At 47.5% G+C, this 72,089-nt stretch overlaps 1 protein-coding gene across 1 annotated transcript; it reads left to right on the forward strand.

Moving 5' to 3' along the window:
- The first annotated feature begins 12,244 nt into the window (after positions 1 to 12,244).
- LOC116967402 (indoleamine 2,3-dioxygenase 2-like) lies at positions 12,245 to 43,678 on the forward strand. Its single transcript, XM_033013923.1, has 10 exons — positions 12,245 to 12,464; positions 17,274 to 17,369; positions 20,653 to 20,772; positions 22,024 to 22,142; positions 26,637 to 26,651; positions 30,779 to 30,878; positions 35,461 to 35,578; positions 37,970 to 38,021; positions 40,314 to 40,462; positions 42,320 to 43,678. Exons 1-10 carry the CDS (start codon positions 12,366 to 12,368, stop codon positions 42,700 to 42,702), a joined length of 1,251 nt encoding a protein of 416 aa, XP_032869814.1. The 5' UTR covers positions 12,245 to 12,365; the 3' UTR covers positions 42,703 to 43,678.
- Positions 43,679 to 72,089: the final 28,411 nt, after the last annotated feature.

Genomic DNA, 72,089 nt, shown 5'->3' on the forward strand with positions numbered 1-72,089 from the left:
CCAAATAAAGGGTTTTGCTTGGAGGTTTGGGGTTAACGCAGGCCCGCGTCAATCCCGGTTGGATGTTCCAGGAGCATAAATAAATGGTTAGCACATTCATGGATTTACAATCCTCGGTGGCCAGCGACAGCTATGGCTAATGTTAGCCCCACCAGTTGATAGCAAGCCACGTGGTCTATGCTAGCTTCTAATCTGGTTAATAGATCTTCCCCAGTTAGCTTTAACTTATCCCTGTTGATTTCCCCTGAAACATAAAACAGACACTCCCTTGTGACTGCCAGATGAGGATGGAATATGCCATCAATTTTGGCCTGCTAAATCCTTCATCTCAACATATAATTCCTGTATTTCTATCAGGAAATGACCAATAATGCACTCTATGATTTGGTGACTAAGAATGGCATCACCTCATAGTTACAGCAATATATCTATTACCTGTCCAGGACTTGACCCCAGCATTCTTCTGATAGAAGAGTCTGCTGGGGAGGGAGAAAGCATGATATAGCCCTATAGAAGGTGCTGCTTTCATCTCCTGGATCTGTCATTCCCTCAAGCACTTCCCTGTAGTAATAGAAGTGAGCTACAGCCCTGTAAAAAGGTGCTGCCACGGGACTTACCCACTAGAGGCTTTCTTCTTGGACCTGCATCCCTCCAACGAGGTATGTTCTCCCAGGTGTAGGTCCTGCAGCGCCAACGCGGTGCAGTGTTCACGGCCCCTGTGCCGTCAGTACTTCCCTGCGGCGCTGCAACTGCAATTCCAGCGCGGTGCAGTGCTCACGGGCGCACCGTTGGCCTGAGCGTCCCTCAGGGAGTTCCAACATGTTTCCTTTCACCCCAGACTCACTGGAGGTGAGTAGTTCTGCGGCCCGTTCAGGGTCTGCCCAGAACTGATCCTCCGTGTTCTCCTCTGAAGAGGTAGAGACACTGTGCAGCCCCCGAGGGGTACCGCTGTGGGGCTTATTGGTTGCCCACTGTGGCAGCCTCCATCTCCCGGAGTCTGCCACGGAGGATCTCCTTGAGCAACCGCCGACCCCGGCGCTCACGGGCACTGGTCGCTCGCGGTAGTCCTGCAGCCGGTCAAACCAGTTCCAATGCCCGTTAACTCCAACTGCTCGGGCCGACCCCGGTGCTGCCGGCTGCCCGCACTCCGCGGTTCTCCCCCGCCAGTTTCCCGCAGCCTTCATGGATCCGGTCCATGTCTCCACCTAAAAGGTAAGTGGAAGGAACGCAGAGTCTCTTACCTGCTGCTCCCGACTTTCAAATTCTCCACTAGGGGAACGTTGTTCCCCCTGCTGTGACTCGTTGCAATGCGTGTAGCGATATGACACGCATGCGTTGGAAGCGGGTTCTTCACGTAGTCACTCACGTGACTCCGAAGTAAAATAGACACAAAATGCTGGAGTAACTCAGAGGGACAGGCAGCATCTCTGGGGCAGGGGCAGGGGCAGGGGCAGGGGCAGGGGCAGGGGCAGGGGCAACACCCCCTCCACACACACCTGGATCTCCTGCCATCAGGCAAGAGATATCGCAGCATCAAAGCCCGGACTACAAGACTGCTAAACAGCTTCCTGCCACAGGCTGTGAGGCTGCTAAACAGTCACTCTGTACTCACAGTTACCTGATTCTGCGGCTTAGCACGGACACTTTAATAACTGGCACTGGCCACTCAAATCAGCTGCCCCGGACATTTTTATGATTGGTTTTACTGTATTTTAACGTTGTTGTTTTACCTGCTTTTAACTATTTATACTGTTCCATCAGGGACTGGATTGTTTTTAGTGTTATTATGTGTGAAATGTTTTAAATTTCATGTGCGTTGCTCCGGTATTCCCTGGGAAACGTCTTTTCATTTTGCACTGTACAACTGTTGCTTGCAAGATGACAATAAAGGTTGGTTTGCAAAATTGCTGGAGAAACTCAGCGGGTGCAGCAGCATCTATGGAGCGAAGGAAATAGGCGACGTTTTGGGCCGAAACCCTTCTTCAGACTTTTCGGCCCGAAACGTTGCCTATTTCCTTCGCTCCATAGATGCTGCTGCACCCGCTGAGTTTCTCCAGCAATTTTGCATACCTTCAATGTTCCAGCATCTGCAGTTCCTTCTTGAACAATAAAGGTTGATTGATTGATTGATTGATTGATTGAGAGAAGGAATGGGTGACGTTTCTGGTCGAGACCCTTCCTCGGCCTGAGAATCAGGGAAGAGGGAGACACAGAGATAAGGAAGTGAACACAAAACATCAAAAGGGGTGAGATCAAGGAAAGTGTAGAATAGATCATTGTTAACTAGGAGAAGGTGACAACGAAGCTTACAGAGATAAAATTTAATCAGAGGGTCAATCAGACTGGTTGGAGAACTAGGAAGGGGGAGAGATGGGGAGAGAGAAAAAACAAGGGTTACCTGAAGTAAATTTTCATACAGAAGATAGACACAAAATGCTGGAGTAACTCAGCGGGATGGGCAGCATCTCTGGAGAGAAGGAATGGGTGACGTCTCGGGTCGAGACACTTCTTCAGACAACCTACTTTTACTGAGGAGGAGTGACTCCAATGAAAGGCGGCACGATAGGAAATGAGGACATCACAATGTGCCGCTCACCCTTGAGACTGAAACAATAGCCGAATGCAGATTTCAATGCAAGGAAGCCAGCCGGTGGTGACAGGCAGACCACTGGCACATCTCCGGAGCCCACTGGAGCAGCCGCTCCTGTGAACATGCCAGACAAGGTGTGGTTTTACAGCCAAAAACTCTTTTAAAAACAAAAATACCAAACCTCCAATTTCCGTGTCCAGAAATCAAATCGACCCAGACGCTCAGTTCCGTCTCTCAGAGAAAGATCTCCATCAATGAGGGGGCGGCACAGTGGCGCAGCGGTAGAGTTTGTTCCTTACAGCGCCAGAGACCTGGGTTAGATCCTGACCACGGATGCTGTCTGGGCTGAGCTTGTACGTTCTTCTTGTGACCGCGTGGGTTTTCTCCGGGTGCTCCGGTTTCCCGCCAATCTTGGAGAGTGGAATCTAGAACAAAAACAAAGGACTCAGTGACTCAGGCGGCATCTGTGGAGGCAAAAGGAAGGTCAACGTTTCCAGTCCAGACCCTGCATCAGGACTGAGAGTGAAGAGGGACGATCACAGGGATGTAGAAGTGAGAGGGACGGGTGTGACATGTAAGTTCAATGGCTCAATGGTACTTTATTGTCTCATGTACTGAAGGACAAAGAAATTCCCATTTATTGCAGAGTTCAGCAACGATCATCTGATACATTGGCTGCAATCATACTTACGTACAAGTATAAGAGAGGAGATTTCTCTAAGGAAACATTCAAGGATGCCATGTTTCTCCTGCCATTTTGCACTGTTCAAGTTCAGAGATATTAAAAATGTTGGTGTTAAATGTTAGGGTGGCAGAGTTGCGCAGCAGTAGAGTTGCTGCCTTCAGGGCCTGTCCCACTTAGGTGATTAAAGGCGACTGGGCAGTCGCCACATGGTCACCGGGGTGTCGCCTGTATGGTCGTGAGTAGTCTCCACAGTCGCCCAAAGAATCGTAGTGTCTTTCTGGTCCCCGCTGGATTTTCAACATGTTGAAAATTTTATGGAGTCAGTTGGCGACAGTGGGTTTGACGCCAATGAGCGTAGCTTGACTTCTCCTGATGTAGGTGCTGTCGTAGTTGTCACCAGATTAACGTAGGTTGTCGCTGGTGCTGATTTTGTTTTTTTTTGTTGTTAAAGTAATGACTCTATTTTAAAAAAATTTCGGCGACCTGCTACGACTTTGACAGTCGCCTAAAGATAGCCTAAGTGGGACAGGCCCTTTACAACACCAGAGACCCGGGTTCAATCCTGACCACGGCTGCTGCCTGTACAGAGTTTGTACATTTTTATTGTGACCACTCGGGTTTTCTCCAGGTGCTCCGGTTTCCCGCGACACTCCAAAGATGTACAGGTTAATTGGCTTTGATAAATAAAAATTGTAAAATTGTTCCTAGTGTGTAGGATAGTGTTAGTGTAAGGGGTGAACATTTGTTGGCTTGGACTCAGTGGGCCGAAGGGTCTGTCTCTGCACTGTCTGTTTCAACTAAACTAAACTAGAATTACAGCATGGAAACAGGCCCTTCGGCCCATCGAGTCCACACCGACTTGTTCACACTAGTTCTATTGTATTCCATTTTACTTCGGAGTCACGTGAATGACTACGTGAAGAGCCCGCTCAGCACGCATCGCGGCATTACGTTCAGCAGTGCAACAGTGGCCGCATCGGGAGTCAGGCGCTCCCGCTACAGGTGAAAGAACGGACCGTCAGGTAAGCTCCGAGGTCGGGTTTTCTTTCACAGGGAGCCTTCTGCTTTCAGGCAGAGAAGAAAGGCTCTTGGACAAATCTGTCCCCCGCTCGACTCCACGGAGGAGCGTTCCATCTGGGGTGGGGCAGCAACAAGGCGGTAGGACCGCTTACCCAGCGCTCCACTATCCCCCGACACCGTCCCGAGCCCAGCCCGCTAGCGCCTGAGCAGCGGGCTGGAAGTAAAGCCACGGAAGAGGCGTCCGGCCGGTGGCTTCCGACTTGTCGGACGGGGACGTCTCTCCACCCGCCCGGGGAAGAGACAGCCGCCTGAGCCGCATGGAGCGGCTCCTGGAGCAGGAGCTCTAGCGAGACGCGCTTCGTGAGGGGCGCTCTCGCAGGGGGAGTTCAGGCACTCCCTCCACAGTGCCTTGTGCACTGCCCATTGCTTCCTCCTTACCCGAGGGTAGCTTTGGTGACCAGGACTGGGCTGGTCAAGAAGATCTCGGGAGTATGCAAGGGGTGCAGGAACAGGAAGAGCTGCTAGGTGTGGTGGACCGCTACGTGGCAACCCCACGTGCAGGAGGCCGTTAAAGGCCAAACCAGCGGCCAGCATTAACCACCTCTCCAACAGTCCCCTACAGGAGAGGTGGTCAATAAGGCCTTAGAAAACTGCAGCGGATCCTCAGGCTCCTGACGTCAGCCATCACATCGTTTGCTCGTTCCGTGGACAAATACTGAGATGACCACAACCTTCGTAAACAAATCATAAAACCTGCCATAAAATCCTAAATTTGTGGGGTTGTACATACCCCAGCCACTGAGCCAGACCCACTGCTGTTTGGCAAAAGCCTCACAAAACATATGAAGGATTGAAGAGGCTTTTAAAAAACTTTCGGTCTCATGAGGGCAGGCCCCGGGACGAGCAAACCAAAAACCAAAAACAATAATTCCTAAGCAGCAGCACCCCATCGCGTCCATCAGTCGACGTCTACCATATGGGACCGATGAAAGCTCGGGCTCCGCATTCTATCCCCGGAAGTCTTCTTTAGACCAGGGCCCAGAGCGGACCCCATGGAAAATGCGCCACCCCCCAACATCACCGCCATGTCAGACGACGTGCAAGACTCGTTGGACCGGCAGGAAACAGAACAATACCCATAACCATGGAGGTAGGTGGGTCTGGTTCCTACCAGCATATAGAAAATAGGGGCTTAATACTAACAGGGGGCAGATTACACCTGTTTTAAGAAGCACGGGAGTCTATCACGAGTGATCAGTATATACTCAATGGCATTAGTGGATACAAAATACAATTCATACTAGAAAAATTGCAACCAGTTCAACATTCACCCCAGAGGGTATTTTCCCTCTCCGTTAGAGAAACGAGAGGGACAAGCTGAACTGGTGAGACTAATTACAAAGGGTATCATGGGAAAATATGAACCCTTGGAATTCGTATCAAATATATTCACTAAACCCAAAAAAGATGGTGGATGTCGCATCATCATTGACTTAACTTCACTAAATATGTTTGTTAAGTATATACATTTCAAAATGGAAACGGTTGTTACTGCCAAACAACTAATTTCCAAAGGATACTTCATGGCAAGCATTGATCTTAAAGATATTTACTATTTAGTACCATTCAGAAGGATCATCGCAGATACCTGAAATTTACCTGGATGGGGCAGCTATGGCAGTTTAAAGCGTTACCCAATGGATTCACATCAGCCCAAGATTATTCACCAGGATACTAAAACCAGCTCTGACAATATTCAGAAGACAAAAACATATTGTCATGGCATATCTTGATGATATCTTAAATAATAGGCAAGACCATGGAATTGACTATGTTAGCTGTATCAGCTACCAAATAGTTATTCGAAACCCTGGGATTGTCTTACATCCAGATAAATCTAAGTTGAAACCATCCACAATCATGGACTACTTGGGCTTCACAATTAATTCAGTCTACGTGACTGTAACATTGCCAAGAGACAAAACAGCTGAATTGGCACAATCATGCAACAATTTAATGATTCGGACCTTTGCACTGTCAAAACTTACAAAGAGCAAAGGTACAGGCACCAAAACGACATACAGGTCATTATGATCGTGTCATAAAGTTACCCACTGAAGCAATATCAGAACTACAGTGGTGGGCAAAAAACGTTTGGCTTAGTTTCAGCCCTATTATCATCACTAACCCTACGTTAGTTATCCAAACAGATGCCAGTGCTCAAGGCTGGGGAGCAACTAACTCTATATCCAGCACAAGTAGTAGATAGACTAACCCAGAGTCATCGTTACCACTTACACTGGGCATTAATTATCTAGAGATGTTGGGTGACTTTTATGGTTTAAAAGCATATGCACAAATATGCATCACTTGCATGTACGGTTACAAATAGATAATACTACGGTGGTGGCCTACATTAACCATATGGGCCGCATAAAATTGGTATCATGCGACAAGTTGGTCAACACAATTGGCAATGACAACATCGAATGGATGTTAAACCCCAAAAAATTTGCAAAAGTTACCAAGCAATATGGCACGCCAGATATCGATTTATTTGCATCAAGGCTAAATCACCAGGTACCTATGTATGTCGCTTGGGAACCAGACCCTGAGGCAGCAGCGGTAGATGCGTTCGCGCTGGATTGGGGAAATTCTTCTTCTATGCATTTCCTCCCTTCTGCCTCATCAGTTGGGGACTATGCACAATACAAATGGACTCTGCTTCAGGTATTTTGATAGTACCCGACTGGCCTACGCAGCCATGGTTCCCAATACTCCATGACATGGTTGTTGAAACTCCGATGGTATTCCCCCGTGACCCAGAGTTATTAACACCCAGTGTCGGGCACAAGCCACCCGTGCCATGAAAAAATCAAACTCCTGGGTTGCAGATTCTGCACAAACCACTTCTGGGACTGGGATTATCAGAACAAACCGTCGACACCATGTCAGCATCCCTTCCGAACATCCACTAAAAAACAGCACTTGTCCAGCATCAAAAAATGGGAGAAGTACTGCTTGGATACAGAGACCACCTACTCAACCGCTACAGTTACCAACGTACTGGAATTCCTGGCGAACCTTCACCACGATGAAGGACTCAGCTACAGAGCCATCAACACAGCTAGAAGTGCCCTGCCTGTCTATTTGAAACCAGCTCCAGGACAACAGGCCACGGGGTCCCACCCGCTGGTGGTCAAACTAATGAAGGGTATTTACAACTCTAACCCCCTAGACCAAGGTACACCCATATATGGGATGTCAGTGTGCTCCTGACATACCTCAGGGGATGGCCACCAGCCAGATCCCTCAACCTGGAACAATCTATGCTCAAAACACTCATGTTGATGGCACTTGTATCTGCACAGAGGGTCCAGTCACTACACCTATTGCGACTGGACAACATGCTCACAGCTCCAGACCAGGTCTCGGTCGTTATCCAGGGACTGATCAAACAGAGCAGACCAGGAACACCTAATCCAGTCGTGGAATTCCGGGCTTACCCGCCAGAACCACGGTTATGTGCCATGACCCACCTACTGTCCTACATAGACACAACCAAAAATATTCGAGGGAGATGAAAAGCCTTGTGGGTCAGTCATAAAAAGCCTTATGGTCGGGTGACGAGCCAAACCATTGCGAGATGGCTCAAGCAGGTGCTAAAAGCTGCTGGGATAAACACTAACATGTACAAATCTCATTCCACCAGGGCAGCATCCACGTCGACGGCTAAAAGAATGGACGTGCCTATAGACCACGTCCTGACTACAGCAGGATGGTGGGGGGAAAGACCGCTCAGAAATTTTATAATAAGCCGTTGGCAAAACCTGTTTTATTTGCAGAAAAGATTTTACAGACTGCAAATATTTAATTTAAGCCCAGGGGAGCAATTTAATTTCTTTGTTGTTATTGTTAAAAAATACCATTGTGTTTTTTCTACAAACAGATTCATTGGTTGATTACGATAACACACTTCCTCCCTCAAGGACTTCGGCAGTGCGTGAAGTAATACCTGTTACACAGTTTGAAATCACAGAGCTTTGAAGTCTTCACGTAGTCACTCACGTGACTCCGAAGTAAAATAGTAAGATTAAACGAGAACTTACCAGTTTGAAGTTTGATCTGTATTTTATGAGGAGTTACGATGAGGGATTACGTGCCCTCCGCTTCCACCCTCAATAATATGGGTCAAACTGATAAACTGATGTCTCCTTTTCTTTACTATGTTTACTTCAATTTTTTTTTTTTAGTTTAGATAGCCTTTATTGTCATTCAGACCGAAGTCTGAACGAAATTGAAGCAGTCATACATACAATACAATACAATAAAAAACAACAATAAACACATATTAACATCCACCACAGTGAGTCCACCCAACATCTCCTCACTGTGATGGAGGCAAAAGTCTTAGGTCTCCAGTCTCTTCCCTCCTCTTCTCCCTCTGCGCTGAGGCGATACCCCCCGGGCGATGTTACAACTGTCCCGCGGCTCAAACACCGCGGCCCGGGGTGGTCGAAGCTGCCGCCCACCAGTCCTGCTGACGCAGCCGTTGGCCCGCGGCCGAACCCCGGACTCAGGCCACCGCCGCCAGAACACCGTCCCAGCCACCGGAGCACCAGTTCCAGCCCCGAGCCGGATCGCCCTCACGTGAGTACCAGTTACCGTCTCAGCCTCGCGCCAGGCCGCCCCGACATGGGCGCCGCTCCTCCCTCGGGCCAGGCCGCCCCGACATGGGCGCCGCTCCTCCCTCGGGCTGGGCCGGCCCGTCATGGACGCCGCTCCTCCCTCGGGCTGGGCCGCACCGGACATGGCACGCCGCTCCTCCCTCGGGATGGGAGCGCCGACATGGGCGCCGCTCCTCCCTCGGGCCAGGGCCGCACGACAATGGCGCCGCTCCTCCCTCGGGCCTGGGCCGCCCCCGGCCTGGGCGCGCTCCTCCCTCGGGCTGGGCCGCCCCGACATGGGCCGCCGCTCCTACCTCGGGCTGGGCGCCCCCGGCATGGGCGCCGCCTCCTCCCTCGGGCTGGGGCCGCCCCGGCATGGGCACCGCTCCTCCCTCAGGGCTGGGCCGCCCCGGCATGGGCGCCCGATCCTCCCTCGGGCTGTGTCGGCCCGGGAATGGGCGCCGCTCCTTCCCTCGGGCTGGGCCGCCCCGACATGGGCGGCCGTCCCTCAGCTCGGGCTGGGAACGCCGTACCTCCCCAAGCTTCGGGCCACTCCGACGGGAGCACCCATTCCTTCCTCGGGCCGGCCGTCCTCACCGGTGGAGCGTCAAAGCCCCTCCGAAAAGCACTGTTCCAGCCCCGAGCCGGGCCGTCCTCACGGTGTCTATCTGTGATTCCACACCGCTGCTTTGAAGTATGCCGCGCGTGCGTGCTGAGCGGGCTCTTCACGTAATCCCTCATCGTAACTCCTCATAAAATACAGATCAAACTTCAAACTGGTAAGTTCTCGTTTAATCTTACTATTTTCTCATCCACTCCTTACAGAGGGGTGATATACAGAGGGACAATTAACCTGCAAGACAGCATGTCTTTGGGTTGTATATGAGGCTGTATTTTAACCTGCTGCACACTGGAATAGGGCTGAGTGGATAAACCCCATTCTGTGAGGATACGGGTGTTATGGGGAGAAGGCAGGAGAAAGGGATTAGGAGGGAGAGATAGATCAGCCACGATTGACTGGCGGAGTAGACTAGATGGGCCAAATGGCCTAATTCTGCTCCTATCACTTATGACATGAGCGGTTGAGTTGATTCCCTGTGTCACAGTGAGGGAGCAGAGGCAGGGATAAGCCAGGCTGTGAGGCCACCTGAAGATGGACACAACAAGCTGGAGTAACTCAGCGGGGGAGACGGCATCTCTGGCAAAAAGGAATAGGTGCCGTTTCGGGTCGGGACCCTTATTCAGACTGAGAGTCAGAGGGAAGGGAAACGAGGGGGTGTCCAGAACTAGAGGCTACAAATTAAGAATAAGGAGTAAGCCATTTAGAACGGATACGAGGAAACACTTTTTCTCACAGAGAGTGGTGAGTCTGTGGAATTCTCTGCCTCAGAGGGCGGTGGAGGCGGGTTCTCTGGATGCTTTCAAGAGAGAGCTAGATAGGGCTCTTAAAAATAGTGGAGTCAGGGGATATGGGGAGAAGGAACGGGGTACTGATTGGGGATGATCAGCCATGAGCACATTGAATGGCGGTGCTGGCTCGAAGGGCCGAATGGCCTACTCCTGCACCTATTGTCTATTGTCTATTGAGAGCTATAGACTGCGGAAACCTCCTTATGGTTTCTGAGGTGCATCTGTAGAACTTTGTAAGAGTCATTGGAGAATTTCCTCAGCCTCTGATGAAGTAAATGCTTTGGTGCAGGTTCTTGGAAGTCACTGCGATGTGGTTTGGCCAGCATTGGTGATATTTATGCCAAGGAACTTGAGGCTCCCAACCATTTCCTCTTCGGCATTATTGATGCCAACATACATGGTAAAGGGCCTGTCCCACTTGGGTGTACTTTGCGTGTAATTTACGCGACATAATTTACGCGCGCGTGATGTGTGCATGGTGCGTGGTGACGTAGGCAGTGACGCGCGGTCGCGCACGGCGCCCCAGGATTTTGGGATTCGTGCGCCACCTGCGTGGTGTACAAAGGACGCCCAAGTGGGACAACCCCTTCAGATTTGTAAGTTTGCAGATGATATAAAAGTGGGTGGTTTTGCAGACAGTGAAGATGGTTGTGAAAAATTGCAATAGGATCTTGATCGGTTGGCCAGGTGGGCTGAAGAATGGTTGATGGAATTTAATACAGAAAAATGTGAGGTGATGCAATTTGGGATGTCTAACATGGGCAGGACCTACACAGTGAATGGTACGTCTCTGGGGAGTGTTGTAGAGCAGAGGGATCTAGGAGTACAGGTGGATGGTTCCCTGAAGGTGGAGTCGCAGGTAGATGGTTCCCTGAAGGTGGAGTCGCAGGTAGAGAGGGTGGTCAAAAAGGCTTTTGGCACATTGGCCTTTATCAGTCAGAGTATTGAGTATCGAAGTTGTGAGGTTTTGTTGCAGTTGTATAAGACGTTGGTGAGGCCACATTTCAAGAATTGTGTTCAGTTCTGGGCACCATGTTATAGGAAAGATGTTGTCAAACTGGAAAGGGTACAGAGAAGATTTACGAGGATGTTGCCAGGACTAGAGGGTGTGAGCAATAGGGAGAGGTTAGGTAGGCTGGGGTCTCTATTCATTGGAGCACAGGAGGATGAGGGGTGATCCTATAGTTTATAAAATCATGAGAGGAATAGATCGGGGTTGATGCATGGAATCTCTTGCCCAGAATCGAGGGCCAGAGGACATAGGTTTAAGATGAAGGGGAAAAAATATAATGGGAATCTGAGGGGTAACTTTTTCCACACAAAGGCTGGTGGGTGTATGGAAGGAGCTGCCAGAGGAGGTAGTTGAGGCTGAGACTGCCCCAACGTTTAAGAAACAGTTAAGACAGGTACATGGATAGGACGGGTTTTGAGGGATATGGACCAGTGATACAGTGGGAAAACAGGCCCTTCGGCCCAACTTGCCCACACTGGCCAACATGTTCCAGCTACACTAGTCCCACCTGCCCGGTGGGACCAGTGTAGCTGGAACATGTTGGCCGGTGTGGGCAAGTTGGGCCGAAGGGCCTGTTTTCCCACTGTATCACTTTATGACTATCAGCAGCCACTTTGCACCTCATGTCCCTCCTCCTGATGCAACCCCTGTTATCTCTTCTCTCTTATCTCACCAGCTGTTTTATTTGATCTGCCTTTGAAAGAGCAAACATCATTTGTCCTCCCAACTCAGGGGGTGAGTTTTTACATTCCAACCAGTTATTCCTGAATGCTTTGACAGAGCCAATGACATGGCACACAAATTTGCCTTTCAAAAGAACATATAAAGCTGAGTCCAAAGTCCAAACTGCAGCTTACACCATCAGCTATCTATCTACACTTGCTGAGGACAGCTCTCGAGCTGGGGGTGAAACACATTTCGAAGCAATTGTTACATTTCAACCGATTTCGCTGCAGCGCCATTAATATTTCCCACTGAACAATGAACAAGGAAGAAGATGAGGCAAGGGATACAAGGTGCATAAACCTGGAAGCGTTTAATATCTCCGAGGAGTTTGGGTTTGTCTTGCCCGAGCCATTGGTATGTATTGACTTTTTCTACCGGTGTTAAAATGTTCAATCAAGATTTAATTTCCAACTGAGTGGGTGCATGGAACGAGCTGCCGGAGGAGGGCGTTGAGGCAGGGACTATCGCAACATTTTAGAAATGTTTAGGCAGGTACATGGATAGGATAGGTTTAGAAGGACATGAGCCAAATGCATAGGAAGGAACTGCAGATGCTGGTTTAAACCGAAGATAGACACAAAATGTTGGAGTAACTCAACGGGTCGGAAAGCATCTCTGGAGCGAAGGAATGGATGACGTTTCAGGTCGAGACACTTCTTCAGACTGAAGAAGGGTCTCAACCCGAAACATAGACATAGAAAATAGGTGCAGGAGTAGGCCATTCGGCCCTTCGAGCCTGCACCGCCATTCAATATGATCATGGCTGATCATCCAACTCAGTATCCCAGAAACGTCACCCATTCCTCCTCTCCAGAGATAGTCCATCTTGCTGAGTTTCTCCAGCTTTTTGTGTCTATTTTGAGCCAAATGCAGGCAGGTGGGATTAGTTTAGATGGGGCATGTTGGTTGGCGTGGGCAAGTTTGGCTGAAGGGCCTGTTTCCACGCTGTATCATTCTATGACTCTATGGGTTAATTTTCTCAGATGCAGTAGTATCTCCTTTGTAGAAGGTGGCGCGGCTGGTAGAGCCACTGCCTCACAGCGCTAGTGACCCAGGTTCAATCCTGACCTCGAGTACTGTCCATGTGGAGTCTGCACGTTCTCCCTGTGACCACGTGGGTTTTCTCCAGGTGCTTCGGTTTTCCGACTACATCCCAAAGACGTGCAGGTTTGTCGGCTAATTGGCCCTCTGTAAATGGGCCCTTGTGTGCAGGGAGCTGATGAGAAAGTGGGATAACATGCAACAAGTGTGAATGGGTGATCGATGGTCACTGCGTGGACAAGATGGGCCAAGAGGCATGTTTCCATGCTGTATCCTTCAATCAAGGTGAATACAGTTCTGGATTTTACAGAAAGGTTTAGTAATTGAGTTGGTGGTGAGATTGAGGAGAGTTTGGTTTCTTTTTAGTTTAGTTTGTAGATACCTCACCGACCAGCGATCCCCGCACATTAAAACACGATCCTACACACACTAGGGACAATTTACACTTACACCAAGCCAATTAACCTACAAACCTGGACGTCTTTGGAGTGTGGGAGGAAACTGAAGATCTCGGAGAAAACCCATGCAGGTCACGGGGAGAACATACAAACTCCGTACAGACAGCTCCTGTAGGCAGGATCGAACCTGGGTCTATGGCGCTGCAAGTGCTGTAAGGCTGCAACTGTAAGGCAGCCTTTGCCCCTACAAGTTTTATTTTGGAATTGAATGTGGAGTTGTCTGGTGCTATTGAGAACCAGCTACTACTTGTAGCTGTCTGGAAAGACTATTAGTGTCATCGAGTTCATGCAGCAATGAAGCAGGCCCTTCAGCCCAGCTCGTCCATGCCGACAAGCAAAGATGACCCATTTGCCCGTGTTTGGCCCACCTTTCTCAAACCCTTTCCGATCCATGTACCTGTTAGGTTACAGAGGCACCACTATATCACACAGCACAGAAACAGCACAGAAACAAAATGGCTTTCTCATTAAAAGATCCTTTAATACTGGGTGAAACTTGTGAAACGTGTTGTGTTATTGGTACTGCTCAAGCCCAGACTCCATGATGCCAAAGTCCTTTGACTTTTTACTTTCAATGGTTCAATGGCCCTTTATTGATTAAACACAAACAGCCACCACAGCGGCGTGTGAGAATCCCCAGGGCACACAGCATAAAGTGGAGACCCAAAGCCATGGGTCCAATGTCCGGGACACACACGCTCCTTCACCAGAGGTGATATGGCCAGAGTTGTACCGACTGTTGTCACTCTCTCTGCAGTCCCTGTCCGCCCGAACAGCCAGTATAGCCGTCCACACTCGCCCAAGACTCCGGGCTGCCCCCATGGCGCGATGTCACCGCACTCACGGCTCTCCCTCTGAGTCCCCACCAGCGCGGGCAGCACATCCATCTTGTTTATCAATGACCTCACATTCCCCACTGTGATGGAAGGCGAATAACTCTTACCTTCTTCCTCCTTTCAGAGATATAACGTTGAAACAGCCCCTTCGGCTGCCCGAGTCCACACCGACCAGTGATTCCCCCCCTTACATTCTATCGTAATATTCTACCATGCATTCTAGGGACAATTTACAGACGCCAATTAACCTACAAACCTGGACTGTGGTGGTCTTTGGAGTGTGGGAGAAAACCCACGCGGTCACAGGGAGGACGGACAAACTCCGCACAGACAGCACCTGTAGTCAGTATTGAACCCGTGTCTCTGGTGCTGTGAGGCAGCAACTCTACTGCTGCGCCATCGTTGCACTTTAGTTTTTGATTTTATCCCCTACAATTTTTTTCCCCACAATAAACTATCTTTCAAGTCAAGTCAAGTCAAGTCAATTTTATTTCTATAGCACATTTAAAAAACAACTCTCGTTGACCAAAGTGTTTTACATCAGGGCAGGTACTAACGTGCTACAAACAGTGGTACATGGATCAACAATACATGCATAAATACACACATACAGCGCTCCCTCAGAGGGCTTCAAGAAAGGCTTGAGAGTAGAAATAAGTTTTAAGTGTAAACTTAAAGGAGTCGATGGAGGGGGCAGTTCTGATGGGAAGAGGGATGCTGTTCCATAGTCTAGGAGCTGCAACCGCAAAAGCATGGTCGCCCCTGAGGTTGGTCCCTTGAGGTGGGATCTTATAGAAACTTACAAAATTCTTAAGGGGTTGGACAGGCTAGATGCAGGAAGATTGTTCCCGATGTTGTGGAAGTCCAGGACAAGGGGTCACAGTTTAAGGATAATGGGGAAATCCTTTAGGACCGAGATGAGAAAAACAATTTTCACACAGAAGGTGGTAAATCTCTGGAACTCTCTGCCACAGAAGGTAGTTGAGGCCAGTTCATTGGCTATATTTAAGAGGGAGTTAGATGTGGCCCTTGTGGCTAAAGGGATCAGGGGGTATGGAGAGAAGGCAGGTACAGGATACTGAGTTGACTGATCAGCCATGATCATATTGAATGGCGGTGCAGGCTCGAAGGGCCGAATGGTCTACTCCTGCACCTGTTTTCTATGTTTCTATGTCCAAATGCCTTTTAAATGCTGTTGTAGTAATTCCACTTGTACTACCCGGTACATCTTCACCAATTGGTAGCACACACGCCCCACAGAAATACTCCTCAAATGCAAGGAGGCATAGAAACCTAACTCAAATAGATACACAAGGAACTGCAGATGCTGGAAGCAAGTGTAGAACACAAAGTGCTGGAGTAACACAGTGGGTCAGGCAACATCTCTGGAGGACAGATATGAACAATGTTTCAGGTGGCGCAGTGGTAGAGTTACTGCCTTACACCCCCATAGACCCCGGTTCGATCCTGACTACAGGTTCTGTCTGTACAGAGTTTGTACATTCTCCCCGTGACCTGCGTGGGTTTTCTCCAGGATCTCTGGTTTCCTCCCACACTCCAAAGATGTGCGGGTTTGTGGGCCAATTGGCAGGGTATCATTATAAACTGTCCCCAGTGTAGTGTAGCTTTATGTTAATGTGTGGGGATTGCAGATCAGCGCGGATTTGGTGGGCCGAAGGGCCTGTTTCCGTGCTGCATCTCCAAACTAACCAAACAAACTAACTAAGGTCTCTTCTTCAGACTGCCTTATCTCCCTACCTCTCAGAGGTCAGGTTGCAAAAGTAAACCCTCCTGTATACAGCCAGTGTGTATAAGTGTCAAAGCCACTCTCAAACCATTGGAGCAGAGGTATCAATATGAAGACACAAAGAACTGCAGATGCTGGGATCTCTGGACTCAGCGGGTCAAGCAGCATCTCCGGAGAAAAGGAATAGCAGTCATTTTGGGTCAAGACCCTTCTTTAGACTGACATCTCGACCCGAGAAGTCAGCTCTTCCTTCTCTCCAGAGATGCTGCCTGTCCCGCTCAGTTACTCCAGCATTTTGTGTCTATCTTTGTTTTAAACCAACATCTGCAGTTCCTTCCTGCACAAGTGATAGGCGGGTACATGGAGGGGGACAGTCTGAAGAAGGGTCCCAAACCAAAACGTCGCCCATTCATGTTATGTAGGGATGTTACAGATGCTGGAGATGAAAGCATGGATCGACTGGGCTTATATTCACTGGAATTTAGAAGGATGAGAGGTGATCTTATAGAAACATGTAAAATTGGACAGGCTAGATGCAGGGAAAATCTTCCTGATGTTGGGGGAGTCCTGAACTTGGGGTCACAGTTTAAGAATAAGGGTTAGGCCATTTAGGACTGAGATGAGGAAAAATAATTTCACCCAGAGTTGTGAATCTGTGGAATTCTCCACCACAGAAGGCAGTGGAGGCCAATTCACTGGATATATTCAAGAGTTGGATGTAGATCTTAGGGCTGATGGAATCAAGGGATATGGGGAGAAAACAGGAATCGGGTACTGATTTTGGATTATCAGCCATAGTCATATTGAATGGTGGTGCTGACTCGAAGGGCCGAATGGCCTATTCCTGTACCTATTTTTTATGTTTCTATGTTTCTCTGCTGCCTGACTTGCTGAGCTACACCAGGACTTTGGATTCTAATAACCCAAATGTTCTTTGTGATAAGTTAATTTCTGGAACAGTGACCTCCCCATTTTAGCTTTAAAAACACAAATTGGCTTTCCAATTCTCTGCACAAAGTCAGGTTTTGCATAATTTGCCTCTAGCTCAGTTGATGAATAATTGATTGCTTTATTTCACCAGTCCGACCTTCCGAAGTTCTATCAACCATGGATGGATATCGCCACCAATCTTCCTCAGCTGATTGAGCGTCATCAACTTCGTCACGAAGTGAACAGAGTAGGTCCTTCATTTACCATTTGATCCTGAGCTCAATACTTCAATGTTTAGATTAGTTTAGAGATACAGCACGGAAACAGGCCCTTCGGCCCACCGAGTCCGCGCCGACCAGCGATCCCCGCACACTAACACCATCCTGGGGATAATTTTACATTGATACATTTATACCAAACCAATCACCCTGCAAACCTGCACGTCTTTGGGACGTGGGAGGAAACGGAAGATCTCGGAGAAAACCCACGCAGGTCACGGGGAGAACGTACAAATTCCGTTCAGACGGCACCCGTAGTCGGGGTCGAACACGGGTCTTTGGCATCGTAAGGCGGCAGTTCTACTGCTACGCCACCATGCTGCCCAATGGTTCTATATTGTACCATGTACCAAGGTGCAATGAGATTCTTTCTTTGCATGCAGATCAGTAAGATTATTGCCGTACATAAGTACTATCCCTGTTTAAGTACACAATGCAAAGGACACAATTCTGCATGGATTGTCACCTTGTCGTGGTGGAGAAGCTTGTGTGGTCCTGAGATCCTGAGAGCGATGCCGTCTGGAGCTATGCTCCTGGTAGGGCCATCCATGGCAGTAAGGTCGAGGGGGAGGTCTCTGACAAAGAGCAATCCAACCAAGACCTCAATGGTGGAACAGGCGGAGGATGATGGCTGACCTTAGTGGAGCGTCACAACGGCTGGGAAGGCGGATGAAGGCTGCAGCAGAAAAGGGTCTCCGGTCGTCTTGGACTCCATGCCACTGGATCCTGGCCCAGATCTGTCAAGGACCGTGTGGTCGCTGTCTGTGCACCAGTCTCCCCACGTTAAACAAAATCACGCACAGGCGTCCTCCAACCCTGGAGACACCCATGGTCAGCCATGACCGAGGGGAGGGGGGGGGGGGAGCTAAGAAGAAAGAAGAGGAAAAAAAGCATTGAAACAGCCCACTGAGACCATATATGTACAAGCGTTGCCAGGTTTAGGAGCCATTTTCAAAGTCTAACCTGCAGTTGGCAATAAAGGCCTGTTGCAGCTGTCAAGGAAGAAGGAATTTAAGGATAAGGGGAAAATCTTTTAGGACCGAGATGAGAAAAACATTTTTCACACAGAGAGTGGTGAATCTCTGGAATTCTCTGTCACAGAAGGTAGTTGAGGCTAGTTCATTGGCTACATTTAAGAGGGAGTTAGATGTGGCCCTTGTGGCTAAAGGGATCAGGGGGTATGCAGAGAAGGCAGGTACAGGATACCGAGTTGGATGATCAGCCATGATCATATTGAATGGCGGTGCTGGCTCGAAGGGCCAAATGGCCTACTCCTGCACCTATTTTCTATGTTTCTATGTTTCTATGTCAACTCCGTCCAGATCATCCCCGGCCACTGTTAGCCTCTGTGCCTCCCACGGCCCACCTTGATAATCAGTTATTACTCTAAATACAATCAAACCGAACTGAAGTACAATAGGTAGAGCAAAGAGGAAGGTACACAGATACATAGTTCTCAACTTTGTAGCGCAGTGGATCCATTGACAAGGGGGTCTAATGTCCACAATAGGGTAGAGGTGAATCGGACAGTACCCTAGATTATAGAAGGACTGTTCAGAATACTGATAACAGAGGGGAAGAATCTATTCCTGAGTCCGGTGGAATATGCTTTCAAGCTTCTGTATCTACTGCCCAATGGGTACAGGGAGAAGAAGGAATGACCGGGGTACGACCAGTCTGAAGAAGGGTCTCGACCCGAAACGTTGCCAGAACCTTTTCTCCAGAGTTTGTTTGTAGCCTTGCACGGCCCATGAGCAAACTGTACTTGTTTATGAACAAGTCAGTCTCTGGCCCACTGCCAAACCGCTTTAAAAAAAAAATTTCAACCAGTTCTCTTTTCTCAAAAGAATTTGTTTCAGCTGACAGACAATTCGAGAGACCGACATGTTTCTGTTAACCTTTGCCCGAGTTTATCTGCAGCTCTAGATAGTAAGGGTCATGTTCTGTTCTGAAAACATCACAAAGTGAGTTCCTGCTTGTTACAGGGCAGTGTTAAGAGGGGGAGCCATATCCCAAGCACCATTAACTACCTGTCTTATCCTTAGATAAGCACAAAGTGCTGGAGTAGCTCAGCAGGTCAGGTAGCATCTCTGGAGAGCATGGATAGTTTAGATTAGTTTAGAGATGCAGCGAGCCCGTCTTAAATCAATCTGAGGAAGTGTCCCGACCCGAGACGTCACCTATCCATGTTCTCCAGAGATGTTGCCTGACCCACAGACCTACTCCAGTACTTTGTGTCTATCGTTGTCTATTGTTGTTCAGACTCAAGGGAAGTCGGAGACATCTTTGAAGAATACAGGCCAGCACGGTGGCGCAGCGGTAGAGTTGCTGCCTGACAGTGCCGGAGACCCGGGTTTGATCCTGACCTCGGGTGCTGTCTGCACGGAGTTTGCACGTTCTCCCTATGACCGCTTGGATTTTCTCCAAAGACGTGCAGGTTTGTAGTTTGATTGGTCTCTGTAAATAGCCCCATGTGTGTAGGATAGAACTAGTTTACGGGTGATTGCTGGTTGGTGTGGACTCGGTGACCTGTTTCCACGTTGTATCTCTAAACATAGAAACATAGAAAATAGGTGCAGGAGTAGGCCATTCGGCCCTTCGAGCCTGCACCGCCATTCAATATGATCATAGCTGATCATCCAACTCAGTATCCCGTACCTGCCTTCTCTCCATACCCCCTGATCCCCTTAGCCACAAGGGCCACATCTAACTCCCTCTTAAATATAGCCAATGAACTGGCCTCAACTACATTCTGTGGCAGAGAATTCCAGAGATTCACCACTCTCTGTGTGAAAAATGTTTTTCTCATCTCGGTCCTAAAAGACTTCCCCCTTATTAAAAGACCCCTTGTTCTGGACTTCCCAACATCGGGAACAATCTTCCTGCATCTAGCCTGTCCAACACCTTAAGAATTTAGTAAGTTTCTATAAGATCCCCCCTCAATCTTCTAAATTCTAGCAAGTACAATCCGAGTCTATTCAGTCTTTCTTCATATGAAAGTAATCTCTAAACTAACCAAATCCACCTTAAAATAAAGCAAATGGCCAACTGAGAAACCTTGGATTAAATATCCCAAAGAACAGGCCAGGAATTCCAAATGCCAAGCTGAACCTGAAGAAGGGTCTCGACCCGAAACGTCGCCCATTCCTTCTCTCCAGAGATGCTGCTGCCTGTCCCGCTGAGTTACTCCAGCATTTTGTGTTTATTTTTATTTTGTTCATTGTATTTATCTCCTTCCTTATCCTTCCACAGATGCAACTTCTGGGCACCCATCTGCTCACTGGGCACAAGCAGCTGAGGTTGGCCCACACGGCTCTGAGCTTCATTACAATGGGTTATGTGTGGCAGGAGGGTGAACACAACTACACCAAGGTTTGAGTACTTATCTTATTGACTCTTTGTATTGGGGCGGAAATCTTGGGGGGGGGGACGGGGAGGGGGGGGGGGGGCTCGTCCTCCCCATGCTTTGAGAGGTGGGGGACAACCCTCCCATGTTTTGTAATCCGGACTTTATCAGACGATTTCTAAAGACTGAATCGGCCAGTTCACGGGGCCTTTCATTGCCCGGTGTGGCTTAAAATCAAACTGCTGCATCGAGGCGATCGAGGCTCCCGATGTTGAAGCCCCCGCCGTCCGATGAAAGACCCCGTGAACGGGTCGATTCAAGCCCCACGATTCGGGGCGGACGAAGCTGCTGTTGCTGAAGTTCGGAGTCGGTCACCAACCAAGTCAGCTTCCGATGTTACCGTCCACAGGACCCACGGCCGAAGCCTCGCGTGTGTGCATATGCATGCGCCTGCATGTGTGTGTGCGCATGTGCGGGCACGGCAGCCAAGAAATTGTGTCCCCCCCTTGTTTTGATAGCGATTTCCCTGCCTGCTTTGTATTAGATTAGTTTGGAGATACAGCGCGGAAACAGGCCCTTTGATTATAACCATATAACCATATAACAATTACAGCACGGAAACAGGCCATCTCGGCCCTACAAGTCCGCGCCGAACAATTTTTTTCCCTTAGTCCAACCTGCCTGCACTCATACCATAACCCTCCATTCCCTTCTATCCGATTAATATACAAACTCCGTGCAGGCAGCATTCCGATATCAGGATCGAGCCCGGGTCTCTGGCGCCGTGAGGCAGTAACTCTACCACTGCGTCACCATGCCGCGCTACTTCAGTTTAGTTTAGTTCAGTTTAGTTTATTGTCACGTGTATCGAGGAACAGTGAAAAGCTTTTTTTTGTTTAGTTTAGCGAAACAGCGCGTAAGCAAGCCCTTTGGCCCACTGAGTCCGTACCGACCAGCGATCCTCGAACATTAACACAAGCCCCCAACTACATAGGGACGATTTACACTTATATCAAGTATACAAACCCAAGCTAATTAACCTACAAACCCGTACATCTTTGGAGTGTGGGAGGAAACCGAAGATCTCGGAGAAAGCGCACGCAGGTCACGGGAGAATGTACAATCTCCGTAGTCGGGATCGAACCCGGGTCTCTGGCGCTGCAAGCGCTGTAAGGCAGCAACTCCACCGCTGCGCCACCGTGCCGCCCAGCTTTATTGGATGTTGAAAAGAGGCAATGAAGTGACTTTTGATTGAGGTTTGATGTGTTTTGTGCCAGGTGCTGCCCAAGAACCTTGCCATTCCCTATTGTCAGGTATCGGAGACCCTCAGACTGCCACCCATCTTAGTTCATGCCGACTGCGTCTTATCTAACTGGAAGAGAAGGGATCAGAACAGGTAAGGATTTCTCCCTCAGCACGGAGCAAAGTACAGTAGGTACTGCAGCACAATATATTATTTTACCATCAAGATAAGGGGGCATGGTTACTGTGATACAACTCCCCCTTGACCATCTTAGCCAGTGCACATTGAGAATCAATCAAGCCTCCCAGTCTAAAGAAGGGTCTCGACCCAAAATGTAGCCCATTCCTTCTCTCCAGAGATGCTGCCTGGAGTTACTCCAGCATTTTGTGTCTATCTCCAAACAGACTATATTTTCCTCTCCGACTCTATATCTTCCATTCCCTGGCAAGTTGGAGAACTTCATTGCAGTGCTGGGGTGGCACGGTGGCGCAGCGGTAGAGTTGCTACCTCACAGCGCCAGGGACACGGGTTCGATCCTGACCACGGGTGCTGCCTGTACGGAGCTTGCACATTCTCCCCGTGACCTGCGTGGGTTTTCTCCGGGGGCTCTGGTTTCCTCCCACATCCCGAAGACATGCAGGTTTGTAGGTTAATATGCTTCTGTATATAGTCCCTAGAGTGTAGGGTAGAACTAGTGTAACATGGAGGTGAAACATGGGGGTGATGATTGGTTGGCACGGACTCGGTGGGCCGAAGGGCCTGTTTCCACCCTGTATCTCTATACTACACTAGAAGTGTTTGCTGGGTGTTTCAACCCTCAGGTAGAGTCCCACTTGCCCCATCCACCCACATCCCCCTTCTCCCCAACACTACTTTGTCCATGGCCCCACTGACCACCAGGTCCTGTCGCACTCCCTGGGTGAGGGAGCTTTGCCCCTCCCTAATGTTCAACGTTGGACCCTTCCATCGCTAGGGTAGCCAACTATCCCGTATTAGCCGGGACATCCCGTATATTGGGCTAAATGGGTTTGTTCCGCACGGGACCGCCCTTGTCCCGTATTTGACTGCTACTACTCGGGTCGAGGGGGCTGTCGGGTCGGAGTGCCGCATCCGGCCCCGCCTCACCCGTCCCGACGTAGTGCAGCCCATGGAGTGCAGCAGCAGCAGCGCCTCGCCCGTGGCCCCATCGGTCGGCAGCCCGGCCAGCTGTCCAACCTCCGGACCTTCGCTTACCGCCGACACCACCACCACCCCTCCTTCTCATGGCCGATCATCGGTTCATGAGTTGGATGGGGTGCCGGACTTTGGATGGGGTGCCTGGTCCAAACCTCCTCAGCTGGCCCGCCGGCTGGGCTTTGTGTGAAGTCCAGCACCCGGGCCAACTCATCATTCACCCAGCCACGGCCGAGTCAGTCAACGAATTGCCGTGGGGAATTTGTCTCTTATTTTGACCTTTTGTCCCTTATTGGTGAGTGAGAAAGTTGGCAACCCTACCCCTGAGCAAAACCAGGTCTCTCCTGACACACTCCAAGACCCCCCTCCCCAAACCCCCCAATGGCCCTGGGACACTCAGTAATGGACACTTCGAAATGCCGTCAAAAATCAAATAGACTTTATTCAAATAGACGTGAATAATAGAAAAATATAGTTTCAAAATTGGTTATGAACCTTTGAAGTCCTAGAGGTTAATTGATTGAACGATTGAAAGATATAGTGTGGCAACAGGCCCTTGTGCCCACCAAGTCCACATCAACCATCAATCACGTCACAGAATTGCTTTAGTCATAGAGTCATAGAGTGATACAGTGTGCAAACAGGCTCTTCGGCCCAACTTGCCCACACCGACCAACATGACCTTGCTACACTTGTCTCACCTGCCTACATTTGGCCCACATCCGTCTAAACCTGTCATTTCCATGTACATGTCTATGTGTTTCTTAGTCCCTGCCTCAACTACCTCCTCCGGCAACTCGTTCCATACACCTACCACCCTTTGTGTGAAAAGGTTACCACTCAAGATTCCTGTAAAATCTTTCCCCCTTCACCTTGAACCTATTTTGGAGGATTCCCCTACTCTGGGCAAGGGACTCTGTGCATCTACCCGATCTATTCCTCTCATGATCTTATACATCTCTATAAGATCACCCCTCATCCTCCTGCGCTCCAGGGAATAGAGTCCCACCCTACTCAACCTCTCCCTATAGCTCAGTCCCTCGAGTCCTGGCAACAACCTCGTAAATCTTCTCTGCACCCTTTTCAACTTAACATCTTTCCTATAACACGGTGCCCAGAATTGAACACAATACTCAATACTCATAACACAATACAATAATTGTGTTTGGGGGGGGGGGGGGGGGAGCTGCAGATGCTGGTTTACAATGTAGATAGACACAAAATGCTGGAGTAACTGTTCTTAACGTGACCGCAACAACATCTTACATTACTGCAATGTGACCTCCCAACATCTATGATTATTAAAATTAGACAATAGGCAATAGACAACAGACACTAGGTGCAGGAGTAGGCCATCTGGCCCTTCGAGCCAGCACTGCCATTCACTGTGATCATGACTGATCATCCACAATCAGTACCCCGTTCCTGCCTTCTCCCCATATCCCTTGACTCCGCTATCTTTAAGAGCCCTATCTAGCTCTCTCTTGAAAGCATCAAGAGAATTGGCCACCATTGCCTTCTGAGGCAGAGAATTCCACAGATTCGCAACTCTCTGGGTGAAAATGTTTTTCCTCATCTCCGTTCTAAATGGCCTGCCCCTTATTCTTAATAATAATCATACACTTTATTGTCATTGTAAATACATACAACGTAATTTCAGGCGCACTGCACGAGCGGAGATCCAGCGTATCAGATAAATATTGACGACAATGGAAACAACAAAAACGGCAAGAAAAACGTCGTAAACTCTGGCGCCTGGTTCTGGACTCCCCCAACATCGAGAACATGTTTCCTGCCTCTAGCGTGTCCAATCCCTTAATAATCTTATATGTTTCAATATGATACCCTCTCATCCTTCTAAACTCCAGAGTATACAAGCCCAGTTGCTCCATTCTTTCAACATATGACAGTCCCGCCATCCCGGGAATTAACCTCGTGAACCTGCGCTGCACTCCCTCAATAGCAAAGATGCCCTTCCTCAGATTTGGAGACCAAAACTGCGCACAATACTCTAGGTGTGGTCTCGCCAGGGCCCTCTTCCTGCATATGACTTGCACAGCCTAAAGTTGTCGGACAACTTGTTCTATTTGATCTTATTTGATTGTGCACGCTGGGTTGATTGCATTCGTTGAAAGAGGGTGGACCACGTGAAGGTTGCAATCTCCCACCCTGCCAGGGCCCTGTACAACTGTAGAGTACAACATTTGCTCCTATACTCCTCTTGTTATGAAGGTCAGCATGCCATTAGCTTTCTTCACTGCCTGCTGTACCTGCATGCTGATGCCCTTGTCCCACTTAGGAAACCTGAACGGAAACCTCTGGAGACTTTGCGCCCCACCCAAGGTTTCCGTGCGGTTCCCGGAGGTTTTTGTCAGTCTCCATACCTACTTCCACTACCTGCAATCTCCGGCAACCACCTGCAACCTCCGGGAACCGCACGGAAACCTTGGGTGGGGCGCAAAGTCTCCAGAGGTTTCCGTTCAGGTTTCCTAAGTGGGACAGGGGCATTACTCAGCGGGACAGGCAGCATCTCCACAGCAAAGGAATGGGTGCCATTTTGGGTCGAGACCCTTCTTCAGATTGATGTCAGGTGGAGGGAGGTACGTTGATAATGAAGTGTAAGGTGTGAAACCAGGACATAGGGAATGGAGATCAAGGACAATGTAGAATAGATCATTGTTAGCTGGGAGAAGGTGACAACAAAACAAACAGAGATAACATGTCGGAGACAGTACAAGACTGGTCGGAGAACTGGGAAGGGGGAGGGATGGAGAGAGAGGGAAAGCAAAGGTTATTTGAAGTTAGAGAAGTCAATGTTCATACCACTGGGGTGTAAACTACCCAAGCGAAATATGAGGTGCTGTTCCACCAATTTGTGCTGGGCCTCACCCTGACAATGGAGGAGGCCCAGGACAGAAAGGTCAGTGTGGGAATGGGAGGGAGAGTTAAAGCCCTGTCCCACTGTACGAGTTCATTCAAGAGCTCTCCCGATTAAAAAAAAATCAAACTCGTGGTAAGCACGTAGAATGTACATAGTGGGTACGTCGGAGCTCAAGGACGTCTCTTAGCGGCTTGTAACGCTAACGGCAGGTACTCGGGAAACGCGGTAAGCTCGGGAAGACTCGTGAAGCTTTTTCAACATGTTGAAAAATGTCCTCGAGAGCCCCGAGTACCGACGAGCGGCCATTACGGTAAATCTCCGAGTTTGAATCAGGGCAAATTCGGGAGAGCTCTTGGAATGAACTCGTACCGTGGGACAGGGCTATTAAAGTGTTTAGCAACCTGGAGATCAGGTAGGTTTAGGCAGACTGAGCGGAGGTGTGTATAATTTGAGGCCACAATTCTCATGTTTCATTTGCAAGTTGTTAGTGTTCACTTGGAAGGTGAATAATCTTGCTTTTCAACACTAAATTGTGGAAAATGCTAATTATTTCCTTAATTCCTTTTATATATCTCCTCGGTGAACCCTTCCAGTGCCATGGAGGTAGGGTGAGTATTGAGGCTCTTTGTTCTCTATTCTCTTGATGCATTTTGCACTGTAAGTTGTGAGGAAACATAGACAATAGGTGCAGGAGGAGGCCTTTCGGCCCATCGAGCCAGGAGAGTGTAGGAAGGAACTGCAAATGCTGATAGACACAAAATGCTGGAGTAACTCAGTGGGACAGGCAGCATCTCTGGAGAGAATGAATGGTGACGTTTCAGGTCGAGACTCTTCTCCTGACTGAGAGTCTGGGAGAGGGAGGGATATGGAAAGGTACAAAGAGAATGTAAGGTGTGAAAAGGACAGATCAAAGCAGACGATGTTCAAGGAAATGTACAATGGTTCATTGATGGCTGAGGGGAAGTTGACAACGAGGCAAACAAACAGTAAAATTACTCAGGAGGACACGGTAGTGCAGCGGTAGAACAACTGTCCGACAACGGCAGAGACCTGGGTTTGATGCTGACTATACAGTAGGCGCTGTCTGTATGAAGTTTGTATGTTCTCCCCGTGACCTGCGTGGGCTTTCTCCGAGATCTTCAGTTTCCTCCCACACTCCAACGACTTACAGTTTTGCAGGTTAATTGTCCCTGGTCTGTACGATAGTGTTAGGGTGCGGGGATCACTGGTCGGTGCAGACTCGATGGGCCGAAGGGCCTGTTTCCGCGCTGTATCTCTAAAACCAAAGTTATAACTAACGCTAAAAACAGGAAAGTGGTCAGTAAATGAATGCTTCTTTCCCTGCAGTAATGTGCAAATATCTCAAATACCTTTCAAGCAGTGCAAGAGAATTTGGGAGTGTGAAGTGCTAATACATCGTTTGTTCTTCTAATGACACAGAATAAGTCCATTTGGCCCACTGAGCACATGCTAGCTTTGATGCTATCTCCCCTCTTTATTTCTTTATTTCCCCAAATCCCTACAACGCTAGTCAGAAGGTGGTGAATCTGTAGAATTCTTTGCCACAGAAGGCTGTGGAGGCCAAGTCAATGGATATATTCAAGGCAGAGATAGATATATTCTTGATTAGTACGGGTGTCAGAGGTTATGGGGAGAGAGCAGAAGAATGGGGTTAGGAGGGAAAGATAGATCAGCCATGTTTGAATGGCAGAGTAGACGATGGGCCGAATGGCCTAATTGTACTCTTATCACATGATCTTATGACCTTATGACATATTCTCTATTATACACTTATGCCTATCAACTTTTGTTTCATTCTTTATAGCATTAAAGATGATAAGAGAGAAAAGATTTAAGGTCATATGTGATAGGATCAGAATTAGGCCATTCGGCCCATTGAGTACTCCACCATTCAATCATGGCTGATCTATCTCTTCCTCCTAATCTCATTCTCCTGCCTTCTCCCATTAACCCTAGACACTCGTCAAGAGAGATTAGCCATTAGAGACACGTTCTTGGTTCTTGGTTTCTTGGTCCTCCAAAATATTCCAAATGGAATTTAAACTGGAGGTGGTGAAGGGAGGGCTTAAGCCAGAAAGGGTTATTGGGAAGAAAGAGCTACTTTAAATTTAGTTGCATCTGGTTGGGTAACTATAGTTGGATGGAGATTATTCCATGCTTTAATTGTGCGGGGGAAGAACGAATTGCTGTATACATCTGTCTTTGTAGCTGGGATCACAAATTGGATTGAATGCCCTCATCTGCTCCTAATTGGTTTGGGTTTGGTGTAGGTCTTGTAGTCTATGTCGAGCTGACGTTAGAGGGATTATGGGCCAAAAGCAGGCTAATGGGACAAACTCAAATATGCAACTTGGTTAGCATGGACAAGTTGGACCGAAGGGCTGGTTTTCATACCACATAAGTCTATGACTGCATTAATGGTTATTAGAGTAGATAAGATTTTGATAGATGATAGTTGTAGTTTTGATCAGGGATTTGAGGGAAAGGAGGAAATGGCCCCATGACACCAATCATACCCTATTCTCCCACATTCCCATCAGGCCTTCCCAGTTTTTCCCATCTACCTGCATTAGGGGCAATCTTTAATAACCAATTAATCTTCAAACCCTGCTCAGGATATATGAGAATGGAAAATCTACTGGGTCACAGGGAAAACTCGCAAACTCCCTGCCACAGAGGGTAGTCGAGGCCAGTTCATTGGCTATATTTAAGAGGGAGTTAGATGTGGCCCTTGTGGCTAAGGGGATCAGAGGGTATGGAGAGAAGGCAGGTATGGGATACTGAGTTGGATGATCAGCCATGATCATATTGAATGGCGGTGCAGGCTCGAAGGGCCGAATGGCCTACTCCTGCACCTAATTTCTATGTTCTATGTTTTCTATGTCTGTGTCGAACCCGGGCCTCTGGTGCACTGAGTCAGCAGCTCTACCCGCTGCATTACTGCACAGAGTCCCTTGCCCAGAAGTGGTAGATGCACAGAGTCTCTTGCCCAGAGCAGGTGAATCGAGGACCAGGTGACACAGTTTTAAGGTGAAGAGGAAAAAGATTTAATGGGAATCTGAGGGGTAACTTTTTCACACAAAGGGTGGTGGGTGCATGGAAGGAACTGCCCAGAGTTGAGGCTGGGACTCCTCCAGCATTTAAGAAACAGACAGGTACATGGATAGGACGGGTTTGGTGGGATATGGACCAAACGCGGACAGGTGGGACTAGTATAGCTGGGAGATGTTGGCCGGTGTGGGCACAATTCAATGTGATCATGGCTGATCATAGACACTCAGTACCCCGTTCCAGCCTTTCGCCCATATCCCCTGACTCCGCTATCTTTAAGAGCTCTATCCAACTCTCTCTTGAAAGCATGCAGAAATTTGGCCTCCACAGATTCACAACCCTCTGTGTGAAAACGTTTTTCCTCATCTCCGTTGTAAATGGCTTACTCCTTATTTTTATGAGGTATTAAGATTGAGAGCTTTAGCCTCCTTAAGGACTCTTCCTTCACAGCACTGGAGGGAAAGGTAATTCAGGAGCCCCAGCGGGTTACTTGATGAATGTGGAGTAAGAAAACGAGAGCTGCCGGAAGAACTCAGCAGGTCAGGCAGCATGTGTGGAAAGCAATGAATGGATGATATTTTGATCTGGACTGACAGAGTAGAGGGGAGATAGCCTGTCTCTAAAGGTGGAGGTGGAGGTTGGGCAAGAGTTAGCAAGTGATAGGTGGAAACAGTTGAAGAGGAAGGTCATTAGCAGGTGAGAGTCTAATAAGATTGGGAGGGATGGGGATAGGAACGGAAGCCGTGAGGAGGTCAGTGGAGATAACAAAAACCTCCACTGTGTAAGTGTGAGGAGGGTTTCTGCCTTCATTGCTTCTACAGGGATATGGGCCAAACTCAGGTGAGAGTAATGTAGCTGGGACATGTTGGCTAGTGTGGCCAAGTTGGGCCGAGTGGCCTGTTTCCAAACTGTATCACTCTATGACTCTCTGACTCTACAGGTAACATGTTACAGGTCCTCACGAGACTCTTTCTGAATCATCTTTATGGGTTTGAAGAAGGGTCCCGACCCAAAACCTCCTTGTTCTCCATGGAAGCTGCCCCGATCACTGGGTTACTCCAGCATTCTTTCTCCAGCAGTTGGGCGGCAAGGTGGTGCAGCGGTAGAGTAGCTGCCTTACAGCGCCAAAGACCCGGGTTCGATTCTAACCGTGGGTACTGTCCGTATGGGGTTTACGCATTTGGCTAGTAAAGCACCACCAGGTAGATCAGACCATCAGCATTGCCCAAACCACACTCACTTACAATCCTGTAAGTGTGGGAAGTATGGAGTGCGGGAGGAAACCGGAGCACCCGGAGAAAACCCACTCGGTCACAGGGAGATCCTACAAACTCCTCACGGACAGCGCCCGGAGTGAGGATCGAGGACTCTGGCACCGTAAGGCAGTAACTCTCCAGCAGTGCCACCCCTTTTTAAAATGTTTTTTAAAAAACGACCCCACCGACTAACAACTTGGTCATCTTTGGAATGGGGAACAATTCATTTAATGTCACTATAATTCTGGCTGCTGGAAGATCGGTCTATCTCTTCACAAAAATTGGAGGTGTCAAACAGATTAAAACGGACCTGTTTTGACTATTAAAAAGCTTGTGATGCAAAATTGTCTTTCTATTCATGTGCTGGTATTTTGTATGACCACTAGATGGTAACAAATTTCTTCCAGGAACTTGGACACGATCTTTGCACTGCCTGGAGGGGAGAGCTTGAAGGGATTTTTTCTGGTAACGTTGGAGGTAGAACTGGCTGCTGTTCACGGCATCAAGGTACGGAGTCCTACCGCAAAGGTGTGAAGACTCACACCTCTGCAGGTGTAAAGGTGTACTGAATGATTGAGGCCATCACACAAACCAACCTCCCTTCCAATGACTCCATCTACACTTCACGCTGCCTCGGCTAGACCACTAGCATAACCAAGGACCAGTCTCACCCCGGCCACTCCCTTTTCTCCCCTCTCCCATCAGGCAAGAGGTGCAGAAGTGGGAAAACGCAAACCTCCAAATTCAGGGGCTGTTTCTTCCCAGATTTTATCAGGCAACTGAACCATCCTACCACCAACTAGAGAGCGGCCCAGATCTACCATCTACCTCATTGGAGACCCTCACATTTTCTTTAATTGGATTTGACTGGACTTTATCTTGCACTAAACAATATTCCTTTTATCCTGTATCTGTACACTGCGGATGGCTTGATTGTAAGATTGTAAGACTGCTTTATTGTCTGAAGAAGGGTCTCGACCCGAAACGTCGCCCATTCCTTCTCTCCAGAGATGCTGCCTGACCCGCTGAGTTACTACAGCATTTTGTGTCTACCTTCGATTTAAACCAGCATCTGTAGTTCTTTCCTACGCATAAAAAGATTTTTGCTGCAGACAATAGACAATAGACAATAGGTGCAGGAGTAGGCCATTCTGCCCTTCAAGCCAGCACCGCCATTCATTGTGATCATGGCTGATCATCCACAATCAGTATCCCATTCCTTCCCTCTCCCCATATCCCTTTATCTTTAAGAGCCCTGTCTAACTCTCTCTTGAAAGCATCCAGAGAATTGGTCTTCACTGCCTTCTGAGGCAGAGAATTCCACAGATTCACAACTCTCTGCGTGAAAAAGCGTTTCCTCGTCTCCGTTCTTAATGACCTACCCCTTATTCTGAAACTGTGGCCCCTGGTTCTGGACTCTTCCCAACATCGGGAACATGTTTCCTGCCTCTAGCGTGTCCAATCCCTTAATAATCTTATATGTTTCAATAAGATCCCCTCTCATTCTTCTAAATTCCAGTGTATACAAGCCCAGTCGCTCCATTCTATCAACATATGACAGTCCCGCCATCCTGGGAATTAACCTGGTGAACCTACGCTGCACTCCCTCAATGGCAAGAATGCCCTTCCTCAAATTTGTAGACCAAAACTGCACACAATACTCCAGGTGTTGTCTCACTAGGGTCTTGTACAACTGCAGCAGGACCTCTTTGCTCCTATACTCAACTCCTCTTGTTATGAAGGCCAACATGCCATTTACTTTCTTCACTGCCCGCTGTACCTGAATGCTTACTTTCAGTGACTGATGAACTAGGACACCCAGATCTCGTGATTTTAATGTGCCTTCGACGTGACAATAAACTAAACTGATTTAAACAAGGATCAGGGGACCGAGCTTCTCAGATGGACCGAGTCCATTCTCAACTACATTGGCAATAAGATATATCGGTGAAGAAACTACAAGGGTTAATTGCAATTTGAGCAAATGCAGGTGTTTTATTTATGACCCTGGATGATATCATTGTTCTATCAGGAAATGTTTGCAATTCCAGCCATACTTGCTGCATCATTATGTTGCACCTGACTAATCTGAGCATTGTCTTAATTCCAACAACAGTCTCACTCCGATGTTCAGGCCAAGTTCAAGATCATAATTTAGCGTGACTGTTGCTTAGCAGTCATTGTTAAATCATTAGAACCATCATGTCGATTACAGCTGCCACCGCTCCATGTTGGGGCAGAACAATGGGTTGTTTTGAAGGAATGTGTTCCATTCTGAACTAAAATTTTGCTAACACAGATAATCTTCTGGCAGAGTGCACTTCAAACATTGAAATGACATCAGGAATAAGGCACATAGACAATAGACAATAGGTGCAGGAGTAGGCCATTCGGCCCTTCAGTCATTCGGCCCTTCCAGCCAGCACTGCCATTCAATATGATCATGGCAGATCATCTAAAATCAGTACCCCGTTCCTGCTTTTCCCCCATATCCCTGGATTCCTTTGGACCTAAGAGCTAAATCTAACTCTCTCTTGAAAACATCCAGTGAATTGACCTCCACTGCCCTCTGTGGCAGAGAATTCCACAGATTCACAACTCTCTGGGTGAAGACGTTTTTCATCATCTCGGTCCTAAATGGCCTACCCCTTATTCTTAAACTGTGGCGACTGGTTCTGGACCCCTCTCAATATCGGGAACATTTTTCCTGCATCTAGCCTGTCTAGTCCTTTAACATAGAAACATATAAAATAGGTGCAGGAGTAGGCCATTCGGCCCTTCGAGCCTGCACCGCCATTCAATATGATCATGGCTGATCATCCAACTCAGTATCCTGTACCTGCCTTCTCTCCATACCCCCTGATCCCTTTAGCCACAAGGGCCACATCTAACTCCCTCTTAAATATAGCCAATGAACTGGCCTCAACTACCTTCTGCGGCAGAGAATTCCAGAGATTCACCACTCTCTGTGTGAAAAAGGTTTTCCTCATCTCGGTCCTAAAAGATTTCCATTAAAATTAAAACATTAAAATCATTTTCCTATAAGCATGGCAAACTGCCCCTGATAACATTAATATCATCAATTTTCACCTCGTTGCGCACGTTCTCTACAAAGACGTGCAGTACAAATTTGTAGGTTCACTGGCTTGGCATAAGTGTGAATTGTCCCTAGTGTGTGTAGGATAATGCCAGTGTGCAGGGATCGTTGGTTGGTGCGGACTCGGTGGGCCGAAGGGCCTGTGTCTGCACTGTATCTCCAAACTAAACTAAGCTAAACGTCAGAGGTTGATGGGCGACTTGAGAGAAGTATACAAATCTATGAGAGACATAGATACGGTAGACAGTCAGAACATGTCACCCAGGCTGGAAATGTTGACACGGATGTGATGGGCCGAAGGGTCTGTTTCTGTGTAGGAAGGAACTGCAGATGCTGGTTTATACCGAAGAGAGACACAAAATGCTGGACTACCTCACCGGGTCGGGCAGCATCTCTGGAGAACATGGATGGGTGGGGTTTCAGAATGGGACCCTTCTTCAGATTGATTGTAGAGAGGAAGAGGAGGGGGGTGGGGGGTGGGGGCTGGGTAGTGGTGAGATTGCTGGGTGAGAGGAGAGGCATGACAAAGCAGCACATGATACAGTTAATCCCAACCCGAATCGTCACCTATCCATGTTCTCCAGAGATGCTGCCTGACCTGCTGAGTTACTCCAGCACTCTGTGTTATTTTTGTCTACACTTGTTTCTACAATTTAGTTACATCCCACCTGTGTCTTCTCTGTTGCAAAGAAGCCTGCCTGTGTCTAGAAATGGAATCTCTCCATATCTGTAAAGGGCCTGTCCCACTTGGTGATATTTTCGGCGACTGCCGGCATCATTGACTGACGTATCGGGTCACCGAGAAATACGCGGCGTGATGATGCGTGATGCGCGGTGTTTTATCAAAATGTTCAAAATCTTTTGGCGACACTGCTATGACGTCAGCAGTCACCGAAAATATCGCCATGTGGGACAGGCCCTTAAAACTCTCCAACCCTATAAGCCCGCCCTGCGACTTCTCCACTGATGTCACCGCACCTACCGCTGTGCCGGTCATTATGCTGCAGCTTCGTCTGAAGAAGGGTCCCGACACGAAACGTCACTTGTCCATTTTCTACAGAGATGCTGCCTGCCCGGCTGAGTTACTCCAGCACTTTGTGTCCTTGTATCTTCGGTATAAACCAGCATCCTCAGTTCCTATTTAACTGCGTTAGTTTCATTGTAGGGTGTAAACTTGGCCAGCAGGACATGGGACGAGCTGTCGGGAATAGAGAGAGAAGGTGAGAGAGGCAAAGTTTAAAGGAGATGTTCAGAGGCTGGTGACTGAAAGAGGCAGATACGATAATGACATTCAAGAGACTTTTGGACGGGCCTGTGGATATGCAAGGATTCGAGGGATATGGATTATGTGCGGGTAGATAAGAGTCGGTCTAGGCATCATGTTGGCACGAGCATTGTGGGCCGAAGGGCCTGTTCTTAGGCTGTGCTGTTCTATGTTCTGTGTAGAACAGGTTAGACAGAACAGGCCTGAAGAAGGGTCTCAACCCGAAACGTCACCAGAGATGCTGCCTGTCCAGCAGTTTGTGTCTACCTTCGATTTAAACCAGCATCTGCAGTTCTTTCCTACCCAGGTTAGAGAGAACTAAGTGAGTAATGACTAAGACTGGGCATGGCCTCTTACTGCATAAGGAAATATGAAGAATATAAACATAGGTTTAAGATTAATTTTAGAGATCCAGTGTGGAAACAGGCCCTTCAGCCCACTGAGTCCACGCTGACCAACGATCACCAGTATACTAGTTCTGTCCTGGACACTGGGGACAATTAACAGAAGCCAATTAACCTACAAACCTTGGAATGTGGGAGGGAACCAGAGCACCCGGAGAAAACCCACGCGGTCACAGGTAGAACGTGCAAACTCCGTAGAAACCGCACCCATAGTCAGGATGGAACCCGGGTCTCTGGCGCTGTGCCACTGTGCTGCAGTAAGGGAACTCCATGATAGTTTATTTTGCTTTTCTAATAGCGGTATCACTCTGTCTCTTTGAACAGGCTATTGCTGCTGCAACCGAAGCGATCTGGAGGAACGAAGATGATTTAATGAAGACTGCTTTGCTAGAGATGGCTGAATCAATCAGAAAGATGAACAAGGCGTTCAGGAAGATGGACGGTGAGTTTTGGCCGGCTGTTGTTGACAGTGCTTGATTGTTTGAGCACCCAAAATAATGGTGACTGATGAACCTTCCAGTGTGTAGGAAGGAAGTGCAGATGCTGGTTTACACCGAAGGTGGATACTAAGTGCTGGAGTAACTCAGCGGGACAGGCAGCAGTCGAGACCCTTCTTCAGACTTTAGACTCTCCAGACTGCGAAGAAGGGTCTCGACCCAAAACATTACCCATTGCTTCTCTCTCTCTCTCTCTCTCTCTCTCTCTCTCTCTCTCTCTGCCTGTCCAGCTGAGTTACACCAGCATTTTGTGTCTATCTTAAGAACAATTCATGGATAGGCGTTGCTGTCTTCCCTCCAGTGCAGATAACCCCAGGAAATGTACAATTGCAATTAAATTGTATGAGTTTAGTTGAGTTTAGTTTATTGTCTCGTGCACCAAGGTTCAGTGAAAAGCTTTTGTTGCGTGCTATCCAGGCAGATTACAATCGAGCCGTCCACACTGTGCACATACATGATCAAGGGAATAATATGAATAACATTTAGTGCAAGGTAAAGCCAGTTCGATCAAAGATAGTCCGAGGGTCTCTAGTTGTTGGTAGGATGGTTCAGTGGCCTGATAACAGCAGGGAAGAAACTGTGCCTGAATCTGGAGGTGTGCATTTTCATACTTTTATACCTTTTGCCTGATGGGAGGGGGGTGTAGCTGGGATGTGACTCGTCCTTGATTATGCTGCTGGCCATGTCGAGGCAGCATGAGGTGCAAATGGAGTCAATGGAAAGGAGGCTGGTTTGTGTGATGGTCTGGGCTGCGTCCACAAATCTCCTTGCGATTTCCCGCGGTCTTGGATGGAGCTGTTCCCAAACCGTACAGTGATGCACCCTAATAAAATGCTTTCTACGGCGCATCTGTAGAAGTTGGTGAGAGTTGTAGGGGATAGGTCGAACTTCCTGAGACTTCTACTGAAGTAGAGGCGTTGGTGTGCTTTCTTGGTTATTGCCTCAATATGGGTGGTCCAGGAGAACCTGATGATGATATTGACTCCCAGGACTCTGAAGGCTTCAGCTCCTAACAGCATTGATATATAGAGGGGGGTGGGAGATTGCAACCTTCACGTGGTCCTCCCTGTTTCGACGAATGCAATCAACCTGGCGTGCACAATCAAATAAGATCAAATAGAACAATTGTCCTACAACTTTAGGCTGTGCACACCATAGGCAAGAAGAAGGAGATATACAGCTGGATCTTGGGGTCCAAGTTGACAACTCCCTGAAAGTGGCCACACAAGTAGACTGAGCGCTAAAGCAGGCATATGATATGCTTGCTTTCACTTGTCAGGGCATTGACGATAAGATAGACACAAAATGCTGGAGTAACTCAGCGTGACAGGCAGCATCTCTGGAGAGAAGTAATGGGTGACGTTTCGGGTCGTTTCTCCCTGTTTCTCTTCTTTCTCCCTGAGTCACTATATTAGACGTCCTTTTGAAAAGTTCTTCAGCTACTCAGCTGATCTTGTTCTGAAGGTCTGAAGAAGGGTCTCGACCCGAAGCGCCCCGCATTACTTCTCTCCAGAGATGCTGCCTGTCCCGCTGAGTTACTCCAGCATTTTGTGTCTATCTTTGGTTTAAACCAGCATCTGCAGTCCCTTCCGACACATATGGATCATGGGCAGCCGGGTAAGACAAGGTTATGGACTGATGAGCCTGAAATAAGATCTCAACCTGAAACGTCACCTATTCCTTCTCTCCAGAGATGTTGTCTGACCCGCTGAGTTACTCCATCATTTTGTGTCCATCTTTAGTTTTGGCATTATGCTTGCCATAGACATAGCGAGCAAAAGGACCTGTTCCTCTGATCGACTGTTCTAAGCTCTATGATACTGAGGCCCCCTGGAGGATGCTTGGAGCTGAGGTAGTCAGTTGTCCATGGCCCCACATCCGATGAAGAGGACTGCACCCACCACAATGGGATAGGGACAGTCTGCACCAGTCTCCGTTACTGCCCAACGTTCATGATAGTTTCAGCGATGAGATATAACCAGAAAATGGTTTAAACACTTGACCTGAAACATTGACTCTGCAAGAAAAGATAGTGTAGTTGGGACATGTTGGCCGGTGTGGGCAAGTTGGGCTGAAGGGCCTGTTTCCACACTGTATATCACTCTATGACTCTAACCTCTCCCTATAGCTCAGGCCCTCGAGTCCTGGCAACATCTTTATATAATCTTCTCTGCACCCCTTCCAGCTTAACAAATTCTGCTTCAGTAGATTTAGATCATTCTAGCGTCAACCCTTGTCCAAATCTCACTCCGTAATCTACCTCCACGGACTGGCCTATTTCATTCCCCTGAATGAAATTTCCTTTTAATGACGAAGAACGTGTTTTTTCTCCCCAGAGTATGTCGACCCTGCTGTATTTTATGGAATAATTCGACTCTTTCTGTCTGGGTATGTATATAATATTAAAATTCAATTAGCATTTCAATGAATCAGCAGTCCGTTCAATCAATGGATTATGTTAATTTTATCCCCTAAATTCTTAATCCAATTTGGCCCAAATTTTTTATAATGTACCATCAACAATCTGGACTAGTCTCACCCCAGTCACTCCCTCTTCTCCCCTCTCCTATCAGGCAAGACGTGCAGAAGCGTGAAAACGCACACCTCCAGGTTCAGGGACAGTTTCTTCTCAGCTGTCATACATCAATTGAACCATCCTATCACCAACTAGATAGAGCGTGGTCCTGAGCTACTATCTACCTCATTGGAGACCCTTGGACTATCGTTAATTTCACTTTTCTCGACTTTATCTTGCACTACATGTTATTCCCTTTATCCTGTATCCTAACAATGTGGATGGCATGATTATAATCAGGTATAGTCTTTCGGCTGACTGGATAGCACGCAACAAAAAAGCTTTCAGAGTCTTAGAGTCATAGAGTGATAGAGCCCAACTTGCCCACTCCGGCAAACATGTCCCAGCTACACTAGTCCCACCTGCCTGCGTTTGGCCCATATCCCTCCAAACCAGTCCTATCCATGAACCTGTCTAATTGTTTCTTAAACTTTGGGGTAGACCCTGCCTCAATTATCCCCTCCGGCAGCCTGTTCCATACACCCACCACCCTTTGTGTGAAAAGGTTAGCCCTCAGATTCCTATTAAATCTTTTCCCCTTCACCTTAAACCTATGTCCTCTGGTCCTCGAATCACCTACTCTGGTCAAGAGACTCTGCGCATCTACCCGATCTATTCCTCTCATGATTTTATACACCTCTATAAGATCACCCCTCATCCTCCTGCGTTCATCGGAATACAGTCCCAGTCGACTCAACCTCTCCCTGTAGCTCAGACCCTCTTGTCTTGGCAATGTCCTTGTAAATATTCTCTGTATCCGTTCCAGCTTGACTGTATCCTTTCATTATACTGAGCAATATACACAGGACAATAAACTAAACTGTTCTTAAAGACTATCATGGTCTTCAATGTACTTTTAATGCAACCTTTAATGCACGTTATGAGATCAGAGCACTCTATATGAATAGACGTGCTCTGCGCTGGTCAGAATTATTGGGCATTGTTCTGGTCGCCCTAGAATGGAGACACGGAAACACTTTTTCTCACAGAGAGTTGTGAGTCTGTGGAATTCTCCACCTCAGAGGGCGGTGGAGGCCGGTTCTCTGGATACTTTCAAGAGAGAGCTAGATAGGGCTCGTAAAGATAGCGGAGTCAGGGGATATGGGGAGAAGGCAGGAACGGGGTACTGATTGGGGATGATCAGCCATGATCACATTGAATGGCGGTGCTGGCTCGAAGGGCTGAATGGCCTACTCCTGCACCTGTTGTCTATTGTCTATTGTCTAATGCCCTATTGTGGGAAGGATTTGATTGTGTTGGAGAGAGTGCAGAGGAGATTCACCAGGGAGCTGCCTAGATCGGAGAGCTTCAGTTATGGGGGAAGATTGGATAGGCTGGCTTTGGCTTACCTGGAGTGAAGGAGGGGACTGTTTGCACCAAACTGGACTTCCCTCTTAAAATCTTAACCCTTTCATGGAAAGGAGTTACAATCAAATAATTGATTCTACTGAGTAGTGATCTGATGGATGTATGTAAGATTATCAGAGGCCCAGATAGAGTAGATAGTCATAATCCTCGATGGAGGTTGCAAACAAGAGGACGATGTTTAAGATAAGGTTACAAGTTCATAAGTGATAGGAGAAGAATTAGGCCATTCGGCCCATCTACTCTACCATTGCATCATGGCTGATCTATCTCTCCCTCCTAACCTCATTCTCCCATAACTCCTGACAACTGTGACAATATGAGAGGAAGGCGTTTCAAAGTAGATCAAAAGGGAAGTCTTTCTTTTAACAGAAAGTGGTCGATATCTGGAACGGGCTATAAGAGGAGGTGGTGGAATCAGAAACATCCACAATATTAAACATTGTGGCACAGTGGTAGAGTTGATGCCAGATACCTGAGTTCGATCCTGACTATGGATGCTGTCTGTACAGAGTTTGTATGCACTCCCTTTATTGACGTGGGTTTCTTGCCTCCCAAATTCCAAAGACGCACAGGTTTGTAAGTTAATTGGCCTCTGCAAATTGTGTAGCATAGAGCTAGTGTGAATGGGTGAGTGTAGGTCGCTGTGGACCTGGTGGGCTGAGGGGCCCGTTTCGACGCAGACAGTTTGCTGGCGTCTTCCTTCAACAGGACCTCACGTGGGGCTCATCTTCCTGCAGGTGGAAGGACAACCCAGCCTTTCCAGAGGGGCTTGTGTACGATGGAGTGTGGAAAGAACCAAGGCAGTTTTCGGGCGGAAGTGCGGCACAGAGCTCCACGCTGCAGTCCTTCGATGAGTTTTTGGGAATACGTCACAGCGAGGAAAGTGGTAAGCACAGTCTCTGCCATGCTATCCCAGTCTGGAAAACACTGTACAGATACAGAATAAGGGGAATGATGTTTGGTGCAAGCTGAAGCCCAGTAAAGTCCCATTAGAAACATAGGTAGAAAATTGGTGCAGGAGGGGGCCATTCAGCCCTTCAAGCCAGCACCGCCATTCATTGTGATCATGGCTGATCGTCCCCAATCAATAACCCACGCCTGCCTTCGAGCCAGCACCGCCATTCATTGTGATCATGGCTGCTTGTCCCCAATCAATAACCCGTGCCTGCCTTCGAGCCAGCACCGCCATTCCACTAGCCCCTAGAGCTCTATCTAACCCTCTCTTAAATCCATCCAGAGATTTGCCCTCCACTGCCCTCTGTGGCAGGGAATTCCACAAAATCACAACCCTCTGGGTGAAAAGTTTTTTTCTCACCTCAGTCTTAAATGGCCTCCCCTTTATTCTAAGACTGCGGCCCCTGGTTCTGTACTCGCCCAACATTGGGGACATTTTTCCTGCATCTAGCTTGTCCAGTCCTTTTATGATAATTACTCCTGATAATTACTAGGCCTCTGCTTTCTGTTTCGAGATAGAGCGTGGAAAAAGTGATATGTTAGATTGCACACAAAGGGGTCATTTTGGATTGAAATCCATAGCTGTCGTGACAACAGTAAAATTCAATGGGAAAAAAAGCTAACTGGAGAAATAATCAACAAAATTAATAAACTGAACAGACTACTCAACAAATAAAATTTAGGATTATTGGAAAAAATACTAAGGGAGTGCTGCCAAAATTGACAAATACCAGCAAGCCTCCTTTCTGATACTGTCGCTATGAAATATAATGACTCATATCTCCGTATTTGTTGCTTGGTTACTATCAACAGGGAACCTAGTATTAAGTTTAATTGGAATATTACCTAGGTTAATTGATACAAATGCATTATCGAAATTCAGACTCTAAGTCGCACACTTTGAGGAGCAGTCCTGACCTACCATCTATCTCATTGGAGACATTCAGACTATCTTTTATCGGACTTTACTGGGCGATAGATTGCATCAAACATTATTCCCATTATTCTGTATCTGTAAACTGTAGACGGCTTGATTGTTGCCATGTATAGTTTAGTTTAGTTTAGAGATACAGCGTGGAAACAGGCTATTCGGCCCATCGAGTCCGCGCTGACCAGCGATCTCCGCACACTAACACTATCCTACACACACTAGGGACAATTTACAATTTTACCAAAGGCAATTAACCTACAAACCTGCACGTCTTTGTAGTGTGGGAGGAAACCAGAGCACCTGGAGAAAACCCATGCAGGTCACGGGGAGAACAGACAGCACCCGTGGTCAGGATTGAACCCGGGTCTCTTGCGCTGTAAGGCTGCAACTCGACCGCTGGGCCACCGTGCTGCCCCAAGTCTTTCTGCTGGCTGGATAGCACGCGACAAAAAAGCTTTTCTTAATCTTGGCCCAGGACAGCGTCAATGTGCGGGGTCTCTGTGGGCCGAAGGGCCTGTTTCCGCGCTGTATCTCTAAGCTAAACTAAATACATGCCAAGACAATAAGGTGTGCTAGCCTTCACTATCATTATCATTATCATCCTTTTACTGTCATCATGCAAAGCAACAATTGTACAGTGCAAAATGAGAAGACGTTTCTCAGGGAATACCGGAGCATCGCACATAAAAACTTAACATTTCACGCATAAATAAAAACAATCCAGTTCCTGATAAAAAACAGTACGAATAGTTTAAAAAAAGTGCAGGTAGAAAAAGCAACAAGTAAAAAATTTTGTTTAAGTGTTTTTGATTAGATTTAACATTGACAATACTTGGTGTATTATGTTGTCATTGACAGCTGAATTCCTCCGAAGGATGAGGGATTATATGCCACCCCGGCACAAGGCGTTTATCCAAGCTATTGCGTTGGGCCCTTCTGCGCGGGAGTACGTCGCCAGCCACACCAGTGCCGGCCTCCGAGACGCTTACAACGCCTGCATCGCGGCCCTCGTGTGCCTCAGGAACCACCACATCACCGTGGTCACCCGCTACATCACCATCTTGGCGGCACGAGCCAAGGCGGAGAAGGCCAAGCTGGGGGCCGATCCTACAGATGTCCTCCAGAAGGCCTCGCCGTCCCTGGGAGAGAGGGGCACCGGCGGCTCGACCATCATGACTTTGCTGAAAAGCACACGGGACTCGACCAAAGAAGCGGCGATCGAGAACAGCGGACAGCTCTGATTACAGCGACCAAAGTCGGTCTCCATGAACTGTGAGGAGTCATTCACGGATAAAAACTCTATGTAAACGCTCAGTGCCGCGAACATGGACATAGAAAACACAAACTGCTGGTGAGATCCATCAACAGTCGAAAAAAATGAAACATAACAGCTACTTAAAGAGCTTGCAATCTTAACGTTGAGGTAGTTAGTTATAGTTAGTGTGATTACTTCTGAGTCTTCCAGTTGCCTTCATTCAATGTATGCAGGATTAGTTTAGTTTAGTTCAGTTTAGTTTATTGTCACGTGTAACAAGCTACAGTGAAAAGCTTTTTGTTGCGTGCTATCCAGTCAGCAGAAAGACAATACATGGTTACAATCGAGCGATTTGCAGCGTATAGATACATGATAAGGGAATAACGTTTTCGTGCAATGTAAAGTCACGGTGGCGCAGCGGTAGAGTTGCTGCCTTACAGCGCCGGAGGCCCGGGTTCGATCCCGACTACGGGCGCTGCCTGTACGTTCTCCCCGTGACCTGCGTGGGTTTTCTCCGAGATCTTCGGTTTCCTTACCGGTTTGTAAGTTAATTGGCATGATTAATTGGCTTGATTAAAAAAAAATTGTCCCTGGTGCACTGTTCGCAAGGTACAAGGTACAAGCCGATCAAGGAAAGTCCGTGGGTCAGCAAAGAGGTCGATGGAAGTTCAGGACTGCTCTCTGGTTGCGGCAGGATGATTAAGTTGCCTGATAACAGCCCAGGAAGAAATTGTCCCTGAGAATGCGATAGGTAAATCAAGTTCCAGTTGCCCCCACGCACCCCCGCTCAAGATCGCATAAATCTTTTGCGGCCATAACGATATTTCCATTTTCTTGGTCATCAGTGCGGTCTCCAATTTGTTCCGAACCTTTTCACACCTCTAGTTTCCCTCTCCCCATGACTTTCAGTCTGAAGAAGGGTCTCGACCCGAAACGTCACCCATTCCTTCTCTCCAGAAATGCTGCAGGTCCCGCTGAGTTACTCCAGCATTTTGTGTCGATCTTCCACTATCTTAGTTTAATTTATTGTCACGTGTGCTGTAGTACAGTGAAACGCTTATTGTTGCTTGCTATCCAGTCAGTGGAAAGACTTTACATGATTACAATTGAGGCGGCTACAGTGTGCAGATAAAGGATAAAGTGAATAACATATCGTGCAAGATAAAGCCCAGTAAAGTCCGATTAAAGATAGTCCAAGGGTCTACAATGAGGTAGATAGGAGGTCAGGACTGCTCTCTAGTTGGTGGTAGGATGGTTCAGTTGCCTGATAACAGCTGGGAAGAAACTGTCCCTGAATCTGGAGGTGTGCGTTTTCGCACTCCTGTACCTCTTGCCTGATGGGAGAGGGGAGAAGAGGGAGTGACGGGGGGAGACTTTGACGGACATTGCCTGGGCTGACGCACTATTCTGGGCCAACAGGGGAGGCGAGGGGGTATTAGATGGCAAAGGCTAAAGTCTCACCCACGGACCAACCTTTCGGCATCTTGTGATGGGACTCAGCTGTAAGCATGTAAATGGTCATGGGGCCGTCCCACTGCAGCGACCTAATTGGCGAGTTGAGAAGAGTTTGCCCTCGACTCATACTCGCAGCATGGTCGACAGGAGGTCTTCGTAACTCTCCTTCATGCTCGAGAGCAGTCCCCGAGTACTCGAGGCCTCAGCTAGATCGCGGCGTATTTTTCAACATGCTGAAAAATGCCCGCGGGTAAAAAAAGGTCGCCATGGAAAAATTGATGCTTTTGTTTTTACTCATAGGTTTAGTCATAGTAGGTCGTAGTAGGTCGGCATGTTAGTCGTAGGTAATCAAGGGTAGTCGAAGGTAGACGTAGATAGTCTTCAACAAAGTCGAAGGGAGGTCGAAGGAGATCAAAGGAGGTCGTCTTCACTCTCCACTATTCGGTGTCCAATTTTCCCGAAGTTAGTCGTAGCTAGTCGTTGCTAGTCGAAGCTAGTCTTCAACATAGTCAAAGGAGATCGAAGGAGGTCTTCTACATAGTCGAAGGAGGTCTTCAACATGACACTTTTTCAAACTCTCCTGAACTCTTCTAAACTCACCATTTCGGTCCCCGCAGTAGGATTTCGGTTTATCATTGTTGTGTGTACGGAGGTACAGTGAGTGAAAAGCTTTGTTTTGCATGTTAGCTAATCCAATCAGATATGCCAAGGCAGCATGGTGGCCCAGCGGTAGGGTTGATGCCTTACAGCACCAGAGACCCGAGTTCGATCCTGACCACAGGTGCTGTCTGTATGGAGTTTGTACGTTCTCCCTGTGACCGCGTGGGTTTTCACTGGGTGCTCCGGTTTCCTCCCACACTCCAAAGACGTGCAGGTTTGTAGGTTTTCAATTGGCTTGGTGGAATAGATGCAAATTGTCCCCAGTGTGTGGGATAGTGTTAGTGTATGGGGGTCGCTGGTCAGCACGGACTCGGTGGGCCGAAGGGCCTGTTTCTGAGCTGCATCTCTAAACTAAACTAAAGCATACATAAATACAATCAAGTCAAATAGATAGAGCAAAGGGGAAGATAGAGAGTGCAGAATATAGTTCTCAGCATTGTGACGCATCATTTCAAAGCCACACTGAACTGCCGTTAATTCATTCATTTAGCATATTTCATGTGTTCATGTTTCGTTGAGCTACTGGAGGCCATTCAGTCCTTCAAAGTACTGCTAGCAATTGTGTCCCACCATCTCTTCCTATGAAATGTTTCCCCTCTCACCTTAAGCCTTTGTCCTCTGATTCTCAATTCCCTTACTCTGGGCAAGAGACTCTACGCATTTACCCGATCCACACCTCTCATGATCTTATACAACTCTGTAAGATCACCCCTCATCCTCCTGTGCTCCAAGGAATAAAGTCCTAGCCTGCCCAACCTCTCCCTGTAGCTCTGGTCCTCGCAGCATCCTTGTAAATCTTCTCTGGATCTTTTCCCAGCTTGTCAACGTCTTTCCTGTAACATGGTTGAATGAAGGAAGTTCCCAAATTCCATGCTGGGGCAGACAGGAACAGAAATGTGGCTGTTGTGTGAGCTGCCGTCCTGAGGGGAATTCCTAACCCGCTGGAAACATTTCCCAGCCCGATTAAAACCAGTGTCCTGCACTTCCCATCCCACACTACAGTGGAAAAGCAACACAAATAAATAGGCAGAACATTTCTTAATGTCCAGGTTGAAACAGTTAATTGGCACGGTGGCACAGCGGTAGAGTGGCTGCCTTACAATGCCATAGACCCGGGTTCGATCCTGTCTAGGGGTGTTGTCTGTACGTTCTGTCTGTGACTGCCTGGGTTTACTCTGGGTGCTCCTGTTTCCTCCCACACTCCAAAGGCATGCAGGTTTGTAAGTTAATTGGCTAAGTTAAAATTGTAAATTGTCCCCAGTGTGTAGGATACTGCGAATGTCGGATATGATAGCGTACGGAGTGATCGCGGGTTGGCGTGGAACCAGTGGGTCGAAGAGTGTGTAAGAAAGAACTGCAGATGCTGGTAAAACTGAAGATAGACACAAACCTTTCTGTCCTCGCTCTCCTCCATTGTCAGAGCGAGGCTAAACGCAAATTGGAGGAACAGCATCTCATATTTCACTTGGGCAGCTTACAGCCCAGTGGTATGAATATCGATTTCTCTCACTTTGGGTAGCCCCGGCATTCCCTCTCTCTCTATCCCTCCCCCACCCAAGTCGCACCAGCTTCTCGTTTTCACCCAACAAACAGCGAACAATGTTTCCTTTATCATTGTTACTTTTTTGTATATCTTTCATCCGTTGTTCTTTATCTCTCCACATCATCGTCTATCTCTCTCGTTTCCCTTATCCCTAACCAGTCTGAAGAAGGGTCTCAACCCCGAAACGTCACCCATTCCTTCTCTCCAGAGATGCTGCCTGCCCCGCTGAGTTACTCCAGCTTTTTATGTCTATCTGCAGTGGGTCAAAGAGCCTGTTTCCACTCTGTCTCTAAAAGTCTAAAGAAGGTAAAATTATTTATTTAAGAGGCAGCACATCTTAGGATTCATGTTCCTGTGATCCCTCACTTTGAATGCAATCGTTTGAACAATCATTTTGTTGTCACCATGTAAAGGGCTCTAAGCGGTGTAGTCTGTCATGTGCAATAAAAGCAGAGCTTAAAGGCACGACATTTCATCTCAAATAAAGGAATTGTTATCAAAAGATTATTTCACCTGATTTGCTCTCAACTGTGCAGCATCTTCACTAATGAAAAACATTTTTATTGAATAAATCAAACTGGATTTAAAGAGGTCTTTAGAGGGATGTAAACTTCATGAGATTGGTCTCCAGAATTGCTCTTAAAATGAAATATTCATAATGTTCCCAGCTTCAAACAAATCACGCCATGATCCATCTATAGGAGAAACAAGCATCCACTCTGTTGTGTAGGAAGGAACTGCAGATGCTAGTTTACACCGAAGATAGACACACACTGCCAGAGTAACTCAGCGGGACAGCCCGAAGAAGGGCCTCGACCCAAAACGTCACCTATTCCTTCTATCCAGAGGTACTGCCTGTCCCGCTGAGTTACTCCAGCATTTTATGTCTATTAGCGGGACAGGCAGCATCTCTGGAGAGAAGGAATGGGTGACGTTTCGGGTCGAGACCCTTCTTCAGACTGAGAGTCGGGGAGAGGGAGTTTAGAGAAATGGATGGGTAAGGCGTGAAAATGACAGATCAAAGCAGATGGTGCTAAGGAAATGTAGAATGGTTCATTTTTGGCTGAGGGGAAGGAGACAACGTGGCATATAAACAGTAGCAGCGGGAGAAGATGTTGAAGAACTCTCATGGGAGAGAGGAGGAGAACTTCTTCAAAGTAGGCAGACCATGAAGAGATTTCGCAGTGGAGCTGACAAAATGAGTAGGAAGGAACTGCAGATGCTGGTTTCTCTCTTACACAGATGTTGTCTGCCGTGAAGAGTATTCCCAGCATTTTCTGTTATTATCAGAAGCATTGGTACATGTATGTAATTTGGGATGTTCATAAGAATGATCCCAGGAATGTACTCGCCGGAGATTAGAAAAACATCATTGAAACCTACCGAATAGTGAAAGGCTTAGATAGAATCGATGTGGAGAGGATCTTTCCACTAGTGGGAAAGTCTAGGACTAGAGGTTATAGCCTCAGAATTGAAGGACGTTCCTTTAGGAAGGAGATGAGGAGGAATTTCTTTAGTGGTGAATCTGGGGAATTCTTTGCCACAGAAGGCTGTGAATATTTTTAAGGCTGATATAGATTCTTGATTAGTATAGGTGTCAGTGGTTAAGGGGAGAAGGCAGGCGAATGGGGTTAAGTGGGAGAGATAGATCAGACTGAATGGTGGAGTAGACTTAATGGCCTAATTCTGCTCCAATCACTTATGACTTTATGACCCGTGGAGTTACTCCAACATTTTATTTTTTTAACTGTATTTGTTCAGTTAAACCTCTTTGTGATTAAACATGTCTTTGTTACTCGATCAAATACTTACGCATATGTCCATGAGTTCAGCTTTATCAGAAATCTCTTATGAATTTTCATGACTTAATTTCCAAGAAAACTCATTCTAATTACTCTGACTATTTGCTTTCAGTAAATCTCTATGGAATTTCCTTCACTTCCCAATTCTCATTAGTTTGTAATTGCAAACTCATTTTTAGAGCTATGGCTATCCAATCCATTTGGCATGTCGATGATCTCACTTTAGCTCCAGGGATTTCTACCAAGCACAGAAACAAGTCTTCTGGCTTACTGAGTCCATGCTGACCATCAACCACCCATTTCCAGGTGAGGCAGAGGTTCACTTGCACCTGCTCCAACCTCATTTACTGTATCCACTGTTCCAGGTGTGGACGGACTCCTGTATATCGGCGAGACCAAGCGCAGGCCCGGCGATCGTTTCGCTGAACACCTCCGCTCAGTCCGCTTAAACCTACCTGATCTCCCGGTTGCTAAACACTTTACCTCCCCCACCCATGCCCACACTGACCTTTCTGTCCTGGGCCTCCTCCACTGTCAGAGTGGGGCCCAGCGCAAATTGGAGGAACAGCACCTTATATTTTGCTTGGGCAGCTTACACCCAGTGGAACGAACATTGACTTCTCTAACTACAAGTAGCCCTTGCTTTAGAAACATTCGGCCCTTCAAGCCTGCACTGCCATTCAATATGATCGAGGCTGATCATCCAACTCAGTATCCTGTACCTCCCTTCTCTCCATACAAGGGCCACATCTAACTCCCTCTTAAATATAGCCAAAGAACTGGCCTCAACTACCTTCTGTGGCAGAGGATTCCACAGATTCACCACTCTCTGTGTGAAAAAAGTTTTTCTCATCTCGGTCCTAAAAGACTTCCCCCTTATCCTTAAACTGTGACCCCTTGTTCTGGACTTTCCCAACATCGGGAACAATCTTCCTGCATCTAGCCTCTTTCCCTCTCCATCCCCTTCCCCTTCCCAGTTCTACGACCAGTCTTACTGTCTCCGACTACATTATATCTCTGTACTGCCCTGACATCAGTCTGACGAAGGGTCTCGACCAGAAACGCCACCCATCCTTCCCTCCAGAGCTGCTGTTATCGAGTTAAACTTGTTTCCCCTTACAGACACTGGAAGGCAGTGCATCATTTGGCTAAAGTTATTATTAAGTAAGCAAAAACATTTGGTTTTTCTAAAAAATTAATGACCAAAGAATTGGTCAATAATTATTGTTTTTAAATTGATGACCAAAGAAAATTGGAATACATTAGTTTTGTTTAATGGGAGCTAAATGGCAATTTGGTTTCCATTTTCCCAACTAATTGGGAACGAAATCAAAAATGAAAAATGTAAGAAAGGGCGGCACGGTGGCGCAGCGGTAGAGTTACTGCCTTACAGTGCTTGCAGTGCCAGAGACCCACGTTCGGGCGCTGTCTGTACGGAGTTTGTACGTTCTCCCCGTGACCTGTGTGGTTTTTCTCCGAATTCTTCATTTTCCTCCCACACTCCAAAACCGTGCAGGTGTGTATGTAAATTGGCTTGGTAAATGTGAAAATTGCCCCCACTGTGTTAATATGTGGGGATCACTGGTCGGCACAGACCCGGAGGGCCGAAGGGCCTGTCTCCGCCCTGTATCCCTAAACTAAACTAAACTAAACTAAACCTGCATGCAAACAGTGAGGATTTCAAATGGCCTTCTGCCACGGCTCAACAGTATATCAGAGCACTGAATGTCCTTGAACTCAAATTAGTCCACTTTTATCACATCAAAGAAACCTGCCCCAGACAACATTTTATTTTTTTAACTCTGGGAGCAAATGCTCTGGCTGAGAGCCATCAGTAAGGTTCTCATGTGATTTATTTGCAGGGATTGATGCCTAGAACAAGTATGGCCTTCAGTCATAAATTCTGGGGAACCACAAAACTGCGGGTGGCAAGCTAAACTTCCCATATCATTTAATTAACGATTAGCTTAATCACTACTTTATATGTAATAGTGCATATATTTGTTTGTTTATGGGATGTTGTTGTCGCTGGCGACTGATCCTCCCTGAATGCCCTTGTGCTGTTGGAGGTATTTAAGAGTCAACCACTGCCCTACAGTGCTCACAGCGCCAGAGACCCCGGTTCGATCCCGACGACGGGTGCCATCTGTATGGAGTTTGTACGTTCTCCCCGTGACCTGCGTGGGTTTTCTCCGAGATCTTCAGTTTGCTCCCACACTCTAAAGACGTACAAGTTTGTAGGTTAATTGGCTTGGTATAAATGTAAAATAATTGTCCCTAGTGTGTGTAGGATAGTGTTAGTGTGTGCGGATCGCTGGTCGGTGTGGACTCGGTGAGTCGATGGGCCTGTTTCCGTGCTGTATCTCTAAACCAAACTAAGCAAAATTAAACCACGTCGATTTCGGTTTTGGCTTCGTTTTAGGTTTTTATTGTCACGTGCCCCGAAGTACAGGAAAAGCTTTGTCTTGAAGGCAACCCAATCAGATCAGATAATACTATACGTAAATACAATCAAGCCAAACTCAAGTCCAATAGGTAGAGCAAAGATACAGAGTGCAGAATAGTTCTCAGCATTGTAGCGTATCAGTTCCAGAGACAAAATCCAATGTCCGCAATGGGGTAGAGGTGAATCGGGCAGTACCCTAGCTTATGGAAGGACCGTTCACAAGCCTGATAAGTCAAGTCAAGTCAAGTTTAATTCGTCACTTACACATAAAGTGCAGTGAAATGAATTTGCCAGCAGGGGTACAATAAAAAAAAGAACAATTGAGACATTGAAAACGAGTACATCACTGGAGAAAAGGAATGGGTGACATTTCAGGTTGAGACCCTTTTTCAGACATCTTTCCTCCAGAGATGCTGCCTTCCCTGCTGAGGGGAGAGGGAAACGAGAGATATAGATATGATCAGCCATGATCATATTGAATGGCGGTGCAGGCTCGAAGGGCCGAATGGCCTACTCCTGCACCTAATTTCTATGTTTCTATAGACGGTGATATAGAGTGATATAGAACAAATGAATTAAAGATGTGCAAAAAGTGTTGATGATCAAAGAAGGATGGAGCTCTAATGCCCCTGTCCCACTTAGGAAACCTGAACGGAAACCTCTGGAGACTTTGCGCCCCACCCAAGGTTTCCGTGCAGTTCCGGGGCATTGCTGGTCACAGTTCCTTCTTACACATTCTTCCATGGGATGTTGAAATTGCCATCAAGTGCGTTGTCGTCTCCTCATGCCCATTTGCAATTTTACTATCCTTCTTGAACTTAGTAACGCTGGAAATTTGTAACTTTGTAACGTTGCGAATTTGTAACTTTGTAATCGCCCTTTATGGGCGACTATTTGCATACCTTGCGTGCGTGCAAGCAAAGAAAATCACTTTGACTTGTCACATGTGAAAATAAAACGTTCAGTTCAATTCTATTCAATTCAGTAAGTGTGCAGAAGACACCAAAATAGGTGTAACTAGATGGTGACCCAGTTCTGATAAGCGATTGTCGAAATGAAATGCTGACTCTGTGTCTTCCTCCACATAACTAAAAGATGTGGACATTGCGAAAGGGGGTAACGATACGATAGAACTTTATTCATCCCTGGAGGGAAGTTGTCCGGTAAGTCACAACACACAAGGTACATCAAAACTTGAAATTAAAATTCAATTAGGTTACCCAGGCCAAGATATACGTATCCCCCCCCCCGCCTCCCACCGATGTTGAGCGTCTACCACTCTCAACAATCAACGAATGTCGTGAAATGCTCCCCACCTATTGGCACAAGGGACTTCTTAACATCTTGTCCTGTGTACTTGATTCTGATAACCTGGATTCGTCCAGTGACTGCTGTGAAAGGACAGCTGACAACATGGGAAAGTCCACGTGACAGCTTGGAGAGACAGCTGACAGGAGGGAACAGACCCCACTGGGGCCGTCATGGGCTAGCTACCCATGACAGCAGTCCCCAATGCTGTTTCAGTTAGTTGGAGACACCCGCTAAATGCTACTAAAAGTAAACTAGAGAAAATACCCCTAGAGCCTGCGAGAGCGGGGGCACAAGATGGCTCACCGATTGATAACACTAAGGGGCAGAAAACGCTGGTGGGTGTTGTGTTCAGGCCACCTAACAGTAGTAGTGAAGTTGGAGATGGTATCAAACAGGAAAGCAGTTATAATGGGTGACTTCAATCTACATATAGATTGGGTGAATCAAATTGGCAGGGGTGCTGAGGAAGAGGATTTCTTGGAATGTATGCGGGATAGTTATCTAAATCAACATGTAGAGGAACCAACGAGAGAGCAGGCTATTTTAGACGGGGTATTGAGTAAGGTAGTGCATCCGTGGATAACAAGGGAAATCAGGGATAGTATCAAAGCGAAGTATGCTGCTTTTTCTGGCTAATTTGTAAGCATCATCCTTCGCTTTGATACTATCCCTGATTTCCCTTGTTATCCACGGATGCACTACCTTCCCTGATTTATTCTTTTGCCCAACTGGGATGAACAATTTTTGTAGTTCATCCATGCAGTCTTTAAATGTCTTCCATTGCATATCCACCGTCAACCCTTTTAGAATTAATTGCCAGTCAATCTTGGCCAATTCACGTCTCATACCTTCAAAGTTACCTTTCTTTAAGTTCAGAACCATTGTTTCTGAATTAACAATGTCACTCTCCATCCTAATGAAGAACTGAACCATATGGGATGTCAGGACTGTCTTATGAAGAAAGACTGGATAGACTTGGTTTATACTCTCTAGAATTTAGGAGATTGAGAGGGGATCTTATAGAAACTTATAAAATTCTTAAGGGGTTGGACAGGCTAGATGCAGGAAGATTGCTCCCGATGTTGGGGAAGTCCAGGACAAGGGGTCACAGCTTAAGGATAAGGGGGAAATCCTTTAAAACCGAGATGAGAAGAAATGTTTTCACACAGAGAGTGGTGAATCTCTGGAACTCTCTGCCACAGAGGGTAGTCGAGGCCAGTTCATTGGCTATATTTAAGAGGGAGTTAGATGTGGCCCTTGTGGCTAAGGGGATCAGAGGGTATGGAGAGAAGGCAGGTACGGGATACTGAGTTGGATGATCAGCCATGATCATATTGAATGGCTCGAAGGGCCGAATGGCAGGCTCGAAGGGCCGAATGGCCTACTCCTGCACCTAATTTCTATGTTTCTATGTTTCTATAACACGGTTACAGACCCAGGAACGGAAACGACTACGGACAAGGAGAGCATGGCACATGAGACATCCACAACAGCTACGGGACACAAAGTTCAGGTGTGCATTTGTGGTTGGGAGAAAATTACATCAGTGAAGGGCTTGAAGATCCACCAAGGGAAGAAAAAGTGCTTGAGAGAGCAGAGACATGGGCCTCGCATTGACCAGTACTTCTTACGAAGCAACCAGTCAAATCAGTCGAGTGAAGCACAGCGATGGGACTCAAACCAAAGTTCGCAGAGCATCAGCACCCATGTCACTGAAGAGGGTGATACAAGCACAGAAATGCCGGTGGAGGAGCCCACGCAACAACTACAAAGACCTCCATTGGAGGGAAAGATCAAAGGGCACAAATCTGGAGTGAAATGTCCCAAAGCTGTTGAAAAGAAAGCGTGGGAGACGGTCAACAGTGACCTTATACATATCTTGGAGCAACAAGCGGGCACAGCAGTGGAAAAGCTTGAAAGGATGGGCAACACAATCTACAGCTACGGAGAAGAACGGTTTGGGGTGAGTAAAGGGAGAGGTGGAAAGAAATTACCAACACCAATCAAGTCCAGCAGGCAGCAGGAGATCGAGAGGCTAATCAGAGAGAGGAGACAGTTGAAAAAGCAATGGAAAAAAGCAACTGACACAGAGAGAGAAGGTCTCATGCTACTCCAAGAGGACATCAAGAGCCGATTGGCAACCTTGCGAAAAGCAGAGAACTTGAGGAAACTTCGCAAGAAGAAAGAACACACAAGAACACGGTTCTACAAAGACCCTTTCAAGTTCATCAAAGATCTCTTCGCAAAGGAAAAAAGTGGAACTTTGAAAACATCAAAACGGGAATTGGAGGAACACCTGGAAAAGGCCCACCAAGACACGAAAAGGCATGAGCAGTTAGTCATCCCACATGACATCCCGCCTATTCAACCACCTGAATTCAACCTGGACACCAGCCCTCCAAGATGGAAAGAGGTAGAGAACACTGTCCGGCTAGCAAGAGCAGCATCAGCTCCAGGGCCAAATGGAGTACCATACAAGCTCTACAAGAACGCACCGGATGTGTTACGCTTTCTATGGAAGCTCATGAGTGTGGTGTGGAAGAAGCAAACAATACCTAAGGCGTGGCGAAGGGCCGGCGGCGTGCTAATACCTAAAGAAAAGGATGCGTCAGACATCAGTCAATATGTCTCCTCAACGTCGAGGGAAAAATCTTTTTCAGCATTGTATCACAAAGGCTGTCCACCTATCTGGTAACAAACAAGTACATTGATACATCTGTACAGAAAGCAGGAATTCCAGGATTTTCGGGCTGCTTGGAGCATACAAGCATGATCTGGCACCAGATCCAAGCAGCTAAGAAGGACAAGAGAGACCTACATGTGATCTTCCTAGATCTGGCCAATGCATTTGGTTCAGTTCCCCATGAACTCCTTTGGGAATCCTTTGCCTTTTTCCATGTACCAGAGCTCATCACCACACTGGTCAAGAGCTATTTCCAAGACCTGCAGCTGTGCTTCGCAACAGCTGACTTCAGTACAACATGGCAGCACTTGGAAGTAGGCATTATGGCAGGCTGCACAGTCTCACCCTTGGCCTTTACAATGGCCATGGAAGTCATCATCAGGGCCTCAAAATGGGCGGTGGGTGGTGAACGAACCAGGGCTGGGCTCCGTCTGCCACCCATCAGGGCATACATGGACGACATGACAACACTAAGCACTACTGCAGCATGCACCAAGCGGCTACTTGGAAAGCTGCAGGAGAACATCAAGTGGGCCCGAATGAAAATCAAACCAAGTAAATCTCGAAGCATCTCCATAGTCAAGGGGGTGCTTAGAGACACAAGGTTCTGCATCGGTGACGACCCAATACCAACAGTGTCTGAGCAGCCAGTTAAAAGCCTGGGCAGATGGTACAACGCAAGTCTCAAGGACAAAGAGCAGGTGCAACAACTAAGGCAAGAAATTGTCAACGGCCTGGAGAACATCAATCAGACCCTACTGCCTGGGAAACTGAAGCTCTGGTGCCTACAGTTTGGACTCCTTCCTCGGACAATGTGGCCACTGACCGTTTATGAAGCCCCAATAACAACTGTGGAGAAGATGGAGCGAACCATAACTTCATACGCGAAGAAATGGCTCGGGGTCCCACGATGTCTAACTAACATCGGCCTATATGGCAAAGGGGTCCTGGAACTACCTCTCACTAGTCTAACAGAGGAATACAAGTGTTCTAAAGTAAGACTCCAGATGACACTGAGGGACTCTAGAGACAAGACCATCAGTGCTGTTGCGCCGCCCCTAGTAACTGGCCGGAAGTGGACACCATCTGATGCAGTACAGCAAGCTTCATCAGCCCTGAGGCACAAAGACATCGTGGGGCAAGTCCAGCAGGGAAGAGGAGGCTTTGGCCTTACGACAAGTAAACCAACTTGGCGAAAGGCCACAACATCAGAGCGGAGGACATTGGTGGTCGAGGAGGCGCGGCGACAGGAGGAGGCCGCAAGAAGTGCAAAGGCGGTCTCTCTTGCCAAACAGGGGCAATGGATGCAGTGGGAAGGTGTGGAGCGGAGGAAGATCAGCTGGAAAGAACTATGGGAAATGGAAGCAAGCAAGATCAGCTTCATCATCAGAGCGACTTATGACGTGCTTCCATCACCAAAGAACCTCCATCAGTGGTACGGCGAGGATCCAACCTGTGCCCTCTGCCCAACTCCAGCGACCCTCAAACACATCATGGTAGGCTGCAAGACCAGCCTCACGCAAGGGAGATATACGTGGCGGCATAATCAGGTACTAAAAAGCCTGGCATCAGCCCTTGAGAACAGGCGGTGTGCGACCAACTCCTTGCCTCCGAGAGCAAGCAACCCCCCCCCCCCCCCCCCCCCCCAAGGGCAACAACCTTTGTCCGAGAAGGACAGAAAACATCTAAACATCCTTCCACCAGATCAGAAGAAGGAAACCTATGCAGGGCCCGTGACTGGAGGATGCTGGCGGACATCGGCCGACAACTAATTTTTCCACCTGAAATTGGTTCCACCAACCTCAGGCCAGACTTGGTGTTCTGGTCCCCTTCACAGAAGACTGCTTCATAGAGCTCACAGTTCCATGGGAGAACTCTGTTGAGGAGGCCTATGAGCGTAAGAAGCTGCGCTATGCAGAGCTTGCAGCAGAGGCAACGCAGCGTGGCTGGAACACCAAAGTCTATCCAGTTGAAGTGGGATGCAGAGGATTTGTTGCGTCATCTACCATCAGACTGCTGAAGGAGCTTGGAATCCACGGTCAGGCTCTGCGGAAGACCATAAGATCACTCTCAGAGGCGGCTGAAAGAAGCAGCCGGTGGATTTGGCTCAAGCGGAAAGACCCATGCTGGGCCCCAAGTACGTCAGGGTGAATCTTTGGGACGGTTTGACACGGGACACGCGCTGAAGGCTGATCATCCTGCAGCGGGCCGCCCTTGTGGAGGGTGTATAGTGTTAAAAGGCCGAAACACCCAGTGATGCAAGGGACACTACTGATGATGTGTCCTGTGCCCAACTGTCCTGAAGGTTACCCAGGCCAAGATATACGTATCCCCCCCCCGCCCCCCACCGATGTTGAGCGTCTACCACTCTCAACAATCAACGAATGTCGTGAAATGCTCCCCACCTATTGGCACAAGGGACTTCTTAACATCTTGTCCTGTGCACTTGATTCCTTCTTCCTCCACATAACTAAAAGATGTGGACATTGCGAAAGGGGGTAACGATACGATAGAACTTTATTCATCCCCGGAGGGAAGTTGTCCGGTAACAGTCACAACACACAAGGTACATCAAAACTTGAAATTAAAATTCAATTAAAAAGTGAAAAAAATAAAAAGACAAGCAACTGTTCTCTGGATGCTTTCAAGAGAGAGCTAGATAGGGCTCTTAACAAGAGTGGAGTCAGGCCAAAAAAAGGTCAAAGGTTATTTATTAGTCACATACACCTAGGTGTAGTGAAATGCTTCTTGCCAGTGCAGCACATAAAGAAAGAATACAGACATAACATTAATAAGAGATTAAACATAAAGAACATCCCCCCACAATGGCTCCCACCATGAGGGAAGGCACAAAGTCCAGTCCCCAACCCCAGTTCACCCATAGTCGGGCCCATTGAGGCCTCCACAGTTGCCTCTACGGAGGCCCGATGTTCCAGGCCGTTCTCGCCGGGTGATGTTGCTCCGGCATCGGGAGAATCCTCGCAGCGGCTTGGGACACCTGGAATGGCCGCTTCCGTACTGGAGGCCGCGGCTTCCGAAGCCAACAGGGCCGCGCCGGTTGGAGCTCCACAACTGGCGATCTCATCTAGAGATCCCAGGCTCCCGATGTACAGTTCGGCGCCACCGCCCGCAGCTGGCCGCTCCTCAAACCCGCAGCTCCGTGATGTTTTACTCGGCGGTCTTCAGCTCACCGGAGCTCCAGCGCGGCGACCCAGGCAAGGCATCGCCCGCTCCACGATAGCGCTCCAGCGCTGTGCCGCTGCCGAAGCCGTGGTTCTGGGCAGTGCCCGACAGGAAACGTCGCTCCAGGCCCACTGGTAGGCCGCGAGGACGGGTCGAAGCTGCAGCCCGGAGAAAAGCTGCCTCTCCGACCAGGTAGGGACCCTGAAAGGCAGTTTCCCCCTTCCCCCCCCCACCCCCCACATATGGGGAGAAGGGGTACTGCTTGGGGATGATCAGCCATGATCACATTGAATGGCAGTGCTGTCTTGAAGGGCCGAATGGCCTACTCCTGCACCTATTGTCTATTGTCTATTAACTCCCGGAATGAACTAACGAACAAACGAACGCAGGCTTATCCTCTGGGCAGAGGATTCTTAAACTAGAGTGCCCCCCCCCCTCCCTACCCTTTGTTCTCCCACCCTCCCCCCACGCTAGGTCGCCATTATCTTCCCCTTCCTTCCCCCCTCACGCTCATCGACGGCTGATCAAGGGGCGATCGCAAGGACCCAACACCAACACCGAAGCAACACCAACAACGCTCTGGCCAAAGAGGAGTTTGGGCTGGAATGGGGAGCACAAACAGAAGCCGAGAGGTTTGGCAAGGGTATTCCAGAATTGGGACCCCCATAGGTGAGGTATTATCCATGGAGAAATGCTGCTGTGAAACTGGAGCGGGTGGGGAAATCATGGTGATAGCAGAATCAGCGAACCTACTGGGAAAACAAAATAACAAAATGACGCGTCATTGTAACATTTAAAGTGGCGTATAACCGATCAACATATAAAGAGTGATATGACCTATTATGGCATCTTCTACTCTCGCCAAGATACTTGCAAAAAACTTGGCATATAAACCTAACAGAGGCTAGCTTATCTCAACACCACAAAGCATTTCCTGCTTTGACTAAGTGGTTCATAGTTACAGCCCTGTTTTTAACCTTCACAACTACAAACATGCTTAATTCTCCTGGGCAATGATGACACATCAAAATCCAGAGTCTTTCTTTCAGAGCCGACCTTTAAAATATTTGTATGGTTAACTCTTTCATGTACCCTCATCTCAAACTTACCAGCACCATTGCGGCACAGTGGCGGAGCAGGTAGTGCTGCTGCCTTACAACTCCAGAGACCTGGGTTCGATCCTGACTATGGCGCTGTCTGAGTGTGGAGTTTGAATGTTCGCACCATGACCGCGTGGGTTTTCTCCGAGGTTTTGTCTGCAGCTGTGTGTTCGGCAAGGCAGCGCAGGCGATCAATAGTCCAGTCAGAAAATCGGGTCTAGCCCGTGTCTGTTTACCATTTGGATGGCGTGTCTGCGATGTGCATGTCTTTACCTTTTTTGTAAACAATGCGGAAGTCAAACCGTTGCAACTGCATCATCATTCGCTGTAGTCGAGCTGGGGAAGCATGGATAGGTTTGCTCAGGATGGTGACTAGTGGCTGGTGGTCGGTTTCGACCGTGAAGGTTTTGCCAAAGATAAAGTCTTTAAATCTTGAGCAGACAAAAAACCTAATCTTCTACATTGTCCGACCAAACTCAGAAACACTATCCCAACTCTGACACCATGTAAATAAACAAAACACCATTAGAAGGAAAGTTTTACATGGTTAGTTGAACGGGTGTCAGAGGTGATGGGGCGAAGGCAGAAAAATGGGGTTAGGAAGGAGAGATAGATCAGCCATTATTGAGTGACTGGATGGGCCGAATGCTCCTGTCACCTATGATCTTATGAGCTCATGAAATTATGACTATCCAAGACTTCCTGAAGCTCATTTTTTAAGAGTATGGTAGTTGTCAAGAATTCAAGAAATAAATCACTACAGATTCCAAAGAGCACCTTGATCTAGGCTGACAGCTTGCTGTAGTTACTGATTCACGCCTGATTGCACAGGACTTGCACACACACATCCCGTGCCAAGGAGTGACATGACTGCTTATCCATTCAGCACCAGATCCAGTCAACACTGAGCTGCCCAGGACCGCAGTCGGAGAAGGACACAAAATGCTGGAGTAACTCAGCGGGACAGGCAGCGTCTCTGGATAGAAGGAACGAGTGACGTTTCGGACTGAAGAAGGGTCTCGACACGAAACGTCACCCATTCCTTTTATCAGGCATCATAGATGGCGCAGCGGTAGAGTTGTTGTGAATAGTTTTTCTTCCTCATGACCGGCCATGTTCTATATCACGTCTTTCCAGTAGTTGGCGCAAGCGAGCGCAGCGGCACTTGGTTCGGTCAGGTCATCTTCAGTACATTGTGGAGCTTAGCTACATCTCATCATGTGCTCCATGGTTTGGGATTTGCCACACACACACACATGCATCGGAAGTTGTTATTTTCCATTTCTTCACGGACACCTTGCAGCGTCCTTCGCCGACCCGCAGGCGGTTCTGTGTTTTCCAGACAGCCCGAGTGTGCCTTGATGGTGGCCGGTAGCGAGGCATCCGTCTGGGGTGATGCCTCTCTCCATCCATTGGGTTGGCTGGCTGCCAAGGCTGTTCCACTGGTTTTGCCATTCAGTAATCCTGGCATCAGTTGGGGTGGTCTCCAGTACTTCAGTGGTGTGCAGGAAGCTGCTCCTGGAGTTGAACCGTTTCTGGGCAGCAGAGTTGCTCATGGAGTGTGTGCCGGTTGTCATTGGCCTGCTTTGTGTGCTCGGCTTTTGTGATGACTGCTCTGCGGATGTCGGGGGAGCGATGCCAGAGCAACTCTGCATCATAAAGGCAGTGTACGGGGGTTGTTTTGATGCACCCAGTCACTCACTATCCTGCAGGTCTCGTTGAGGATAGGGTCTATTTTACGTACATGGCATGATCTGCTCCATGCTGGGCAGGCATATTCAGCGGTGGAGAAGCACAAGGCTAGTGCCGATGTACGCAGTGTACTTGGATGAGCCCCCCAGTAGAACTAGTAGGATGTCTAGGGTGGGAGGGAAGGTGGAGAGAGGGAATGCAGGGGTTACTTGAAATTGGAGAAATCAACTGGGGTGTAAGCTGCCCAAGCAAAATATGAGGTGCCTATGATCGATCTGTTACCCAGGCTGGTGAATGATCACTGACATGAATGGTGAATTATTTCTCTCTCATCGCAGGTGCCTTCAGACCAACTGAGTCATTTTCACCATTTCTTGCTGGTGAAGCTGTTGTGGTCTGAAACCTGGAGGAAAAATCTCAAGCTGGGAAGGAGGTCATTTGTCAAGATTGAAGTGTGATCCCGTAAGCTGTTCTATTTATTGAATTGATTACACGAGGAAACAGTTTGTTGATATGAATTCCAGCTTAATTTGGAAGCATTAAACATGAAACACTGGGGAAAGAGACTCGAATAGAGGCACGGATAACAATAGACAATAGACAATAGGTGCAGGAGTAGGCCATTTGGCCCTTCTAGCCAGCACCCCCATTCAATGTGATCATGGCTGATCATCCCCAATCAGTACCCCATTCCTGCCTTCTCCCCATATCCCCTGACTCCGCTATTTTTAAGAGCCCTATCTAGCTCTCTCTTGAAAGCATCCAGAGAACCTGCATCCACCGCCCTCTGAGGCAGAGAATTCCACAGACTCGCCACTCTCTGTGAGAAAAAGTGTTTCCTCGTCTCCGTTCTAAATGGCTTATTCCTTATTCTTAAACTGTGGCCCCTGGTTCTGGACTCCCCTAACATCGGGAACATGTTTCCTGCCTCTAGCGTGTCCAAGCCGTTAACAATCTTATATGTTTCAATGAGATATCCTCTCATCCTTCTAAACTCCAGTGTGTACCAGCTGGGTAGTGGCTGGTGGTCGGTTTCGACCGTGAAGGTTTTGCCAAAGATAAAGTCTTTAAATCTTGAGCAGACAAAAAACCTAATCTTCTACATTGTCCGACCGAACTCAGAAACACTATCCCAACTCTGACACCATGTAAATACTGTAGTCTCACACAGGTTGAAGCACAAGCATCTTTATTGTCTAGCTCATCATTACATATGCAGTACATCACATGTTGAGTCTACTGCAGTTACTGCCAGACAGCAGGCGAGTTCTTGCACTATAAATCATATCATTAGGCGCAGTTATAATTAGTAAGCATGGGAGAGGGACGTGGTGCGGGTGAGGTACGTGGATGTGGGCAAGGGATCTCAGCGTAGGTGAGGGGAACCACTTTGCATGAAGGGCAAATAAATCACTACAGATTCCAAAGAGCACCTTGATCTAGGCTGACAGCTTGCTGTAGTTACTGATTCACGCCTGATTGCACAGGACTTGCACACACACATCCCGTGCCAAGGAGTGACATGACTGCTTATCCATTCAGCACCAGATCCAGTCAACACTGAGCTGCCCAGGACCGCAGCCGGAGAAGGACACAAAATGCTGGAGTAACTCAGCGGGACAGGCAGCGTCTCTGGATAGAAGGAACGGGTGACGTTTCGGACTGAAGAAGGGTCTCGACACGAAACGTCACCCATTCCTTTTATCAGGCATCATAGATGGAGCGGCACGGTGGCGCAGCGGTAGAGTTGTTGTGAATAGTTTTTCTTCCTCATGTCCGGCCATGTTCTATATCACATCTTTCCAGTGGTGGGCATTTGGTTCGGCCAGGTCATCTCCGGTACATTGTGGAGCTTGGCTACATCTCATCATGTGTTCCATGGTTTGGGATTTGCCACACACACACACACATGCATCGGAAGTTGTTATTTTCCATTTCTTCACGGACACCTTGCAGCGTCCTTCACCGACCCGCAGGCAGTTCAGTGTTTTCCAGACAGCCCGAGTGTGCCTTGATGGTGGCCGGTAGCGAGGCATCCGTCTGGGGTGATGCCTCTCTCCATCCATTGGGTTGTCTGACTGCCAAGGCTGTTCCACTGGTTCTGCCATTCAGTAATCCTGGCATCAGTTGGGGTGGTCTCCAGTACTTCAGTGGTGTGCAGGAAGCTGCTCCTGGAGTTGAACCGTTTCTGGGCAGCAGAGTTGCTCATGGAGTGTGTGCCGGTTGTCATTGGCCTGCTTTGTGCGCTCGGCTTTTGTGATGACTGCTCTGCGGATGTCGGGGGAGCGATGCCAGAGCAACTCTGCATCATAAAGGCAGTGTACGGGGGTTGTTTTGATGCACCCAGTCACTCACTATCCTGCAGGTCTCGTTGAGGATAGGGTCTATTTTACGTACATGGCATGATCTGCTCCATGCTGGGCAGGCATATTCAGCGGTGGAGAAGCACAAGGCTAGTGCCGATGTACACAGTGTACTTGGATGAGCCCCCCAGTAGAACTAGTAGGATGTCTAGGGTGGGAGGGAAGGTGGAGAGAGGGAAAGCAGGGGTTACTTGAAATTGGAGAAATCAACTGGGGTGTAAGCTGCCCCAGCAAAATATGAGGTGCCTATGATCGATCTGTTACCCAGGCTGGTGAAGGATCACTGACATGAATGGTGAATTATTTCTCTCTCATCGCAGGTGCCTCCAGACCAACTGAGTCATTTTCCACCATTTTCTTGCTGGTGAAGCCGTTGTGGTCTGAAACCTGGAGGAAAAATCTCAAGCTGGGAAGGAGGTCATTTGTCAAGATTGAAGTGTGATCCCGTAAGCTGTTCTATTTATTGAATTGATTACACGAGGAAACAGTTTGTTGATATGAATTCCAGCTTAATTTGGAAGCATTAAACATGAAACACTGGGGAAAGAGACTCGAACAGAGGCACGGATAACAATAGACAATAGGTGCAGGAGTAGGCCATTTGGCCCTTTGAGCCAGCACCGCCATTCAATGTGATCATGGCTGATCATCTCCAATCAGTACCCCGTTCCTGCCTTCTCCCCATATCCCCTGACTCCGCTATTTTTAAAAGCCCTATCTAGCTCTCTCTTGAAAGCATCCAGAGAACCTGCATCCACCGCCCTCTGAGGCAGAGAATTCCACAGACTCACCACTCTCTGTGAGAAAAAGTGTTTCCTCGTCTCCGTTCTAAATGGCTTATTCCTTATTCTTAAACTGTGGCCCCTGGTTCTGGACTCCCCTAACATCGGGAACATGTTTCCTGCCTCTAGCGTGTCCAAGCCGTTAACAATCTTATATGTTTCAATGAGATATCCTCTCATCCTTCTAAACTCCAGTGTGTACCAGCCCAGCTGCTCCATTCTCTCAGATAACTTGTGTGTGCTGTGTACTGGGCGAATCGACAATGCTAAGGGGACTACTTCCCCAAGAACAATTAAAAGATCTATGTTAGGGCAAATCCAATACAAGTTCTGGTGTAGACACAAGGAACTGCAGATGCTGGTTGACAAAATAATCCAAAGTGCTGGAGTAACTCAGCAGGTCAGGCAGCATCTTGGGAGAGCATGGATAGGTGACGTTTCAGGTCGGAACCCTTCTTCAGACTGATTGTACCAGTGGGGAAGAATGTTGGAGAAGAGGTGGTGGTGGGACAAAGTGATTAGGGAGCAGCTAACACATTGACAATGGTTGTTGACTAAGGTCACATGCAATGCTCAACACTGCCATATAATTGTGTAGGAAGGAACTGCAGATGCTTGTTTACACTAAAGACAGACACCAAATGCTGGAGTGACTCAGCGGGGCAGGCAGCATCTCTGGAGAGAAGGGAATGTTGTGTGGGTTCGGGTGGAGACCCTTCTTCAGTCTGAAGCATTTCATGTATATTTCAACTGCTACACAATTCATCTGTTCTTCCTCTAATCTAGTCTGACACTCTCTTTCCCTGTGAGTAATGAAAGACTGCTGGGTGTTGGGTGAATCCCTGTTCCATTAGAAGTCTGAAGAAGGGCCTTGACGCAAAAAAAGTCACCCAGTCCTTCGATCCAGAGATGCTGCCTGTCCCGTTGAGTTACTCCAGCTTTTTGTGTCTATCCACTTCAATCAGTTCTGCTTCTTATTCAAACTATATTTCTGATCGCTCAGGATGTGGAGTCCTTTTGAGAGTGCTGAAGAGGATTATCAGAATACCACTTACATTAGAGGGGATGAGCTAAAAGGAAGATGCTGGTTTAAACCAAAGATATTGATCCTAATTTGAGGAAGGACATTCTTGCTATTGAGGTAGTGCAGCGTAGGTTTACAAGGTTAATTCCCGGGATGGCGGGACTGTCATATGCTGAGAGAATGGAGAAGCTGGGCTTGTACACTCTGGAGTTTAGAAGGATAAGAGGGGATCTTACTGAAACATATAAGATTGTTTAGGGCTAGGACACACTAGAGGCAGGAAACATGTTCCCGATGTTGGGGGAGTCCGGAACCGGGGGCCACAGTTTAAGAATAAGGAGTAAGCCATTTAGAACGGAGACAAGGAAACACTTTTTATCACAGAGAGTGGTGAGTCTGGGGAATTCTCTGCCTCAGAGGGTGGTGGAGGCAGGTTCTCTGGATGCTTTCAAGAGAGAGCTAGATAGGGCTCTTAAAAATAGCGGAGTCAGGGGATATGGGGAGAAGGCAGGAACGGGGTACTGATTGGGGGTGATCAGCCATGATCACATTGAATGGCGGTGTTGGCTCGAAGGGCCAAATGGCCTACTCCTGCACCTATTGTATATTGTCTATATAGACACAAAAAGCCGGAGTAACAGCGGGACAGGCAGCATCTCTGGAGAGAAGGACAGAAGAAGGGTTGCAACCTGAAATGTAACCCATTCCTACTCTCCAGAGACGCTGCCTGACCCACTGAGTTACTCCAGCTTTTTGTGTCTATCTTAGCCATAAGGACAGTTGGAAAAAAATGATTGCTTTCTTTGGTGCATTGGAGGCTGAAGGGAGACCTAATGCAGAAGTATCTAAAATGACGAGAGGCTTACATAACGGTGGAAAGTCAAAACCTATTTCTCATGACAAGAGCATAGCTTTAAGGAGAAATGGGCAAAAATTAAACGAGATGTATAAGGCTATTTTTTTTTTTTTGCCAGTGATGGTGGTGGAGGCAGATATACGATGGTGGCATTGAATGGCACATGGATATGCAGAGAAAGAAGCGATATGGATCACGTGCAGGCACATGAGATTAGTTTAAGAAGGAACTGCAGATGCTGGAGAATCGAAAGTAGACATAAAATCTGGAGAAACTCAGCGGGAGCGGCAGCATCTATGGAGTGAAGGGAAAAGGCACCGTTTCGGGCCAAAACCCTCCTTCGGCCTATTTCCTTCGCTCCATAGATGCTACTGCACCTGCTGAGTTTCTCCAGCAATTTTGTCTACCTGAGATTAGTTTAGCTTGAGATAAGTAGGAAGTGCAGGTGCTGGTTTATATCAAAGATAGACACAAAGTGTCGGAGAAACTCAGCAGGCCAGGCAGCATCTATCCTTCCTTGTCCACTGTTGCTGGCCCGGATTTGTTCTGGCCTTTACCCACCGCCAGTTCTACTGCCCAACCCACCACCCCCACCAACTTTCAGTCCGAGGAAGGGTTCCAACCCGAAAATTCACCCTGCATCCCTTTTCTCCAGAGATGCTGCCCGACCTGCTGAGTTACTCCAGCACTTTGTTTCTACCTTCACCTTGTATTCATGCTGGGCACGGACTAAGTGGGATGAAGGGCCTGTTCCTGTGCTGCATAGTTGTACGTAACTTTCTATAAGGTTGTCTTTATCTAGTTCTTTTTCAATGTTAATTTAACAGATGTGACTTAGCATAACTAAATTATACCATTATATAATGTTGGTTTATGGCTGATGAAATATTGGCGGAGCTTAACATCGTGTGACAACTTGCTGTCTTTTCTCTCCCAAAAATATATAGTCCAAAACAATGCACTGTAGTGGGAACAATGAGAAACGAGCTGCATTTTGTCTGTCAGACAAACCCACCTCCCTTTCTGTATCCACATCAAATCTCCAGCAGATGAAGCAGTCCTAGCCAAAGCAGTCTCTCAGCTGCTTCCTCTCATTGAATTCTGTTGTCAGCTATTGTTCTGCGATCTTAAAGGTGGGCAATACACAGCCACTGCCTTCCTTTTAAGGCGCCTCTTTCAGACATAGGCTTGGGCTCACAAAAATAACTCATGATACGATTCGGCCCCAAAGAAGAACGAGGGCCGGCTCAGTTTTCCAACTATTGGTAAAAGGATAGCAATTCAAAATATTTAACATTGCGCTATTTAAGAGTTGTATTTTCCAAAATATCGACTGTCTAGGTTGATAGGATGCAGAAATGTTATTATTAGAAGTTTAGAAATGAAATGAGGGAATAACTGGTGCATTTTTCCGATGCCCCAGCTGGAGAGAGGTGCAGAGGAGGTTTACAAGAATGACTCAAATAGTCAGTCAAATATTTTCTGTGGGTTTAGAACTCAGATGTAATCATAGAGCAGTCAGTTCAAGTCACACCATTGGCAAATTAATAGCTAAAACTATATCGTATCAGAGTGTTAAAAGATATGAGGCGTTGGGAAAATTAATACAGAGCCAGCTCTTCTCATTATTTTACTTTTCTGTACTTTTATATATTGCTTAAAAATCTAATGAATTCATTGACAATTCGCATTTCCCTCATGATTAATGCCTTGCTTATTTTAATGGAATTTATTTTGGTCCTGCTGTTGGTTGTATTTTCATAGCTGCAAAATGGGATATGAATGTTCCTGACAATACCAACATTTATTGCCACGTTGAGGCCGTTTCACAAAGCACCTACACTTAATCAAACTGTAATGGGACTGGAGTCGACTATACATCAGTCCAGGCAAGCACATTCAATTAAGGGTGCACACCACTAACACGGGTTCAATTCAGATCTCGGGTGCTTATCGCGCAGAGTTTGCATGTTCTCCCTGTGACTGTATATGCAATCAGCTGGGGGAACTCAATGGGTCAAGCAGCTTCTGTGAGGCAAAAGGAATAGTCGATGTTTTAGGTAAAAAACATAGAAACATGGAAAATAGGTGCAGGAGTAGGCCATTTGGCCCTTCGAGCCAGCACCGCCATTCAATATGATCATGGCTGATCATCCAAAATTAGTACACAATTCCTGCTTTCTCCCCATTTCCCTTGATTCCGTTAGCCCTAAGAGCTAAATCTAACTCTCTCTTGAAAACGTCCAGTGAATTGGCATCCACTGCCTTCTGTGGTAGAGAATTCCACAGATTCACAACTCTTGGTGAAAAAGTTTTTCCTCATCTCAGTCCTTATTCTTATGGGCTGGGTTGGTAGGTCATTGCCCACTGCAAATTGTCCCTAGTGTGATAGATAAAAAGCTGAGTGTTAGAATACGGGGAAGTTGATGAGAATGTGGGGAGAATAAAAACTGGGATTAATGTAGGATTAGTGTCAATGGGTGCTTAAGAGTCAGTATGTATTTAATGGGCTGAAGGGCCTGTTTCGTTGTATCTCTCTCTATGGCATATCTCTCTGTCTCTCCTTGATATTACTGAATGAGTTGGATTCTAACATGTCAGCGAAATAATTTCACATTGCTAAGAACATGTTTTAAATTTGTGATGTTTATATAATTAAAGGAATCTAAATTCAAATGTAATTTAAATTATGGGGTAAACAGTTGTGGGGGTAATTACAATTTAAGTAATTTAATGAAACCATCTGGAATGACCAAAAATAATTATTTTCCTGAATGGTAGCATTGATCTGAAGCGCAATTGTAAATATACATCTGGTTCTTAGAGAAAATATTCAGGGGAAAAATCGAACTTCGTTACACATGTATAAGAAGGAACTGCAGATGCTGGAAAATCGAAGGTAGACAAAAATGCTGGTGAAACTCAGCGGGTGAGGCAGCATCTATGCAAATCCTTCGCTCCATAGATGCTGCCTCACCCTCTGAGTTTCTCCAGCATTTTTGTCTAACTTCATTACACAGTCTGCTTTGTTTTTTTGTAGTCGAGAGATACAGCAGGAAACAGGCCCTTTGGCCCACCAAGTCCATGCCGACTATTGATCATCCGTTCACCCTAGTTAGTTTAGTTTAGTGATGCAGCATGGAAACAGGCCCTTCGGCCCACCGAGTCCATGTCGGCCAGCGATCACCCGTACAATCTAGTTCTATGTTATTCCACTTTCACATCTACTTCCTACACGTTAGGGACTGTGATCTGTGTGATGGAACCATCAACTGGGCTTCCATTACGGAATCGAATTGTACGTCCCACTATAGTTAGATGGGACTATAGTCTAATTCGTAACTGTCACTGTATGTCATGTTGATACTTGTGGGCGGAGCACCAAGGCAAATTCTTTGTATGTGAATACTAGGCCATTAAACTTGCTTACTTGCTTATTGTGAACTCTTGATAACAGGGATCATAGGGGAAAATGGGGAGCTGGTGGAGCTGCTGCTGCACAGTGCCAGAGACCCCTGGTCGATCCTGACCTCGGATGCCGTCTGCGTCGAGTTTGCACCTTCTTCCCGTGACCGCGTGGGTGCTCCAGTTTCCCCCCACATCTCCAAAGTCGTGCGGGCTTGTAAGGTAACACAAGGATATGAAGGGAGTGGAGGGATATGAATCGCTATGGAGGGAAATGAATGGATAGGCGTAGCGTGGTTAATCTTGGTATCATGTTCAGAACAGACAGTGTGGGCCGAATGGCCTGTTCTGTTCTCTGCCCTAATGCAGTGTTCAGAACCAGGGACCACAGTTTCAGAATGAGGAGTAAGCCATTTAGAACTGAGACGAGGAAACACTTTTTCTCACAGAGTCTGTGGAATTCTCTGCCTCAGAGGGCGGTGGAGGCAGGTTCTCTGGATGCTTTCAAGAGAGAGCTAGATAGGGCTCTTAATGATAGCAGAGTCAGGGGTTATGGGGAGAAGCCAGGAACGGGGTACTGATTGGGGATGATCAGCCATGATCACATTGATTGGCGGTGCTGGCTTGAAAGGGCCGAATGGCCTACTCCTGCATCTATTGTCTATTGTCTATTGAATTCAGGCTTTGTTTTTGTACCATATTTTTTTTTTTATTGAACTTCTTGCTGTTTAGTACAGTATCAGCTGAATACTATTGTTACAATCCTGTTGTGCTGCTTTGAACAAGAATCCCATTGTTCAGTTTCAGGACTATAACAATAAAACACTCTTGGCTCTTGGCCCCTAGAGTATAGGGCGTGGATGAGTAAGTGGGGGAACACACAACTAGTGTGATCAATAGTTGGTTTGGGCTCGGTGGACTGAAGAGACAGTTTCCATGCTATATCAATCGGTCAAACAATCAAACAAACATAACTCTGCAGGAAGGAACTGCAGATGGTGGTTTAAACCCAAGATTATTTTGGTCTATCTTTGGTTTATACCAGTATCTGCAGTTCCTTCCAGCGTTTTGTGGAGTAACTTAGTGGGACAGGCAGCATCTCGGGTCAGGTCGAGATCCTTCTTCAGTCTGAAGAACGATCACGACCCTAAAGGTCACCCATCGCTTCTCTCCAGAGATGCTGCCTGTCCCGCTGAATCAATCCCAGCTATCCAACATGATGCACAAGTGTGGATAAGCCACAAAATGAAATTTAAAATAAAGAAGTACCTGTGTTTCATATTAAAGGCAAAAGTATCAGATTTGCCTTGTACTTTCTAGGAGAGATTGATGTGTGCATTATGACCACGGGGGATTTTTCTGAGCACCTTTGATGTTGAACTGAGATGGGGCTGAAATCAGATTTTCAGAAGGAGCCAGTCATTTAATATTCTACGCTGTAATACTGCCCTAAAGTGAGCTTCACAGCAGCAAAAGTAAAATCACAGAAGGCAGGCCGCAAATAAATTTTTAATAATCCTGTAAATATCAAAAATGAGGCGGGGAACCTTCTCACTCGAGAAACAAATGCAAATGTACCACGGTGGCTCTGTTACAGCCTGAGCTATCAGGAACTGGAGACCTGAACACCAAGAGGCAATGCTAGCTGCCAACAGAGGTCAGAATGATACCGTATACCTTCCTTATAATGGTGTATAAGATCATGAGTGGAATAGATCGGGTAGTTGTACAGCGTCTCTTGCCCAGAGTGGGGGAATCAAGGACCAGAGGACATAGGTTCAAGGTGAAGGGGAAAAGATACAATAGGAATATGAGGGGTAACATTTTCACACAAAGGGGGGTGGGTGTATGGAACAAGCTGCCAGAGGAGGCAGTTAGACCCCAACGTTTAAGAAACAGGATAGGACAAGTTTGGAGGGACATGGACCAAACGCAGGCAGGTGGGACTAGTGTAGCTGGGACATGTTGGCAGGTGTAGGCAAGTTGGGCCGAAGGGCCTGTTTCCACACTGTATTACTCTGTGGCTCTATGACAGTAAAAAGCAAACTGCTGGAGGAGCTCAGAGGGTCAGGCAGCATCTGTGGATGGGAAATGAACAGACAGTGTTTCAGGTCGGGACACTTCCTCAGACTGATACTAGCCAATAGTTCAATGGAACTTTATTTGTCCCCACCCCATTCGTAACAGCTTCAAAGTCGTCTTGTTGAGGTTCATTGTCTTTAACTCATTTTCACCTAGCCCATAGCTGTCTCTTTATCCTTCTCACTTTTAAAATATCTTTCATTCATTTATTCTATATCTCTCGTTTCCCTCTCCCCTGACCCTCGGTCTGAGGAAGGGTCTCAACCCGAAACGTCACCCATTCCTTTTCTGCCTGACCCGCTGAGTTACCCCTTTATTTTGGGTCTATCCTGTGACTGAGAGATAGTTCCTTGAATTCTCAGACGTAGAAAATACCTTCAGGAGTAGGCCATTCAGCCCTTCGAGACAGCTCCGCCATTCAATATCATCATGAATGATCATCTAAAATCAGTACCCCGTTCCTGTTTCCTCCCCATATCCCTCGATTCCGTTAGCTCTAAGAGCTAAATCTTAACTCTCTCTTGAAAACATCCAGTGGATTGGCCTCCACTGCCTTGTGTGGCAGAGAATTCTCTGGGGCCACATAAGGGGTAAGCCATTTAGAACAGAGACGAGGAAACACTTTTTCTCACAAAGAGTGGTGAGTCTGTGGAATTCTCTGCCTCAAAGGATGGTGGAGGCCGGTCTCTGGATGCTTTCAAGAGAGAGCTAGAGAGGGCTCTTAAAAATAATGGACTCAGGGGTGTTGGGTAAATTAAATGGATTAAAGGCCGATAAATCCCCAGGGCCAGAAAGGCTGCATCCCAGAGTACTTAAGGAAGTAGCTCCAGAAATAGTGGATGCATTAGTAATAATCTTTCAAAATTCTTTAGATTCTGGAGTAGTTCCTGAGGATTGGCGGGTAGCAAACGTAACCCCACTTTTTAAGAAGGGAGGGAGAGAGAAAACGGGGAATTACAGACCAGTTAGTCTAACATCGGTAATGG

This window comes from Amblyraja radiata, chromosome 39 (assembly GCF_010909765.2).
Source record: "Amblyraja radiata isolate CabotCenter1 chromosome 39, sAmbRad1.1.pri, whole genome shotgun sequence".
Lineage (NCBI taxonomy): Eukaryota > Metazoa > Chordata > Chondrichthyes > Rajiformes > Rajidae > Amblyraja > Amblyraja radiata.

What these genes read in the sequence shown, in the direction of transcription:
- LOC116967402 (XM_033013923.1), top strand. Translation starts at nt 12,366, where the DNA reads ATGAACAAGGAAGAAGATGAGGCAAGGGATACAAGGTGCATAAACCTG. An exon ending in GTGAACACAACTACACCAAG is followed by an intron (nt 20,773 to 22,023) that starts GTTTGAGTACTT and finishes GTTTTGTGCCAG; the next exon opens with GTGCTGCCCAAGAACCTTGC. An exon ending in ACGTCACAGCGAGGAAAGTG is followed by an intron (nt 40,463 to 42,319) that starts GTAAGCACAGTC and finishes TGTCATTGACAG; the next exon opens with CTGAATTCCTCCGAAGGATG.